This window comes from Zingiber officinale, chromosome 8B, assembly GCF_018446385.1.
Source record: "Zingiber officinale cultivar Zhangliang chromosome 8B, Zo_v1.1, whole genome shotgun sequence".
NCBI classification, from domain to species: domain Eukaryota; kingdom Viridiplantae; phylum Streptophyta; class Magnoliopsida; order Zingiberales; family Zingiberaceae; genus Zingiber; species Zingiber officinale.
The window spans coordinates 57732927-57805015 of NC_056001.1; the positions used below are offsets into that span (position 1 = coordinate 57732927).

Genomic DNA, 72089 nt, shown 5'->3' on the forward strand with positions numbered 1-72089 from the left:
GATTTAACAAATCCTTAGATATGTTTGATAGTTCGTAGAAGGTTCTCCATAAAACTTTCAAAATCAATATCTAGAACCCTGAGAATCTACAAGCATAACTATGTCCTAACGATGGGCTCTTATGGTGTGAATTTGTTTATAATTTGAGACTTTCATATTCGACTACAAACACTGAGATTTCAGACAAGTTTCAAGTTTGTCAAAATAGACAACTTGTCCTAATTTGCAATCAAGGCATGAAAGCTGAAATTCTTGATTCTTGTTATGTTTAGTTTCAAGTTTGTCAAAATATATCCAATTTATTATTATTTCCTTTAATAACCTATCGTTTTATCAATCAAAAGTCATGACATGAACCAAACAACAATACCAATCAACACATTAACCATCAACCATGATTAGAAAAATTTCTAGGCAAATGTCCAACCAAGATTCCTTGGTTGGAATATATGAGTAAGATCTAGGAACCAATTACACATAAATTATGTAATGGTGTTCCCCATACTCAATTAATGTCTCTTCAACCTAATTATTCAAGAGATGCATGATACATTTTGAATAATTTGGTTGTTCCTAGCATCTCACCCCATTTCTAGTAAACAAAAATATTTTGTTAAACCTTATAGTTTGTGTGAGATGTTCCCAAGTTGCCCAAAATATTGTCCCAATTACTCTTGTCATTTTAATAGTCCTTATTGATCATGGTGAGGTTCTAATGACCTAAGGAGCCAAACACATCCCCAACTCCCTCCTTAAATGACTAAATTCATTTTCCGGAAGGGGTTTGGTGAAAATGTCGGCTAGGTTTGACTTTGACTCCACATATGTGAGCACAATGTCACCCCTAGCTACGTGATCTCTAATGAAGTGATGACGCACTTCAATGTGCTTGGTCCTAGAATGATGGACTGGATTTTTAGTTAGGTTGATCGTGCTAATGTTGTCACATAGCACTTGTACACCCTTATAAGAAAGTCCATAATCCTCTAGGGTGTGTATCATCCACAACAATTGCGATACACTCTCTCCCATGGCAATATATTCGGCCTCGGTCGTGGAGAGAGCAACACAATGTTGCTTCCGACTTGACCAACTAACTAAAGATGAACCTAAAAATTGGCAACCCCACTAGTGCTTTTCCGATCCAATTTGCACCCAGCGTAGTCAGAATCGGTATAGCCTATCAAGTCAAAAGACTCCATGCGAGGGTACCATAGACCTACTCGAATTGTGCCCTTAAGGTATCTCAATATTCTCTTAACTGCAATTAAATGAGATTCCTTGGCACAGACTTGATATCTAGCGCACATGCCCACAGCAAAAAGTATGTCTGGTCGACTAGCTGTGAGATATAGAAGACTACCAATCATGCTTCTATATTGCGTTAGATCAATTGGTTTTCCACTCTCATCATTGTCAAGGCGAGTGCTTGTCGCCATTGGAGTGGACACTTCCTTAGAGTCACTCATATTGAATTTTCTAAGCATCTCTTGAGTGTATTTTGCCTGATGGACATAAATTCCATCTCGAGTTTGTTTGATTTCAAGTCCAAGGAAGAATGTCAATTCTCCTACTATACTCATCTCAAACTCACTTTCCATGTGAGAAATAAATTCATTCAAATAGCCCTTGTTATTTGAGCCACAAATTATGTCATCGACATACACTTGGGCTACGAAAATATTTTCACAATCTCTACGCAGAAATAGTGTTGGGTCTATTTGGCCTCTTACAAAACCCTTTTCTAGTAAATATGTTGACAACCTTTCGTACCAAGCTCGTGGTGCTTGTTTAAGCCCATAAAGTGCTTTCTTGAGCTTGTATACGTGGTTTGGAGCTTCGGTACTCACAAACCCCGGTGGTTGTTCAACATATACCTCTTCTTTGATGAGACCGTTTAAGAAAGCCGATTTAACGTCCATTTGATAGAGCTTGAAACCTCTATGTGCAGCAAAAGCTAGCATCAGGCGAATGGACTCTAATCGGGCCACGGGAGCATAAGTCTCATCATAATCGAGACCTTCGACTTGACTATAGCCCTTGGCTACAAGTCTTGCCTTGTTTCTTACAACTTCTCCCTTTTGATTTAACTTATTTTTGAAGACCCATTTAGTTCCAATAATGGTGGTCTTCTTAGGTCTAGGAACTAAGTCCCACACTTGGCTCCTTTCAAATTGACCTAATTCGTCTTGCATAGCTATGATCCAATCAAGATCGTGCAATGTCTCATCAACTAATTTTGGTTCAATCTCTGAAATCAATGCGACTTCATTAGACTCATTTCTGAAGAATAATCTAGTCCTAACCCCTTGTTGAATGTCTCCCACAATTTGGTCTTGGGGATGACTAGAGGCTATCCTAGATTGTCTTGGTGTTGATGGTGCCTCATGAATGGTCTCACTAGGCACAGGCAAGGACTCAATATCTGGCAAAGGATCAGATTGAGTTCTTTGTTGCCTTTGCCCATCAACATCAGAGTCAACTTCGACTCGTTCTTCATTTTGATCATTCAAACTTAGATTTCTAAGTTCAAATTGAATTTCTCCTATAGCCCTTGATTGATCATTTGAGTTAGGGATTTCTTCAAAAGCTACATCAGAGGACTCTTCAATCAATTTAGTCCTATTGTTGTAGACTCGATAGGCTTTGCTGGTGAGTGAGTACCCAACCAGTATCCCCTAATCAGCCTTGGCCGAAAATTTTCCAAGATGGTCCTTGGTGTTCAAAATAAACACCTTACAACCAAACACCCTAAGATGTTTAATTGTAGGTGATTTCCCAAACCAAAGTTCATGGGGAGTCTTTCCTAAAAACCTATGTATTAAAACTCGATTTTGCACATAGCAAGCTGTATTCACAGCTTCAGCCCATAAGTAGCTCGGTAGTGAGTACTCATTGAGCATGCTTCGTGCAGCCTCTTGTAAGACTCGGTTCTTTCTCTCCACAACCCCATTTTGCTGTGGGGTCCTCGGAGTAGAGAACTCATGCCTATATCCCTTTTCTTGACAAAACTCTAAAAACCTATGATTTTGAAATTCCCCACCATGATCACTTCTAATGGTTTTAATTGTTGTTGATTTTTCATTTTCAGTTCTTCTACAAAAGGAAATAAAAATATCTATAGTTTGGTCCTTATGTTTCAAAAATAAAGTCCATGTGTATCTAGTAAAATCATCAACGATTACCAAGCAATATCTACTTCCATTCAATGATATTACACTACTGCAATCAAATAGGTCCATGTGCAATAAATCTAAAGCAGTAGATGTACTAACAATGCTTTTACCTTTATGAACACCTTTTGTTTGCTTACCCTTTTGACATGCATCACATAGTTTGGTCTTGTGGTACTTGATGCTGGGTAAGTCTCGCACTAATCCTTGGTTGGCCAACTTCCGGATGTTCTTCATATTGACATGTGCCAACCTTCTATGCCATAGCCAAGACTCTTCTTCTTTTGACATGAAACACTTAATCAAAGCATTAGTAGCACTTTTAAACGATACTTGATAAATATTATCAACCCTTGTGCCTACTAGTACCGTGTCAAGTGTGTCAATGTGTTTAACCAAACATTGACTTGAATGAAATTCAATTGTGTAACCCGTATCACACAATTGACTGACACTTAGGAGATTAAAAGTCATCCCCTTGACTAGAAGGACATTCTTGATATGGAGACATTCGGATATATGAATGTCTCCAACTCCTACAACCTTAAGACTACCATTGTTACCAAATGACACATTACCTCTATTTTTGTTTTGAATGGTAGAAAATAGTGACTTGTCCCCGGTCATGTGCTTGGAGCATCCACTATCAACAAACCAAGTTGATAGACGCTCCCCCTTTACCAATGCCTACAAGACACGAAAGATAGATGTTTTAGGTACCCAAATCTTGGGACCTAATGCATCTACAATGAAAGACTTAGGCACCCATGCCTTTGTTACCTTCTTCCTAGTCTCATGAGCCCTAGAAACATGCGATCTATGAAATTGGGTTCTTGACACTAAAGAAATAAAACTAGACTCCTTAGGTTGGTATCCTAATCCAGCCTTGTTGTAGACCGCCCTTTGGGCATTTAGAATCATGTCTAAGGTCTTAGAGCTGGTTGAGAATTTCTCAAGCATTTTCTTGAGCTTCTCAATTTCACCCTTCAAGGTTTTGTTTTCATCCTCTAGGGCCTCTTGATAAAGGTCATCGACCTCATCTTCCCTAAGGGCCCTTAATTTCTCTATTTCATCTTTTAGCAGTTTAGTTTCTGTTTTTGATTTTTTAAGGGAAGTAGACAAATGTGCAATTGTTTTATAACACTTTTCTAAATGGGGAGATGTTACCTCTTCATCATCCGAAGATGATGAAGTCGCAGCTGAAGAGCTTGAGTCCTCACTCTCGGACTCGGACTCCTCTCTTGCCATGAGGGCTAACTGTCGTGTACTCTTCTCCCTCTTCTCTTCCTCAGATGAACTTGAAGAAGACTCATCCCATGTAGCTTTTAGAGCCTTCTTCTTCTTGACTCTTTCCTCCTTCTTTTGGCTCGTTCCTCCTTCCTTTTTAATTTGGACACTCGCTCCGATAGTGTCCCTTTTGCTGCACTCATAACATGTAACATTAGTTTTGTCAATATTTTGTTCACTAGGTTTACCTTTCCTTTGTATCTTCTCCTTCTCATGATTCTTCTCACGAAGTTGGCCATCTCGCTTGATGATGATTCACCTTCATCATCGGACTCGGAGGAGGATGAAGATGAAACAATTTCTTTCTCCTTCTTCTTTTCTTTCTTCCTTCTTCCCTCCTTGCTCTTTTCTTCTGCAACCAAAGCAATACCTTTCTCTTTTTGCCCTTTGTTAGCAAGTTCATGTAATTCCATTTCACAAAAAAATTCATCTAACTTAACAATGGAAAGATCCTTGGATACCTTGTAGGCATCCACCATAGATGACCACAAGGCATTCATAGGAAAAGCTTTTAGAGCATACCTTACGAGGTCACGATTTTCTACTCGTTCATCCACCGAATGGAGACCATTGATGATCTCCTTGAACCTTCCATGTATCTCACTTACAGTTTCATTTTCCTTCATGACAAGGTTCTGTAGTTGGTTTAGGAACAAATCCCTCTTGGCGATCCGAGAGTCTCGAGTCCCTTCTTGGAGCTCGATGAGCTTGTTCCATAGATCCTTCGCACTTGTGAAAGGACCAACCTTGACAAGTTGATCCTTGGCTATCCCACATTGCAAAGTGACAACCGCCTTGGCATCGGCTTATCCCTTGCGAGTTTGCTCGGTTGACCATCTCGATGAGTCAAGTTCCTTACCTTCTTCATCCTTTGGAGGTGAGAATCCCTCCTTGACGGAGAACCACATGGAGATATCGGTCTTGAGGTAATACTCCATGCGGCTTTTCCAGTATTGAAAATCTGCTCCATCGAAATAAGGTGGACGGTTGGTGCTGAGTCCCTCCTTCATGGCCATTGTTTAGCTCTTTGGGTTGTTAAGCCGTAATGAAGAGCACCAGGCTCTGATACCACTTGTTGGGATCTTAGATGGCTAGAGGGGGGTGAATAGCCTCTTTGAAAAACACTAAACAGAAATTTCTTCAAGAACTTTGTTAGCACAGCACAGCGGAAGTAGAAAAACTAAAACGAAAGAAAACAAACACACAGCAGACACAAGAATATACGAGGTTCGGGGATAACTTGCCCCTACTCCTCGGCGTGTCCGTAAGGAGGACGACTCCTTGATCTTTCGGTAGATCACACCCCGGACAAGATCCGGCTCAAGATGTCTCCTTCTCGGTGGAGCAACCTCTCAACAAAGTCTCAGATGATTATAGATTTAAGCACAAGACTTACAGTGGCTGAGAAAAATATTAAGATGAGCTTACAGCCACGCGGAGAAGAGAACAGAGCAGAGAGCGCACAATCAACCTTCTCAGCAAAGAGCTCACAGCTTCACCAACTTGCTTTCTCGAAGGCTTGATCACAAAAGACAGAGAATTCAGAATTATCCTTTCTGAACTCCTCTTCTTCCTTCTTATGTCTCTCTGCTTCACTGGCTCGAATCACCGCCGTCTGCAGAATCGCTGCTGCCAGCCAGGCGTAGCCAATCACACCTCCTCCTCTTCTGATTCTCTGAACCCATGCCAATGTCAAACTGAGCAGCCCAATCGTAATCAGATTTCGTCAGAGAACGTTGATGCCTCAAATGCATCTGTTGCAGCAAATTACAGTGAAAAGGGTACTTGTCTCCTTCTCTTAATGAAGCTTAATTTGAATCCAAACATGAGAATGTGACCTGCAACCTGCAAGCTAGAAAGACTCACAGCAAATGGTTAAAAACAGATAGGTGAATACAAATACGGCAATCAGAAAGAGCGATAAGGGAACTACCTGATCGGTCTGCAGACCGATCAGAAAATGATCAGTAGCGGGCTCTGCGTGCCAGGCTTACCTGATCGGTCCCCGGACCGATCAGATTACTCACAAGGGTGGAGAGATCGGTCCGAGACCGATCAGTGTCTGATACTTAACTTTCTCAGTAATTTCAGTAACTGAAGTTCGTAGAGATGTTCGATAATTCGTAGAAGGGTCTCCAGGAATACTTCCAAGATCAGTACCTAGAACCTGGAGGATCTACAAGCATATCGATTTCCTAAAAATTATGGTCTGAATCGATCTGTCGACCGATCCAGCTTCTTGACTCAGTCCGGGTCGAGCCCTCTCTGACCTAGTCCGGAGAAATGAGCTCCCTAGCCCTCTCCGACTTTATCTGGTCCTAGAGAACGAGCTACCGAACCCTCTCTGACTCCGCATGCCAAGTTTCCTTCTTGGACTTTTCAACACCAGATGTCCGATCACCCTTGATCCATCTGGATTTTCCCTTGCCCGGCTTCACTCACCAGGACTTGCACCTAGCTTCACTCACTAGGGTTTTCACCTGGCTTCACTCACCAGGACTTGCACCTAGCTTCACTCACTAGGGTTTTCACCTGGCTTCACTCACCAGGACTTTCCAACTGCTTCAATCAGGTCAACCTAGTCAACCTGGATTAGTAATTAATCTGAGTTAATTATCTGATACAAACTTAAATCAGTGTCAACAGCAAAACAACATTCAGGTCAGACTGTATCAACAGATATGATCTAACCTCTCTACTAAATGTGCAGGACTTGACGGGGTCTGACACCATGCTGAAATTCAGTTAGGTCTGGAGGACCTGATAGCTGGTGTAAAAGTCCAAATAGGTCAAGAAGTGACATGATATCTGGTGGGAAGTCCGGTTGGCTCCGCGGGACTTGAGCCGAAGTCCAACTGGCTCTGTGGACCTAACAACTGGCGGGAAGACCTGGTAGGTCAAAAGGGAGTCAAACGATTCTACATGGTAAGTAAGGTAAGTCATTGGAGGAGAGCGTTCCAGTGAGGACGAGTCCCAATTAGGAACTTTAGACGTATGTCTAGTTTAAGTCCATTTTAGATCCCTAAACTGAGATCTTGGAGATAGGATCTAATTAATAATCTTCTATTTTATTATTGTGCTAACTTCATTTTGTAGGTTACACTTTATTTTTTTGGACTAATGCATTTTGTAGGACGAAAGAAGCTAAAACTAACTCAAACCTGGGGTGACCAATAACCCGAGCTCCTCCGGTTCGAGTGGAGGTGTCTCGGAGGCTTTGGTTGAAGTCCCCACACAGAAGGGCGCAGAGGTGTCTCCCATGCGAATGGAGGCGTCTTGAAGCTTGGCGCTGGAGGCACCTTGGAGAACTTTGAAGGCGTGCTACAAAGGATAAAAACTATAAGTTGAGGGTTTTATCGATTCTGAAGATAAGGGGATAAGAGTTGCTTTTGGAGGCACCTGGAACGAAGCTAGAGGCGCCTTTAATCATCTATATAAGCCCTGTTTGAGCAGCCTTCATCACAAATTTTCTCCACGAACGGCTAAGAGCTTTATGCTACTGCGAACACATCCAACTGCTGCTGTGTTACTGCTCCACGACTTCCAACTGTTGCCAGCAGACTGATACCAACTCCTGAGTGCTTATGGATCCTCTTTCTACGAGTTGGTAACGAAACTAATTATTGCATTTTTTATTACTTACAAAAAGGGAGTGTAGACTGTTACACTTCCCTTTTGGTGATATCTTGTATTCGATTCTCTCTTCCGGTAGTTTCGAAAGAGATTTTTAGTGGATTGCTCGTCGATATGGTCTGAGAGATCGTAAGTCTTGGAGTAGGAGTCGCTGAAAGTTCCGAGCCAAATAACTCCTCGAGTTCTTGTTCGTGTTTTTGTTTTTGTGTTGTGTTATTCCGCTACGTACTCATTTTGAAAGTCGAAAAAGATTGATTTTTTAAAAAAAGGTACGTGATTCATCCCCCTCTCACGTGCGCACCGATCCTACAATAAACCCCATAAGCATCTAAAATTTTTTAATCTTGAACACTATAACCCAAAGGGAAGCCTGGAGGGGAAATCTTATTGGTTCAAACTCATTATAACCCAACTCCTAAATCCTAAAATCTTAAATTCTAAAATATACCCAAAATAAAACAAAAAAAAAACTATATATATATATAGTGCATCAACAAAATGGAGTAGCTCCCTTTTCTTCTCTCTTCTTTCCCTTATCTCCCCGGTCCTCAACCGAATTTTCTCCATTTTGCTCAGTTGGTACCCTCCAGCGGTGGCTGGGTAGTGATCTTTGTGGTTGCGGGGGTAGAATTCGGAAGGCTGGCCGGGGTTGTGTCCTTCCGAGTGGACGAGGTCGGCTCGATGACCGAGGGCTTGCGTGGAGGTCTTACAGAGCCACGGGCTTGGACGTCACTTCTTCATTTCTTTGCTTTTTTGAGGCTCGAATGAAGGCATATATGTCGAACGAATTCACAATAAAGAATCATCAAAGGCGATTGAAAAACATCAAAAAAAGAAAGGGAGGCTTACTTGTGACGATGTCGGGCAGGGTGTCATAGAAAGATGTTTAGGGGTAGTGGCTGTAAGTTCAAAGGCTTTTGTCTTATTCGAGTGAGGAAGTGAATAAGATGTGAATAAGCAGAAAAGGAAAGAATTAGGCTTTGAACTTACGTTCTCTGGATGGAAGGGGTGATCGGGAGTTGTGATATGCGAAAAGCGCTATGCTTTACACGTTCGCTTCCAGGACGTCACGCCCGTGCGTCTCCTGACTTCCATGGTTGGGCTTGGTTCTACTCGCCGATTGTGCTGTGTGAGCCTCCAAGCAAGCGAAAGTCTTCGGGGCACCGCCGTTGTCACGGAGCATGGGGAGGATGCACGACACACCAGGAAAAGCTTTGGATGTCTCTAGTCAACGTGAAGCTGGCCGTAGAAAAACAAGTACAAGTAAATAAAGGCAAAAGACCTAGAAAACCGAAGACCCCGAAAAAAAGGGGAATTTGATCAAAGAAAGTATGTGTAGTATGTGATCGGAGGAAGGAATAGAAATACTCCTAGTAATCTTCAACAATAAGGACAAAGACAAGGTACAGAGACAGAGAGAGAGGGGCGACAGCCGAAAGGCACTTTTGCTTTGATTTTCTTGTTTCGAAAGATGGGCTTGCGTATTAGTTGGCTTTGCTTCTACCGAGGCAATGTTCAGGAAATTCGCTTTCTCTAAAAGAGCAACCGGCTGAGCACGAGGTCCCACATTGTCTCCATCAGCGACTAGGATCAAGTCTTTGACTCTTCTTCTAGTTTACCACTGCTTTAGACTATTCTTTCTATTCATAGTTCTCAATCTCACTTTTCTCGTCCAAGTCTTATATAGTCTTGTCTTAAATATCTTATTATATATTAACAGAAGAAAGCCAAGCTTTCCCAGAATGGCTTTGACTTGTAGCAGCAAGATAGGCTGGCTTTGTTCCTGAGGCACATACCTAAAAGAGGGTACCGCCAGCCACATAGCACAAGCTAGGGTATCTTACCCGACTTTGATTTCATAAGGAAATGCCTACAACTAAGTATATAAGACCAGGCAAGCTTTAGCTTGGACAGTTTTTTTATACCTATGTCCGTCAAAGCCCTATTTTAGCCTACTATGGAATAAGATATCCGGTACACCTTTTTTAGCTCTTTCTATCTAACATACTCCCTTTCTCACGAAGCAAAAAGAGATTCTTTGGTTGTAGTGGCACTTCCAGACACCGGATTCACATACACAAGGGATAGGGATGAGCTAGACCTTAAAGATAGGCATACGTCGGCGTAGAAAGAAGAGATCCATGTTCTACAGAGATAGTCGGGCCTAGCTAATCCACTCACTCAGAAGAAGAAAGAGCACCCGAACCAAGATCTGTTGAAGGAAATCGCGACTATTTGAGGTCTGTCAAAGGTGCTGAAAAGCGCAACACTTCCCTGGTAAGAAAACGGGGCTTCTATTTCATTCAATTTGACCCTTTTCTGCTCCCCGGTCCTTAGCCGCCCATCCCATAACCCGCTTCCCTCGACTGCCTTCAGAATTAGGAGGGGTTGTCATGAACTGTCCACATGTTCAGCCTGGCCCTCAAGCTCTTCTTTGGTTTGATTTGTCCACCTTTCACATACGGGGTTCAAAACCTCCCTGCCTGTTGCTGTTGGTAGTGCACTCTCCTCGGATGGTATTTCAACGGAGAATGCAGGTGGATGGACACCTAGCCGAAGAATCCACGGACACATTTGCTACCTGCCTTTCTTTACGGAAGAGGTGAGTTTTCGTTAGTTTTCTTTCATTCCCCTATCTCCGAACCTTAGACCTTGTAGAACTTGAGTAGGGGGACCTTAGCCCCAGTTACGGATACTGCTCAAGGTTGACTGGACTGCCATAACAATTGATGGATAAGAGCCTACTCTAACTAAGAGCAGCTTCTCTAGTGAATCGCATAGGAAGGAAAGTCTAGTAGAGGTACTATTAACGGTAAGGAAGTCCAGGCCGAGATTAGCGACCATGGATATACTGATGAGCTTTTTTCGCATGAAGTTGATGCCCAGGTTGAACTTAATGAGCAGCTTGCCAGATTTGATCTTTTCTTACGTTAGAAGAGTCGAGCCACTTGTCTAAAAGACGGGGATAGGGGGAAGGGAGAAGCAGGGCTACTCTTTATCTTGAGTCTGGTACTCTACTATGGGTCAATTCAATATGAAAGATTTAGCTATCATTGAGACAAGCCAATCCATCTTTCATAAGTTTTTAATAAGAAGCAAGCCATAGTCATTCCAGGTGGTTTACCCCCCAGTCAAACCACACCCTCTTTGTTAGCAGGTTCAGTCAAAGACCTTTCTCACGAGTGTTAGCCAGGTAGTTTACCAACGTAGCTTCGGTAATTCAATTCTCACTTTCAATAGGTACTCAAGATAGAAGCAAGAATAAAAGAAGTCAAAGCGGGGCCCGACAATCTTCAACAAACAAGAAGAATTTGAAATCAAATAAGTGAAAAACAATAAAAAAAAGTTCAAAAGTGAATAAGTTGAAGCTAACTCGACCAACGGAAGAGGAAGCGAAAGCTCAGATTCTGCCCAAGGCTTTAGATTGTTGGTTTATAGATAGCACCAGTCAAGAATCGAATTATAGGTAGCGCACTGAACGAAGTCAAGGCTCTTTCTAGTTTCTAGTCAAGCTCCGGAGAAGTGAGTCACTTGTGAGACTTCTCGCAGGCAAAGGAAGCTCAGTCCGGAGTGAAAGGGAAGTCGTGAGGCTCACCCAGTAGGGAATATGGAATATTTAGGAGGAAGTGTGAAAGCCAAGGCTTCTAAGCCATGGAATGAACTTCTAATAGATAGAGAATTGGTCTCGAGTAAATGGTTTTAATAAGCTTGATTCTAAGCCTAAGCCCAGGAATTTGGTAGCTCCGGGAAGACAGAGGAATTCGAGAAGAAAGCACGGCCCAAGAGTGTGTCAGTGAAGACTTTTCTAGAATAAGGGCGAGAAGGAAGAGAAGAAGGATTAGTAATTGCCTAGCCGAGGAACTTGAAGCCGACATAGAGGGTCTACTCCAGTCAATAAAGCAAGTCCAGTCCAGTCAACAAAGCAAGTCCAGGAGCTACTCCAGTAAAGTCAACTTGGAGGGAAGGCAGGGCTAGGGGCGCAGTGGTTCGGGCATTGAGGAAGGGCGGTGGGCGCTGACCAAGGTGGTATCGTTGGTGGTGGTGATGGTATGGCTGTTGGCGGTGGTGAGGGAGTGAAGGTGCAGCAACCAGCTGCTCATGAGGGTACAGGTCTTTCAGAACCTGGATAATGGTTCAAACGAGGCGTAATCGTAGTAAAGATTATCCCGAAATGCTGGTAATGCTCAAATTGGAAATAATGGGGGATCGCGATTTGCGGCGCTGGAGATTGAATCTGATTTAAATGTTGGCGGGAGGCCATTTAGTAATGAAGAGGGAGCTCACGTGGTTGAGTGTGGGGGGGCTAATTCTTTGCATGAGGGCTCAAAAGGAACTGCCAAACATGGGCTTTTAAAGAGGGGCAATAGGAAAGGGACAGCTGAGAATGTCCAATCTGGACTACAAAAGCCAAAATAATTGAAAACCAATCAATCTCAGGGGATTCACGTGAGGCCCCATCCTCTTAGGGCTACCATGAATTCCATGCAGAATAATGCTCAACCTGCTGCGACAGCGTTGATGCATCCTGGGTCGTCTGAGAATAGAGCTTCGATTATGTGGCAGGAGAATTTGGAGGCTATCTAAGATCTAAGACTTGGTAGCTCGACGAACTAGGTAGCCCTTGATCCAACATACACCGAACAAAAAAAAAGGAGGAAGAAAGATTCCCCTCCTCTTTCTTTCTAGGCCACTGTAACCGATATTCTATAAGACGAAAGACGATTAATGAAAAGGGAAACTCTTTATCAAATTATATATATTATTATAAGGAATGTCTTTCTATCGGCCCCAAGAAGGCGAATCTCAGAAGCTTGTCAATCCGGAAGATCGGAATGCCACTTGACTCTACAGAAAGGATTGCAAATCGAGCCTTAGGCCGAGGACTGTCTTTCTGCTTGCTTGGTAGAAGGCTCGACTAGAGTTCGGCTCCTCGATGTAATTTAGTGAATAGACCGATAGAGGAGCGGAGGTTTGACTGTACCCTTACTGTCTTCCACGAATAGGCAAGAGGGTCTCGCTCAAGGACCTTCACTATAGGATTAGGATATTGCTTAGAATCCTCTTGTAGCACATGGAGATAGAGATTTCGACATCGATAGACAAGAAGGGACGAGGAAAGCATGAGTTCGTACAGGCCAGTCAAGTACAGGTACAGGCAAGATGAAAGGAAAGGATGTGGAATCATATGATGATTCGATGGTAGATTATTCGATTCAATCCTATCGTCAGATTCTTCTGAATTTGCCTAATCTTATATTTTTGATGTGGAACTTCTTAAGTAGAAGGAGATAAGGGGGGATCATAGAGGTATGTATCGTGCTAAGGCTGCCGAACGAGTTCGGGGGCTTCTTTGTCTGGTAGAGCGAGTGAAGCAAATGAATACATACGATTCTGAATCTGAATAGGCTGCTCAATCATGAGATTGATTGGACTAGCTTCGTCACTTCAATTTAACAAAAAACTCCATTCCATGGAAATCCTCGGAAACTTCAACAAAGAAGTAGGGCTGAAGAATAAGAGGAAATGCCGCTCAAAAGGAGAAATGCTACGCTGCCAAGAAGGCAAGTATCGGGTATGAGCTTGTGAGTCCCAATGGGGCATCAAAGCACTTCAAACTAGATCTTCGTTACTTAACTTAAAAAGAAGGGAATTTGCCTACTGAATTCACTGGGTCTGCTCTTGGGAAGATTGATTCTCGACCGAACCAATATGGAATATGGATAGGGAGGGTCTGAGTTTGCGAATAACTTCAGCCCTAAGGTATGAGCTAGTGAATATGAAATTGAGTCTCACTACGAAGCCCAGGAGATGCATTAGACTCTGGAACTCTACTTTCAGGACAGGAGCGTAGCAGCCACTCGTGGTTCAATAAAGTGAGCCCTTTGAGTCCTACTCTGAGACTCAGTCTTTTGACTTAGATTGGCATACTGGAGTCCAACTTGTGTATCAACGTATAAGAAGATTCCGTGATAAGAGAGATGAGGCCGGCAATATGACATAAGAAAGATCAGTTCCAGCGGTCGCATCTGCCCTGTCTCAATCGGTCGAGCTTATCGGTCAATTGTAGGAAACTGGCCAATAGCTCTTGGTAAAGGTCAACGGTCCTGTTCAAGCATTGGCGCAAGTATCCCCTGCACGACTTGCATCAAGATCATTCAAAGCAGTTGTTCAAGCTCGAGATAGACTGTAACCTTGGAAAGCTAAAGATCGACACTTCGTGTCTCAAGGCTTCGCCGTCCTGCAGGTCGAAAGTTCTAATCTCCGTTCCCGTCCTCTAAAAATGACCTGAAAGCAAGAGTGCAAGCAGACGAGAGAGAAGACACTGACTATTACCACCAAGTAAAGAGTAAGGAGAGGTACTAAGAAGAAAGCGTTCTTACATAATGGTTGGGATGCGATAGCAGATAAGAAACCTTACATTACGTAGGAACTTTTTCTTTTGAGTTCCCCGACTATTCCACACAATCAAATTCATTGAGAAGAATCAACATTGGTCCCTGGACAAACCATCCCTCCAGGGTGAGACAAACAATGATTAATATCACTTCGGGTAACCCCATTTACCATGTTCGTTCGGCTGAAGCTCAGTAGAAGGTTGTGTCTCCATAACGACTGTCTCATTCAAACCCTCTTTCTTCGGGCGGATACCGATGACGAACGCCCGAGGGGAGGACGTCTTGCGAGGCAGTGAGCGGAGAAGAGATCACCGATAGACCCGCCTCCAAATTCTCCTGCCTCATAATCGAAGCTCTATTCTCAAACGACCCAGGATGCATCAACGCTGTCGCAGCAGGTTGAGCATTATTCTGCATGGAATTCATGGTAGCCCTAAGAGGATGGGGCCTCACGTGAATCCCCTGAGATTGATTGGTTTTCAATTATTTAGGCTTTTGTAGTCCATATTGGACATTCTCAGCTGTCCCTTTCCTATTGCCCCTCTTTAAAAGCCCATGTTTGGCAGTTCCTTTTGAGCCCTCATGCAAAGAATTAGCCCCCCCACACTCAACCACGTGAGCTCCCTCTTCATTACTAAATGGCCTCCCGCCAACATTTAAATCAGATTCAATCTCCAGCGCCGCAAATCGCGATCCCCCATTATTTCCAATTTGAGCATTACCAGCATTTCGGGATAATCTTTACTACGATTACGCCTCGTTTGAACCATCATCCAGGTTCTGAAAGACCTGTACCCTCATGAGCAGCTGGTTGCTGCACCTTCACTCCCTCACCACCGCCAACAGCCATACCATCACCACCACCAACGATACCACCTTGGTCAGCGCCCACCGCCCTTCCTCAATGCCCGAACCACTGCGCCCCTAGCCCTGCCTTCCCTCCAAGTTGACTTTACTGGAGTAGCTCCTGGACTTGCTTTGTTGACTGGACTGGACTTGCTTTGTTGACTGGAGCAGACCCTCTATGTCGGCTTCAAGTTCCTCGGCTAGGCAATTACTAATCCTTCTTCTCTTCCTTCTCGTCCTAACTCATAAAAATTTAATTTAATTTTTTATATCAGATATTAAACTGATAATAACATATATTACATTTTATTTTAGCCAAAAGATCGAGAAAAGTATGTTTTCTAATATTATCGGCCCAAGGTATTTATAGAAGTTTATCTACTCTTGATATTATTAATTTTAAGATGTGAGATTAAAGAGAACCTTGACAGTACATATTTTTTATATAAAAAAAATAATCAGAGAAAATTACTACTAAGTTTTAAATTTATTTTCAGTAGAAAAGAAAAAAATATTAACATAATTTAATTTTAAGTTTCATTAAAATTAGTTATTAAAGGATCCATATTAATTAGTTATTAAAGGATCCATATTCTTAATTAAATAGTAAGATAGTAAGCTAATAATTTAAACTAAATAATGTAAGTAACTCTGTAAAACTATTTAAAAAATCAATTTTTTTTTCTTCTAGAAATTGTACCAAGGAATTCCTAACAAATACATTTTCTATCAGACAACTCAACAAACAAAAAGGTTTCTCACAAGAGAAACTGAAAAAGCAGCACAGAAAAAAGGAGAAGAAAGTTTGATGATGTTGACTGCTTTTGCTCGCTTAAATGTGTGTAATACGGTTGGTTTTATAGTTATTTATAGAGAGATAAATCAAGAAATTAAATAGATCATTATATGATAGAATTGTCAAATCAAGCAATGATTCTCGGCCCACTTAAATGTGTTTAACATGAGTAAAGTAAGAGTTATAGTGTTCAAGTTCTACTAACCAAAACAAATTATCAATACCTTTACCTTCAATACAATGATCTTCGAAACTCATTAGTTAGCATCACATAAACAAGTGTGGCAATCCCTAACACTCGAGCCTAAAAAGAACATTAGAATTTTGGGTTTTAAATGAAACATCATTAGGGAGACAAATAGAAGAGCACAAAGTAGTTCACTTTGAGTAGAAAAAGGTCCAGACAGTGAAGAACAAGTGGGAGGAGGAACTTATTCTATGCTGTTGTTGCATGCTTTATTCCCTTTGCCACCATCTGATTTGATGATGCCTGGAATGAGTAAACACACAAGCTTTTTGCAGGCAAAAGTAACAGAGAGGCTCTCTTCTCAATTCTCATTCCCATGAATGAGGGCCACTGCAATCTATGAGTCTCCTCCAAACAAATTAGATTAACTAAAGTCATTAGTATGTTTGAATAAGAATTTTTTACCTTCATAAATTTTCTTGTTTACCCTTAAAGAAATGTTATGTTCTTCCTCCTCTTCTTTCTGTGCTGTTCCTGCAAAAGCTACTGCAATTGACTCCTTTGAGGCTTCCACAATAAAAAAGAGAGAGAGCCCATCAAGCCGTCCCACCTTCCAAGCAACAGCATCAAGATGATCAAGGAAGTCACCAACTCAGCTCCAGCTTCCATCTTTGCAATGGCAGAAGCAAGGAGAAGAACCAAGGAGTCACCTACACCAATGAGGAGGAGAGAAGCTCACAACAAGGAACAAGAGGAAGAGAAGAAGAAGAAGGAGGAGGAGCCACACACACCCTCCACTAAGGGAGCTTTAAAGAGCTTCTTCACCTGCAAACACCACCACCACCAAGAGCACAGCAAGAGGATTGGGTGCTCAGGGTCCATTTGCAAGCTGAGGGACATGGAGAGACCAGAGGCTGCTGCTGTTGCTCCTCAAGGTGAGCCATGCAAAAGAAGGGGGCCTTCAAATGGTGAAGGGGCCAAGAACAGCAGCAGGAAGAAGCAGCAGCAGCCTCTGAGTGAGTTGAATGGAGTGGTGGTCTCCAACTCATTTTCTTCTCACTCTTCTGCATCTGTGACTGCTGCCGCCGCCGCCGCTTCCTCTGCTTCCTCTTCCTCCATTGGGGGGTCTTTTAGGAGGATGCCCTTGAGGAGGTTCTCTGGCTGCTATGAGTGCCAGATGGTGGTGGATCCTGTGAGCATGTTGTCTAGGGACTCCTCCCTCAGGGCCACCATCTGTTCTTGCCCTGACTGTGGAGAGATCTTTGTCAAAGCTGAGAGTTTGGAGATTCATCAAGCAGTGAGACATGCAGGTAGAATTTCTTCATCTCTTAATTTTCTTCATACTTTCTATTATTACCATTTATTTCAGTATCAGAAATCTTTATGTTGTAGTTATCATTCTCAGTTCTTTCTTGTTCAATCTACTACTTAGTGTAAGTTCTAAAAGAATTCTTTATATACTTGTGATTCTCTGCAACTAGTAAGAAGTTTGTGGATAGGTAGGTTTGTACATAGCTTGAGTCGCAGAAACAGCCTCTTACAATATCGGATAAGACTGTGTATAATAGATACTTCCGGAACCTTATATTGGCATAAACTTCTTACATCGGGCTGTCCTTTCATGATCTTTACACCACAACAACAGTGAGGAATCTTTCTAACTCTTTGTTAACCATTTGATACAGTATCGGAATTGGGACCTGAAGACACCAGCAGGAATATAGTGGAGATCATCTTCCAATCGAGTTGGCTGAAGAAGCAAACCCCCCTCTGCAAGATAGACAGGATCCTGAAAGTCCACAACACCACCCGAACAGTCACACGGTTCGAAGACTACCGCGACTCGATCAAGATGAAGGCGAACAAGCTCCCGAAGAGGCACCCGCGGTGCACCGCGGACGGGAACGAGCTCCTCCGCTTCCACTGCACCACCTTCATGTGCTCTGTTGGCCTGGAGGGAGCCACCAACCTGTGCACCTCCATTCCCCACTGCAATCTGTGCAGCATCATGAAGAATGGGTTCAAGAAAGACTGCCAAGGGAGGATTCAGACCATGGCAACCAGCGGAAGGGCTCACGATGTGGCCGGGATCACACCGGAGCAGAAGAGCGCAATGTTGGTGTGCAGAGTGGTTGCAGGGAGAGTGAAGAGGAAGCAGGATGAAGTCGAGGAGTACGATTCATTGGCGGGATCAAGCGGAGTCTACTCCAATTTGGATGAGCTCTTTGTGTTTGATCCTAAAGCTATTCTGCCTTGCTTTGTTGTAGTTTACCGAAGTTGATCTCCATGTAACTCGAGACATGAATCTGATTTTGATATAGCAAAAGCTTTGTGTGGATGAGATGGAGGAAGCAACCAAGAGAAAGAGAACGAAAATCACTCGAATTCAAAAGTGTGTTCCCTCCAAGGGTCTTCTTATTTGAATCTTTCTCTTTACTAACTGAAGAACAATGTGATCCTAAATCCAAATAACATCAAATTCGACAACTTCTACCTCGGCCAGACGAATTCAAAAAACTTGTAACATTGACGCGATAAGGAAGATTCTAAAAACATTTGTCTACGACAAGAGATGGAGGAACTGCAAAAAGGAGTAAAGAAGTCAGGAGACAAGCTCCTGGGTTTGATAGAAGCTGTAAGATGCTTTGCCTCTCCAAGGCAAAGGAATGGGCCAAGTGAATAAATAAAGCAAAGGTAGAAGATTACAAACAAGGCATGAACCAGATTGAAGATGATGGTCCAATTTTTATTTTTATTTTTAATTTAATTTAATTTTTTTTTAATATGATTCCATTTTTTAAAAAAGAAAAAAGGGGGCAAAATGGCATGGCAATAACAGAATAAAGGAGAAGGTGTTGGGCAGCAGAAAATATATACTAGATTATGGATTTTATATAGTTTTATGTAAAATAATATAAAAGCATACTTCGAGTCCTTGATAACTTGAATAATATCACAGATAGATAAGAGTCCCACATGTGACTCCTCTAGCGATAACCACGGTCAATAGATCACGAACTTGATACGATCCGTTAGGTGCTAACTTCTTGGATTGACAAAACCTTGGAAACACTACCGATCTCTTACAATAGAAGAAAGCGAAAAAGAAGTTGACAAGGGAGAAATGGAGAGAAGTAATTCTTCTTAAATCTTTCAAAAGATGACTACTTATAGCCTCCAAGGAATACGAAGAGTTAAGGTCTCAATTAATTTATCATTTATGCTTTTCATTAATTAGGAAGATGAAGAGTTATAGCCTTTATAATTCTTCATTTATGACCTTCATTATAATGACTCTTCAAATTCTCCATTAATCATTATTATGATGACTCTTCGAATTCTTCATTAATCATCATAATTATGACTATTCGAATTCTCTCTTCTTTGTATCAAATAAATCCATATTTGATATTGATCTCGACTAGCTTCCGATATTTCAGAATTAATTAATAATCCAATTAATTTTTATTCTGAAATAATCAATTGATTAATTTTAGTATTCACTAAAATAATCAATTATAAATAATGTTCATGTCTACGTGTTATGCGTGTGACACTCTAGGTTTTATACACGGAGGCAGTGTAAATCCATACACAAACTAAGGTAAACATCTAGCAACAATTTTTAACCACCCAACATAATAAAATTAATATCAGCCATAAACTATAAACCACTATGAACTGATTACTGTGTAATTCAATCTCTTCATCTAAGCCTACATCCCAATTAATTCAGTACATTATGCATCATTACAAAATTAATTGTTTTACTTGATTTCCAAGATATAATAGACTCCTCTTGAATGATAAATCATTTCTCCCATGACCATGGATTTCGAGTCACTGATATTTCTATCAAGCGGCTAGGATGTCAACTTCTAATCCAAGAGAGCGATGAATCCTCTATTAACTCAACACTACTCTCTACACTTTGCTATACACCCAACTACTGTATTAATCACAATCTGATTAAAGACTGCTTTTAACGGTTTCAAAATACATAACTCCACGCATAGAATAAATGAAGGTCTCGAGTCAAAAGATCAGTTACACTCGTTCATAAGAGAAAAGACCAATGATGTTTAATATGTGGTCTTCTCTTAAGCGGGTCGTGTCCAATGTACCTCTAAGCTCAAGGCACCCTCAAGTACAACTTGAATATCTATCCCTCGGTCTATCTCAACCTAGTCATACTCAACGTTGATCTAGATATCCATATCTCCTCTAGATATCTATCCGATCAAGGTCTGTTTTCATATTAATATATCCATTAATCTGTGGGATTTTATCATTAATCATATATGTACAGAAAAGTAAATAATTAATGATAAATACGTGCCTTTATGAAATAATTATCCACAAAATACATAAGGAGTTTCTTGGCACATAAGTGTACACATTAACAGAAGGGAACAAAGGTTGGATTTGGAATGAACCATTCCATGAGAGAGTAAGTTGTCTGGTTGTCCTATTAGTGAAGTCTCTATGGCAAATGAGTTTGCTAATGAATGACCGTTTCTAATTTTTAAGAAACCTCAGCGCAAAGTTATTGTCGTGTGAGATCACAAGTTTGAGTCTAAGAAATAATCTCTTGCAAAGTAAAATAATATTAATCTTTCCTTGAGACCCCGCATTGATGATAACTTTGTGCATTGGGTTGTCCTTTTCATAGCACTGTAAATGAATCGAATATTTGTGAACAAGTTTGGTGTTCGACTTAATAAGAGTTTGTTTAAGTTCGTTCAATATATACAAGATCAATTAAATAAATGAAATTGAACAACTCATTAAACTAAATAAGCAAGCTTGAACACATATGTGTTCAGCTCGTTAATATTCATGAATAACGTTCGTAAACAATGTTTATGAATAACGTGCGTGAACAATGTCCGTAAACAACATTCATGAATAATATTTGTGAACCATGTTCATTATTAAAATTCTTGCAAACATGCTAAATAAAAAAAATTAAAATGAACAAAAAAAATTAAATTATCAAGCACAATAACCAATGGAACAAATAAAAGTTTCAAACAAACAAACAAATTTGAATTGAAAGTTCAATAACATCTAAATGAACCAAGCTCACGCCAAGTTTGAATTGAAAGCTTGATAGCTCCTAGGGCATAGCATAGACGGTGGACGCATAACATCTCTGGCGAATGGCCAGGGGTATATTCTAAGGAATTGACGACATGGGGTTTACCCCACCATGCACCTAATGCCTGTGTACCTGCATTTACCTCTCTCCATAGCTGTGAGGCCAGCACTAGGGGGCCGTTAAGGTAACAGATCTATCTTTTTAAATTGAAAGCTCGATAACATCTGAACAAATAAGCTCAAGCTCATAAAAAATAAACCAAGTCAAGCTTGAACAATCATTTTAAAAACTTGGTTCATTTCAGGCTTGATTTGGCTTGCCTTGGTTACATTATCAAATAAGTTTGAACACTCTAAAATTTGGCCCAGCTTGACTTATTTACAACCCTACCTTTTCAGAAGAGATTCCTAAAAGCATGCTTAAGCTTTCATAATTTGAAAGAATATTTCAAGAATTTTGATATTTGAATTAAAGGGTTCTCTCATTGGGTTCGCCTACTAAGTAAATTCAGAATACAATTTATATATACTCGACCGACCTCCAGAATATTCATTAATATTAGGATTTGAACCACACCTATGGAGCTATTTGTAATAAGAATCAATTATATGAATTCTTTTATCATTAGGTTTGATGTTCTATTATTATTATCTATATTTAAATAAATTTTAGTTTATTTTATCATTAACAATCAAATCTTCTTTGATTTTCTTCTTTTTTTTATTAATGTATGTGCTTGTCATGATTTTGTATTATTTAATTGAGATATTTATTAGTTATTAAAGTACACAGGTCTCTCGGTATTTTTTCTCTCGATAAGTACAACTCTAATTTTTTTTTATGTCCTCATTTCTTATTTGTACATACGTTAGCACCTCATCTCTACGACTTGCTACATAATTTAATATTCAATTTCGTATAACTTAACATATCTAATTATCATTTTATAAAACAATCTTTTAAATTTTAAAAATAGTTATGATCACAAATAACACTTGACTAGAAACTGAGACAGAGAAAAGGGAAATAATGAGAATTTGTCAAATTCTCCCATTTACTTTGGAGGATCGGAGGAACTATCCAATTCCTCAAATTTTATTGGTTGGAAGTGGAGGGACAGGAATTGTCTCTTTAATAAACACAACATGAGCAAAAAAAAATAATGACTTTCAGCGCAACAATAAAATTTCAACAGTGTGATCTAGAGGTCACATAAGACATGTCATTTGTAATGTAAGTAAGACTATGTCCATTAGATTCAATACAATCTGATTCTTCTCCAGGATCTCGCACTTCTGATTCTTCTCCAGGATCTCGCACTGAACTGCCCTTTCTTTCTTTTCACCTCGTACTAAACTATTTCCTCCTCTTCAAGTAAAGACGTTCTTAAATCTGATCTCAATGATACTACTGATGATATCGAGTTTAGGAATCATAAGAACAACACTTTCTGTGGTTTCAATCTTTATGGATCATAAACACACTCCTTCACTTTCTTATGTTTAAATCAAGTACACAACTTAGTCGACTACACGTACGGTTAATGGTGTGTATCTTTATACAACAACTATACCAATGCTTTATTTGCTTTGAGCTCATACATGTGTATCTATACTTAATACTTTTAGGTTTTAGAATATCTATTAGATTCGAGGCAACGATAACTAGACGGTGTCATGGAACAAAATACATGGGATTAGGCACTTTAAAGATGCGATCACCATTGCAATCTCCCAACAAGTCGCTCCACTGGTCACCGACGTTGCCTCTGATTCTATATCCTTCATCCACCAACTGCTTCCTCATCGTAGACTTGAACACCGAAGCACCGACCCCTCTGTAATCTGCCCCTCTGCGCGCAATAAAACTGTGTTAGTGTTAGTGTCTTAAGGCCTTGACATGGGCCTCATTCGTTTACTTGGAGATCTTTTTGCACAATTTGGAAGTATATCATGTCCTCAAGTTTTTTGATGAAAAAACATAAAGATTAGCTAATCCACTAATAGAACTAAATGTGAGATTAGTTAATATGTCAAAATTACCTCATTATCAATCTCTCATGCCCTTTGAACCCTTGAGCATCCAAGTTCTGAGATGTCGATGAGTTGAACATCTCCGCGTCCCTTCCGGTCACAAGAAACACCTTGAAACCTTTCTCTATCAGTCTTTTGTACACTCGGAGCATCTTAGGAATGGCCGCGCAAATCCCTCTTTGTGCCCAACTTCTAAATCCCAATGGATCATAAGGGTCTCCTCTGCACATCGATAATAGTATTAATTAGAAACTAATATTCCATAATTTTTAATAATTTATATTTTATATATAACATAATATATAAAATTGTAGTAGAGAATTTGTGTTAATTCAAGTAGGTGCAGTATACCCATAGTGTTTGCCCTTGTAGTATATAAGATTGGAGAGGATGGTGTCGTCGACGTCGAACACCCAAGCATCCATTCCATCGGCAGTGGCGTTGATGGTGTTGTTTAGGTATGCGAAAATCTGGTAGGTGACTGCGTCGAGGTCCCTCTGGTATTGGCCTCGCAGCATATAGTCCTCCACATACTTGATGCATGTGGGTGGGACGGAGCTCCATGCCCGAGCATTGTTTGCCTCCACCGCCACCCTCCAGCTTAAGCACCGGCTCTGCTGCTGCTCCGACGCAGCTGCCATGACACTGTCGGCCGCGGCGAGGAGGAGGAGAGGGAGGAGGACAAAGATGACCGGCACTAGCGGCACCCCCACCTTACTCATTGTTTAACAAGTAGTAGTTATGCGTGCATAGAGAAGGTGGAGGAGGGGAGTTATTTAAGGATGGAAAAGGTTAAACAGTGCAATTCGCACATGCTGTGTTTTTTTATTATTATTATTTTAAAAATAAAAAAGAATAATAACATTTTTGGGAAATAAAATATTGGTTGATTACATCTTTTTGTTGGTGTTTGACTTTTGAGGGAATTGTAATGCGATCCTATGAGCCATTTTGACTAGGTTAACATTGATGGAATCTTTTGTCTGCCACATTTATGCATGCCAAAAGATTCTTCATGGGGGCTAGCTACTTACATTGGATTCAATGGCAAACCGAGTTCGTTCTATTTCAAAATGACTAGTAATTCGACTACAAGAGTATTTAGGATGTATACATATAAATATAATAGATTATACACATTTGTCCGTGTTAAACATAATGGATCGACATATATTTGTCGAACACAAGAGATGTGGAGCATCCTAACTTTATATGGCTCGAACTTTGACTCATCAATCTCAAGGTCTACACTTACAATACCACCAGGGGCGGAGCCAACGTAGGCCCAGTGTGGGCAGTTGCCCACACTGGACGACATAACAAAACATTACAAGTTGTGAAGAAAGCTAAGCTCCCATTACAAATTGTCCATTGAGCAACAAATTACAACATTACACGTTATGAAGGGAAAGCCAAAAAAGATTTTAAAAAAGAAAAACTAAAATGGTAGATCCATAGCTCCCATTATAAATGAAACAAAAAAGTTTTTAAAATTGGAAGACAAGTTAGAAACTGCCATAGATAGCCTCAAGCTCGGCGCTTACTCAAACACCATGGGTTAGGTTTGTGATATTGGTCGTACAACGGTTAAATACACTCCTGCATCGTTGTTGGGTGGGGCAGCAATCGCTCATGAGACTATCACATTGTTACCTTGTCAAGTAGCATGAGTGACCACGCCTACACTAAATTAATATCCTAGCTCCGCCCCTGAATACCACACTTATAATTATGTTCCTTTGGCATTGTTAATTACCCTAATCTAAGAAAAAAAAAAAAAAGAATATTATTCATTATGAGTCTTTCCTCCTCCGCAAAGCTTGTAACAATAAGTCAAAACATGGCTTTTAGCTCCCTCGCCATGATGATGATATTATGCCCTCACATGGTGGGATGTGAGTGCAATAAGCTAATGAATATTAGAGAAAAACAATTAGCTTCCTCACGAGTGCACACTCCACTATTAATTTTCTGTTCATGATAATTCTAAAGGAATCATTGACTTACTAATCATACTGATTATAAAATAGTTATTGCAAGGCTTTTTCCTATATTATATGCCATAATTTGAGTTGAACAAATTCAGGTATATTATAAACCATTTTCATCGGTTCTTTAGTGTATTGATACTCCAAGTAAAGGGGCAGATAATACCTTTTATTCCAGTGTTATTGTAGCAACTACGATTAGTTGTACATCTTCTAACACTTAATATAATATTGTTATAGTATTGTAGTAACCATTTAGTAATTTTTACAACTGTTTTAAAATAATTTTAACTAAGTTGATAAATAATATTTTGATATACCAATATTCAAAATTTAGGATTTAATTACAACTGTATAATAGCTACCGACAATTACTGCAAGGCACCTATTTTATTTTAATCAAATTAAATCTTAAATCCTAAACATGTTATAGCAGCAGCTAAAAGTAGCCACTCGGTAGCTGCACTGCAATAAGGTGTAATCTTTTGACTTTTTTTGTTTTTTTGAAAAAGGAATGCTTTTGATTTGCATAATTCAGAACACCCTTTTAATTTTTGATCCATATATATTACATTCCTGTATCTCAAATTAATATTGTTTGGTTTAGATTAGATAACTAAAATACTTCTCTTGTAATCTTAATCATTTTTTTAATTCTGTCATTGTTTGCTTTCTTTCTCTATTAGCCTTTTATCTGATTCTTTTTCTTCGTCATTTATTTTATATTCAGATATTCAAATGTCATTCAATACATTCCATACAATGCTCAAAGGATAAGGATAAGGGAGGCAAATTCACTAGTGACACATGCAAAATATAGAATCATATATTTGAAAAATATAAAGTTTGATGTGACAAAAATGATGCATTTTGTAGGTCTGATTCAGTGAAGATTGGCTGCACTAGAATTTAGAGAATCAACATGTAAATCTCAAAGAGAACTAGATGGCTATAAGGTCATAGGGTTGACTTACTAAGACAAAGTAAATAGGATCCTTGTCAGCCAACCAAATTTTAACAAGGCAAAGAAGTTGGAAATCCTAGTTGGGTTGCATAAAGTGAAGATACCAGTGGGTGTAAGTAAAAAAAAAGTCAACTTTTTGGTAGATTATGGATTATGACATCCAAAAATTTCAAGTTACATGAATGGTCCATAAGAAAGTCAACTTGACAAAGCAAAGATTAAATTAAGCAAGAAGAAAGATGAATGCATTCATGGCCTTTGGCTAATATTTCCATGATCAAGGCTGATAAGAACATTCACTACTAAATTGAGGTCAACTATTCTTGCATTCATTAATAAAGTCAAAAGAATGAGAACAAGCAAGGAAAAAGAGAGAGGTGCCCTACAATACTAGATGATAATTTAGACTAAGCAACAGATGTTGATGATAGGGTCTAGGAAAGCTATAATCATCATTAGCTCCAATAGTCATTATAGGAATGTGTTCAAAAAGATGAAGTAAATAAATAATACAACCATCCATATCCTTCTCGATTGATCTTTCTAACTTGTACGCAAGAAAGCCACAAACTAAATCTTCAGAAAACATTTCTTATCCAAAATGGCAGACATGAAAATGTGCCACCACTTGCAGAAACCAAGTGGAAGGGGGGGAATCTCCTAACTTCCTTTCATGGCTGCCACGGTGCAGGAATCACAGTTGCTATAGGTCTCAGGATGTAGTCAAGGATCAAGTATTGGAAGAACGTACCTAATGTTTGTGGGTGAAACAATCCATTGGTTTGTATGAGAAGCAGTGATTCTATCGTATACAACTATTTGACGACCTTAACCTGTCTGTGTTTACTGCTTATTTCTCGATTAGGATTTTGGCTGATATCAAATGATTCTACTGGCTGATATCAACTATTTACTTTATAATGGATAAAATTCACAGGTAAAATACTTTCCAACTCATTTAAATTGTAAATTGTTACAAGGAAATTTACAACAATTTCCAGTGACCTTCGACTAAGCTAATTGTTATTATATCAAAATTTAAGTTGAATGTTTTGAATGAATATGTCAATGAAATACAAGTATTGATCTTACGTAGCTGTTCGAGGAATGAGTATGTTCAATTTCAACGACAACAGGATGGATGTGGATCTTGTGAAATCATGTACCTGTAAAGGGCATCATTGAGGTATTAGACAACTCAATAAAGCAGGTTGCTTACTGGTCTTGAGCTATGACCCATAGATCCCTCTATAGCCCTCCCTCTCAAGAAGTTTTGCAAGTGAAACATCACCCGTCTTTACAATCCTGCCATTTTCCTGAACCATAAATAAAAAAGAATGGTATTAAATCTTGAAGAGGCGCTAATGACTGAATTAAGTTGGCAGAACAGAACAGTGGTATAGCAAGATGCGCAATGAAAGAGATTGCCAGCACATAAGAATGTAGTTTTTCTTTCTGAAATACAAATATCCTACCATTATATGCACATAGCTGGGATTGATGTAGTCAAGGAGGCGTTGATAATGTGTGATCATCAACACAGAGTTTCTTGGTGTTAATAGTCTGTTAACAGCTTTTGCTACGTCTCGAAGTGCATCGACATCTAAACCTGAATCTATTTCATCGAGAATAGCCAAATCTGCCTGCAGAACCTGAAACAGCAATAAACAATTGAATGGCAGTTATCTAGGGCAACAGAAGAAGAGCTATTATTAGCAACAATTGGACTGGAAATGCTATATCACAAATACTCATCTGGTGGTGAATAGATTATTTTTTGCATTGTTCTCAAAGTACGCTTATAGTGATGAACGCAAACTACAAGGAGAGCAGTGAAAAATGGAGAGAGAAAAAATGTTCCAGAATTTTGTTCATGGCAGACTAGGAAGAATAAAACCATTTCCAATAATTTTCTATTTCGGATGGGGACACAATACTAGAGAGATGACTTTTGGGTGGTGAGGAGAGTAGGATTTGCGTAGATCACTCAAGCCTTCGAAGATTGACATCCCTAGCTGTAGAGTTATTTACGAAATAAAAAATAATAAGCCATTAATCTCAACTATCTGTGGTCAGCTATATGAACTTTTCCCTCCATTTAATTCTATGTACAGCCACATTGCTAGTGTTAAAATTTTCTAACATCTCATCTCACATATCATAGATTTGGATTTAAATGATACAACTTGGCAAACTATCAGACATCTTTTAACGTAGTTATATTATCTTAAAATGCTGTGTCCCATTTTAACTTCTGTTAAGAGTTAGATCTAGCTGCTTCTGTCTAAAGAAAATTTACAGGAAATTGTAGTTATCACTTCAAAATGAGGCCAAAGAAGAAGACAACTTAACGATTATAGTTCAATGATCCACCAATTTGTCATGGATAGATGCAATCAAGAATGGGATTGACTGAATTTTTCATCATGCATTTCAGTAGCTTATATGACCTCTATAATTTACAATCAAAAGAAACTGAAGATGGTTGATATAAGAGCATTGACAAGTTGATGCAAGATATATTCGTCCATGAAATAAAGCATAAAGAATACATACTGCAAGTTGCAGAATTTCATTCCGTTTCTTTTCACCACCACTGAAGCCTTCATTTACATTTCTGTCAAGAAATTTTGGATTCATATTCAAGGAAGCAACTTTAGGAGTCACGAAACTGTAGAACTGTAAAGACAATTAAAAAAAAAAAAACTCATGTTATGCAAACGAACCAAACTAATAAAGCTAGTTAGGAATCAAATGATCAGTCAGGAGAATGGAAGAAAGATGCATCTATCATCTGCTAATTAGTCTCTTCTATGGTTGGTAGCTTAACTAATGAATGTTGCAAAAGTCATGAAAAAAGTTGTTAAAAAAATATTCAACAACATCATGTCTATTGCCATACATAATATTAGAGAAAACGAGATTATAATGCATACTATGTAACCAGAATATCATCATACTATATAGGACAGTTTTGCACATTCTTTTGTGAATAAGTCAGAGAAAAACCAAGGTATTCCTAGCACCTTACAAAATCATTTGCTTAATACAAGTCCCTGGAAAGGGCTCAGTGAATAATGAGAGAGTACCATCAAGTAGTATAAATCTCATCAAACTAATCATAGAACATGTTTCAAAGCGTGTTACATAAGGCAAAATATTTGCAGTTTCCTTGGATACGATATAGAATATATGCCAATATTTTCCTCCTTTTTTTTACACTTTTAAACATCACGATTTATAAATAATTATTTTTTTCGTTGGTACCCGGTATCCAAGCCTTCGGCTCGACTAATCCTTGGGATGGTTGGCTCGGCCCCACGGAAGTTTTCCACCGGCCACCTAGGTAAATTGAGAAAATACACATATAGACCCATCCTGACAACCAATGTAAAATATCGAAAATGGGCGAATAACCATAAGGGAATTTTTCGGAATTTTTAGAAATTTTTCGAGAATTTTTCGAAACTCGTATGGACGAGCTTACGGGGATAAATACGGGGTCCCGGGAAAACCTGTTTAGGCTACCCCATTTAAATGAGGAAAAGTTGGTTTTTCTTTTTTCCTTTTTAATTTCTTTTTTCTCTTCTCCTCCGTCGAACTCACCCCGTGCCCTAACCTCCTCGGGTCGGCGGTTTCCTTCTCCTCTTTCCCTTTATCTTCTATGACACCAAAGCCTCGCCTCTGCCCGACTCTTCTCCTCTTCATCGCGCCGGCCACCACAACCGACGCCGCTGTACCCTAGATCTGCAGCGCGCCGCCGCCGCCGCACGAAACAACGCTGGTAGCACCACTCTGTGCCGATCGCCGGACGCGATGCCGACCGTCGACCTTCCTCCCGATCCCGCGACGCTAGTGCCTCCTTTCGGCCGATCCACCTCCGTCGGCCACAGGAACCAGCACCGACCGCCGCCTTGTTCCTTGCTTGAGCAGCCGACGATCGTCGGGATCCTCCTCACCAATGTCGTGCCCTAGAGTTGATACACTGCCACCGCTGCGAGGGTTGTGCTCATCATCGTAGGAGGAACCGAGTCTCAGTCAACTCGCGCCGAGCAGCATTGCGACCATTTTCCCTCTGCCCTAGCTCTCGGTCCACCGCCGACGAGTGCTGGTCTTCCCTATTCGAGGGTCACCTCTACACGAGTTGGGCTTCAACCAGGGGCAAAGGTCCGTGCCCTAGTTTGCTCTTCACTGTGGTTCCGTCTTTGTTGTTACCGTGCCCTAGCTGTGATCGAAGAGGTAAGGGAAACTATATTTTGTTGCTGGATTGTAGTGGTGGAAAGATTTCTTGGTTGACTTCTTGATCTCTTTGATCTAGACAGTGAAACGCAAGGTACTTCTTGGTTTCCAGCGGCTACCCTATTCCACTCGTTGCAGCAACCGGCAGCCCCTCATTCCAGCAGCTTCTTGTTTTAGAACAAGGCTGTGATTTGAGGTAAGACATAAGGATTTGATATATGTGTTGAATTAGGGCTAAATTGGGTAAGATGCTATGATTGATTATGCTTATTGCAAGTCCTAATTCGAATGGATTAGTTAGAATTGATTGAGGAGTTAGATGATCCAATTAGGGTTTATAATTGGATTTGAATTTATGTTAGCTTCTCGAAGATTTGTTTAGCTAATTTATTTATATATAATTAGCTAAATCTGGATACCATGTATTATAGGACTTTGACGCGAGACGAGTATCTCGACGTCGGATTTGGACTGGATTGAACTTTTCTTATTTGGAGGCGGGTACTTTGACTTTATGTCATTTGATATAGTGTTTTTAACAAATAACAATGATTATGTTTCTTATCTGCTTCGGTTGGTCACTACTCGATCTGTTACATGCTTATTTTGTTTATTTGTTATGCACTTCATGTTAATACCTACCTGATTATACATGCCTATAGGGGTAGTGACACAACCATGTTTTTATTATGTTCAGGACCAAGGTTTTGATACCTTATCTGACCTGTGTACCTTGACCATTGATTTGGTTAATTTGTTTTAGGGTACCCATTATATATGTGGATAGGTTCTAAATATTTTCTATGCTTAGTGTCATGCATCATCTCGCATGATTGCATGTTGTGCGATAGTTGGCTCCATTATTGTTGAGCACATCGCCAGTTACATAGATCTGCACAAACCACCACTCATGGGTTAGTGGTATGTCAGGCAGGTATGTGGCAGTTCTGTTGTTAGGCTCCGCTGGTCCGGTGACTCAGCGTGGTAGCCGGCAGGCAGTTTGCTCTGTTTGGCTCCGTTGGTCCGCTCATGGGTAGTGGACGCAGCGTGGTAGCCGGCAGGGATCCCTCCTCTGGACTGGCTCGGGGAGATGAGAGCATTGAGCTCCCCCACTTATGATTTGGGGTAGGAGGATAGGTGTACTCCAACAGCATCCCGTCCACTCGGTCACTCATCAGGAGCAGTGATGTCAGAGTGCACGGTTGTCACTACCCACTCAGTCTCACCATCGTGTGTGAGATGGCTGACTGGCGTCAGGGGTGACCAGGACATGTCATTGGCATCATACGCATTGATGCATTTATTGTTTGTGTTTGCTGCATTTGGATGGATGCATATGATTGACATGCATACAGGATTTATGACACTCTCGGTCTGACGACCTTGTTATACTTGTACCCAGGTCCTGGTTAATACCGTTTTCTCCTGATTATTTCATTTGCATTTTATCTTTTTTATATCAGGAGACTGTACGCATGATTAGTGCTAGTTGTTATTTTCTTTTTTTATGCATATCAGTTGTTACCCGTTGAGGAGTTGACTCACCCCGTGGTTATTATTACATTTCAGGTTGAGGCTATCCGAAGAGTTCCAGTCGCTAGTCCCCTGCACTCTTCCGAGGATGTGTTGTTTTCGGACTTTGGTTCTTATTCTCTTATTGCACTATCTGGACTTGTATTAGTTTACTTTATGGATGTTGTCGATGAGTTTTATTTAGATTTGTTTTTCTACATGCCTGCCTGGACGGCAGAAGAGGTGAGTGGATTCTGGTTGGTCGTGTTTTGAGCTTTATGGGTGTAATTGAGTAGGGTTGTTTTTGAGTTTTCTTATCATTGCTTTAGTTTGTTTACTATTAAACTGCGTGAATGTTTGGTAGTTGCATTTTTATTATTGTTATTGTTCCGGCCATGTTGGCCGATGTATATGTGGCCCTGAGGACAATGTATAAAGTTTCAAATTGTCACCCGTACAGGGGAGATGCTGCCGATATTTTATTCGGGTAGGGGCTACCTGGGGCGTGACAATTTATGACGTTCACTTGGCTACCAGGATTCATAAACTTTTTTATTGTAACGACCCGGCCCCCCATTTGACGGTCCCTTGGGCGGCCCAACTGACGACCCCTTATGTCGTCGACCGACGACCCTCGGCCGTGCCGTTACTCACTAGGTCTTCCCACCCCTGGCCAATGGATTTTTGCCTTCCCCAGGATTCGGACTCTAGACCTCCAGGATAAGTACTAGAGTTTATGAATCCTGGTAGTCAAGTGAGCGCGCCTTTTTATTGTAACAACCCGGCCCCTTGGGCGGCCCAACTGGCGGCCCATTTGGCAGCCCCTTGGCGGTCCCTTGGGTGGCCCAACTGGCGGTCCAACTGGCTATCAGGATTCATAAACTCTATTACTTATTCTGGAGGTTTAGAGTTCGAATCCTAGGGAAGGCAAAAATCCACTGGCCAGGGGTGGGAAGACCTAATGAGTAACGGCACGGCCGAGGGTCGCCGGTCGACGACATAAGCGGTCGCCAGTTTGGGCCGCCCAAGGGACCGCCAAGGGGCCGTCAGTTGGGCCGCCCAAGGGGCCGAGGGACCGGGTCGTTACAACCAACGTTCTCAAGATTTATATCATTGAATGCACAGTTTGTAGCAATTACCAACCTTCTAATAAAAACTATTTCTCTACAACTGATTCACATGGTCGCAAGATGTTAGTTGACCACTGTAGTAACACTGGCAGAAATTCTAAGTTAACTAGACAGTTTTGTTTGCTCATGCTTGTCTCAATTTGACAATAATCTACAAAAGATACATCTATAGACATTTCCTACACTGACATGTGCGCTTTGATATTGTGTAATTTTTTTTTTTGGGCATGTATGCTTGACATCTTTAGAAACTGATTTATTCAAGTTAAAAAGCAACTACTTTCCTTAATAACTATGACAAACTATTTGTCAGCGTATTTTTTCTGTTTGACGTTGTGTAGAAACCAGAGAGAAGATGGAAGGAATGATCAGAAGCATATCACAGAATGACAGTCAATGTTGTTGAAAATCATAGAAAAAGTCGTGGAACATTAGCAAACCTCAAGAGGTTCTACCGGTGGCAGCCCTTGGTTTTTTCTTCGAGCATTGAATGCCATATGCAGAAAGTCAAAATTGCTTACACCTGGTATCTCCACAGGGGTCTGGAAACTCATGAAAATGCCAACATGGGACCTTGTTTCTGGTTCCATGTCAAGTAAATTCTTGTCCTTGATTAAAAGGCTACCACCAGTTACCTCATAATCTGGATGTCCAACAAGAACCTGAAATAAGCAAAGGCATTCTAGTAAGATACAAATGACATGAAAAATTCCCTTATTAGCCAATCCCCTATTCATTTTTTTCATACATCTAAGATGGTTTACTTTTGGACAGCCCTTGCAGAAAGAAAAAGATAGTTACACGAACAAATCTAAGTAACAAAAGTGAACGATCAATATTTAGAATGTACAATAATGATGAAAGGCTATTGTTTACAGAATAAAACAGACATCCATCTTAGCTAAGAACAATTGAAAATTCACCTTTAAAATCTATTCACATTACTCAAGCGAGCTTATTTACCTATCTCGAGTTATCCAATTCATAGTGTAGCATAAAAAATTCACTTTCTTCAAAAAAATAAATACAGAAAAGGCATCTCTTTGTGAGCTGAACCATTCATAATAGAACTCGATTTAAAATCTGAAAGTCATCGAAGAATCACCTTGGAGAACGTGCTCTTCCCCGATCCATTCTTCCCCATAATTGCGTGAATCTACAGAGAAAAACCTAACGACTGAGAAACTAAACGGAAAAGGGCAAACCTCGCCCTCATGGATAATGAGGTTAACTCCCCGCAAGATCTCCTGCCCCGAATCCTTGATGGCCGCCTTCAAATCCTTAACCTCCAACAGAACCCTCGGGGGACCTTCGGAGAAGGGGGCGCCGCTATGAGAGGGAGAGTCGATTGTGAGCGCGGCCTTCTCCCGGAGAGAGGCGCGAAGGGAGGTCGCACCGTGGCCGCCAAACGCGGAGTGTAGACGCGGCGTGTTTAGGAAAGAGCGCGCCGAGGCAGGATCGAAAGGGGATGGAACCGGAAGGAGAGGAGGAGGAGGAAGACGAAGTGAGATAGAGAAGAGCCATGGCGGAAGAGAAGGGAAGAAGGGCTTCGAGCTGATCTGGTTTCTTCTTCAGCAGTGAACGCCGTGCGTGCTCAGTTAGTTGGGCTGAGAGAAGGGTATAAATGTCAAAAAGAGGTGGCTGGATTGAACCCGAGTCAAGTCGGCCGTATGGTTTGGCCGGATCCATTGGTCCGTATGTTTATTAAAATAATAATTATTTTTAAAAAATAAAATTTTAATTATATTTTAGATATTTTGAATAAATATATGGATATTTTAATTTTCAGATAAATGCAATGATTTATTGAAAAAAATAAGCTAGATTTGTTGACTTCCAGCTAGATCACATTGACGAACATGTCAAAGTCAAACGGCCGTATTGACTTCTAAATTAAAACTCAATTCCGGAGGACATCGAAACTTGCCTTTTGGGATTGTTACAAGCAACGTTTGATTTTTAAGGATGAAATTGAAGGAGGATAAAAATACAAGTGGTTATTGGGGTGATGATTGGATATTTAGGTTGTCGTTCAGGTATTAATAGTTTGAATCCTAATTACAACGTATTTGTAAGAATTTTTTCTCTAAACGAGGATATTAAGTTTTTAGACTGGTCGCCGTGTGCACTTCTCGATTTATCCTGATGACTAATGAAAATTTTTTATAGGACAAGATTGATCATCCTAGAAATAATTAATGAGGCTAATTGATCAAATTTTTTAAAAAATAATAATAAGTTTTAAAAAAAATATATATATGTTTAGAGGATCAAACAAAATATACATAAAAAAAATACAAAAATTCTGTATAGTAAAATAATATTATTTAAAAATTATTTATGTCATTATTTATGAAGTGATGTAATATTTTGGAGCCACATATATACTTAGAAAGATTATGGATCCTCTTATTACTACTACTACTACTAATATTACTACTACTACTATTACCACTACTACTATTAATAATAATAATATCCTCTTAGGGTATCTATAACCTACTCTTATTATAACAGATATCATCTCATAAAAAATACAAGGTTCACTACCATATACTCATTATAATAATATATCTCTTTTATCCACATTCCTTTTAACATTAATACTCATTATTTATGATCTTGTGGTAAGGTGGGGTCGGGCCATGATCCGATGGTAAGGTGGGACTCGCCCGTCAAGAGGTCAAAGTGGTCAACGTCCTAGGCAGACGTTCGATCGGGCGAACTGCCTTCCTGATCAACAAGAAGAGTAGCCGGTTCGACACTTCGACAGCTCGGTCAGACACTGAGCTTCTGACGCTCATAAAGCTCAAAGCAGAGAGGGACGAAGGCCGAGCGGCCATCCCGCTCAGCTAGGCAGTGGACGCGGCCTCGACCCGACAGACAGGGCTCCCTCGCCCGACAAGGTGGAGCCGGACAGCAGATCATTGGCCGAGCGGCTCTCCCGCTCGGCCCAATAAAAGAAAAAGGGCAGTTGGCGATATCTTCCTAGGGGTCAGTGTCATCGACAGGCGGCATGGTCGGCGGCATGGTCAGACAGAGAATCGTACGGTGGAAGCTTCCACTATCACGTCAGGGATATGCTCGGGATGTTAAGGTATGACGTCAGACACATTTTTCTAACACGTCCTTTTCAGATATGCTTTGAGAAACGTACGCACCTCAGAAAGCGTGCGCGCGCCTCCTGGGAGCCCTATTAAGGACCCCAGGCTTAGACGGAAGTATGTTCACTACTGTAGCTACAGTTACGCTGTTGCTCTTTCTTCACTAGTTCATTCATTTGCCGTCGGTGATTGACTTGAGCGTCAGAGAGCCACCGCCGGGGAACCCCTCCTCGGCTCGGCACTAACGACTTGTGGTTGCATGTTTAGCTCGTTGGAGATTCACGTCATCTTCAGGCGACATCCAGTCAACTTCAGCGCCACCTCCCCAGCGTCCGTCAACTCACTCTCGGACAGGATCAAATTTGGCGCCGTCTGTGGGAACGCACCTGAATCCGAGCCAAGTAGATGGAAGAAGCTGGACGTCTCCACACCGTGACGCTCACTCCAGAGGAGCTCGATGCGCTCATTCAAGTACGAGCAGCAAAGATAGCCGAGCAGCAGCAGGAAAAGATACTAGCCGATCGGCTGGCGCAACAAGCGACGTTGGCCTCGAGAGGCCGAGCGGCGCACCAAGACCAGCTGGAGCAACTCTCCATATGGGGACAGAACAAGATGTTGACCGACACTCCAGGAGATGTTCCACCAGCGCCCATTCCGTTTCACTGGGCGTTATTTCAGACGCCCTCAGAGATTGTTCAAGCCAACCAAGATAGGGGTTCTTCTTCAGACGAGGCTCCCATGCGGGACGCAAGAAAGGGCAAAACGCACCGAGCTGATTCGTCGCCCGAACGGATCAACCGACAATTCTCCGAGGCCATTCTGCAAGATCCGCTGCCGAGGCACTACGCTCCCTTGGCAATCGGAGAATATAACGGGTCGACCGACCCGGACGATCATCTCGGTAAGTTTGATAATGCCGCTACTCTTCATCAGTACACATATGGAGTCAAGTACCGAGTTTTCCTCACCAATCTCTCTGGCTCGGCGCAACGGTGGTTTCGGAGATTGCCGGACAGGTCGATTAGAAGCTTTAAAGACTTCCGAACGGCTTTCCTTCGTCACTTCACGAGCAATAGACGCTATCAGAAAACAAGCGTCAGCTTGTTCTCCATGAAGCAGGCCAGAGGGAGACTCTCCGAGCCTACATCCAGCGCTTCAACCAGGTGGCGATGGATATCCCCTCGGTCTCGTCCGAGACCATGATGAACGCGTTCACACAAGGGCTCGTGGACGGGGACTTCTTCTGGTCACTCGTCCGGAAGCCTCCCCGCGATTACGACCACATGCTGAAGAAGGTCAACGAGTACATCAATGTAGAGGAAGCTCAGGCAGCGAGAAGGAAGGAGGCGATGCCCGAGCCGCCCTTGGCGACCGAATGAAGGTCGTCAATCAGCCATCAACCTCCGAGAGGGCCCCGAGCCGAAGGAGTACGCCCACACTAGGAAGCAAGGTCACACGCCATCCAGCATGTTGTCGTCGAGCGGCCGAGACCCAAGGGGAAGGTATGGACCCCTTTGTTCTGCTCGTTCTATCAGTCTACAACTCACAACTCACAACACCCGCGACTGTCGTGGATTCAACCAGTCGCCCAACCAGCGCCTAGGAGTTATCGTCGTCGCCCCCTCTCCTGACCGACGACACAAGCATCATCGTTTCGATCGTCGAGAAGACACAAGGAGATCTCCACAACAACCTCATCGGAGAAGCGCCGATCCGACCAGAGCCACACGCGACTAAAGTAGGCCGACCGTTCGGGAAGAAGAAAATAGAAGTAATACCACACGGGACGAAATCAACATCATCGCTGGTGGGCTGACCAGCAGAGACTCCAATCGGGCCCGAAAGTCCTATGCTCGGCAGTTGGAGATCCATGCTATAGGTTGCAGCAGGGAAAGGGCGAGCAGACCAGAGATCAGCTTCAGTCCCAAGGATCTTGAAGGAGTTGAAGTGTCGCACGACAATGCCCTCATTATCCGAGCGGTAATCGCCAACTATACCATTCACCGTGTATTCGTTCACACTAGCAGCTCGGTCAACATCATCTTCAAAAAGGCGTTCGATAAACTCCAAATCGATCCCGGAGAGCTACTGCCGATGGCCACTCCACTGTACAGGTTCACTGGCAATGAGGTCCAACCGAGCGGCCAAATCAAGTTGGTCATATCACTTGGGGAGGAGCCCCTCAGAAGGACGAGGACCACGAACTTCATCGTGGTAAACACCCCCTCTGCCTACAATGTCATTTTGGGTCGACCGGGCCTCAATGAATTCCGAGCGGTCGTCTTGACTTTATACCAGAAAATCAAGTTCCCGGTAGAGGATCAGGTCGGAGAAGTAAGAGGAGATCAATCTGCTGCTCGGCGCTGCTACGTCAAAATGATCAAAATGGAAGCAAAGTCCGCTCGGAAGACGTCCGGCTGGAGGTAAGTGCCATAACTGAGAAGCCTCCTACGTTAATTTATGAAGAAAAAGAAGAAGTACAGATACATCCGGGTCAAGCAGAGGCGACGACCTTCATAGCGTCCGACCTGGAGGCCGAGCAGAAGGCCGAGCTGATCAGATGCCTTCGACAGAATCATGATGTTTTTGCATGGTCAACGCATGAGCTACCCGACATTTCCCCAAGCGTTGCGCAGCATGAGCTCCTCGTCTAACCAGACGCTCGGCCGGTGAAGCAGAGGAAGAGGGATTTTAGCGCTGAGCAGAATCTGATTATCCGGGCGGAGATTGAGAAGCTACTGGAGGTCGGACATATACACGAGGTTCAGTTTCCGAGCTAGCTCCACAACGTGGTGCTAGTCTCCAAGCCGGGCAATAAATGGAGGGTCTGCATCGACTTCCGGGATCTTAACAAGGCATGCCCAAAAGGACTTCTATCCCTTGCCTAGGATAGATCAGATGGTAGATTCCACAGCCGGGTGTGAGCTGATATGCATGCTGGACGCATATCAGGGATATCATCAAGTGTCGCTCGCCCATGAAGACCAAGAGAAAGTCAGCTTCATCACTGTTGATGATACGTACTGCTACAACGTAATGCCGTTCGGCTTGAAGAATACAAGAGTCACCTACCAGAGGCTGATGAACAAAGTGTTTCGGCGGCAGATCAGCCGCAACATGGAAGTATATGTCGACGACATGTTAATTAAATCCCTCCAAGCCGCCGATCTCTGTGCAGATATCAAGGAGACCTGCCAGACCCTCCAGGCGTATGGAATCAAGTTAAATCCTCAAAAGTGTCTGTTTAGCGCGAAAAGTAGGTGCTTCCTGGGATATATCGTTACCGAGCGGGGCATTGAGGCAACCCCCAGCAAGTGAAGGCACTCCAAGATATGCCACCACCAAGAAACTTGAAGGAAGCTCAGCACCTCACCGGCCGGATAACAGCATTATCACGGTTCATCTCCAAGTCGTCCGACCGGAGCCTTCCTTTCTTCAAGATTCTGCGTCGAGCCACAAAGTTTCAGTGGGATGAGGAGTGTAACCAGGCCTTCGAGGAACTTAAAGCATATCTGAACTCGCTACCTGTATTAGCTAAGCCTACTGTCGGCGAACCGCTCTGGATCTATTTGTCTTCGACCGAGCACGCTATCGACTCTACGTTGGTTCGGCAGAACGACGAAGAACAACCAATGTACTTCTTGAGTCATATATTAAAGGATGCTGAATCTCGCTACACCAGTCTAGAAAAGCTCGCATTTGCATTAATACTCGCCGCTCAAAGGCTCCGTCATTATTTCCTCGCTCACACTATCATTGTGATGACTAACATCCCTTTGGGAAGAATCTTGCTTAGCCCAGAGGCGTCCGACCAGTTGATCAAATGGACAACGGAGCTCAACGAATTCAATATCCAATATCAGCCCCGAACGACCATCAAGGCGCAGTCCTTGACTGATTTTGTCACGGAGGTACAAAATCCTGAACCCGACTCGATCCGGAAAGTATATGTGGATGGGTCGTCCACCCGGCAGGGTAGTGGAATCGGCATACTGCTTATCTCCCCACAAGAAGAGCGGGTACAGTTGTCCGTTCGACTAGAGTACTAGACAACTAACAATGAAGCTGAGTACGAGGCGCTTATAGCCGGCCTACAAGAAGCTCGACATGTCGGTGCCAGCAAGGTTCTTATCCACTCCGATTCTCAATTAGCTGCTCAGCAGCTAATTAGGGCATTTGAGATCAGTAATACGCGGCTCAAGTTGTACGCCGAAGCCTTCGAAAAGCTGAAGGCAAACTTTCAGGAGATAATCATCCAGAAGATCCCCTGAGCAGAGAACCATGCGGCGGACAAGCTGGCCAAATTGGCAAGCTCACTCTCACCGATCGGTATTACGCAGCCGATTGAGCAAGTATCTTTGGTGGCGCACGTCGATCGGATGGAGGGGCTCATTTTCCCTAGCGATTGGAGAACGATCATAGCAGAGTTTTTACGATCAGGAGCTACATCGTCCGATCAGGAGGAAGCCCGCGTATTGAGAAGAAGAGATGGTCGTTTCACCCTAGTCGGGGACCAGCTCTACAAGAAGGCCTTCTCTAGGCCATTGCTTAAATGCGTCGGATCGGAGGACACCAACTATATACTGCAAGAAGTACACCAAGGCTCTTGTGGAGGACGCCAACTATATACTGCAAGAAGTACACCAACTCTTTGAAACTGAAGTAACAGTAGCTAGACATCAGTACATTTCTGATCAGAAGCAGCTTGAAGGATTGACACAAACTTGCACATCTCTTGTTTATTTGCTGTTTGCAGAAATTCTGTAATTTGCCTTGCTTTCAGTTCCCTGCAGATTCATGTTCTGCACCAAGTTTTGTTGCTGAATTTGTTTCCCTTTCTGTTTCTGCCATCTTCAATTTCTTTTTGCTTCTATACCCTTGAATCTTGATACAAACTTGATACACAATCAGATTTTCTGGACAGCTTTTAGTCATGAAGAAATAAGCTTCATAGAGCCACATGATATTATTATCATCAACCCTTGTAATTAGAATTTCTGCTACACAACAACTTAATTCTGCAACCCACACTGCATGTTCCACCTAAGTGTTTAACTAGTCAAAAATTTGCAGCAAGAAATTGACACAGCAAACCGAGATTGATACCTTCATTTCACCACTTCATAGTTTCATTGATTCAGCTTCAGCAAACTACAGCTAGTTGGAGAAATTTGTGGGATGACATTACTGATTTAATTGTCCATCTAATTTCAACCTTTCTAAATCTATTTCAGCAGCTCCACACTTTTGTTCATTTACAGCACCTTAAATATAGCTTCCTTTTTCAAGTTCTGGTTCTTGATCTCCTATCAATTTCTGTATTCAAACCCGTGGAGCTTCAACGGTGAAATTTTGTTTGCAGAAATCAGCTTCAAGACCAGGCTTCTTGTTCTATGTCTGCAACTTCAGCAACTCTTTGCAGCTATGAGAAAGTTGGGTTTGTATCACTTATGAACCTAAGCAAAGTTCTGGAACATAAACAACTTATTTTTTTTCTCTTGATAGTTTTACAACACAACACAATTCTGAATTCAAAATCAGAATTTTCTGATTTTTACAATTACATGGATCCACAACAGATTATGTAAACCCTTTTAAATTCTGAATTCCTGAATTTCTCATGATCTCTAATCCGTAACTCTTAAACAACTAGTCTAGTTGCTGTGAAGAAGTAATCTCTCCAGCAGATTCCAATTGCAACACAGAAACTACACAGCAGCAATCTCCAATTTTGCATAATTCAACACAACAGTCTACAGCTAGTTGGGGAGACAACCAAAATTGACTCTTTTGCCAACAAATCATGGCATTTTGCAGATTCCTTGTTAATTCCGAATTTCCCTATCTCTTTACAACATTCTAATACCTCAACTACCTCTCAACAGATCCAGAAGGTCAACTTAATGGCTAACTCTGGTTTCTGAATTAATTGTTCCAGAATTCCAGTTTCAAAATTTCAGAAATACGCTTTTTATGCTGTTACATTTCAAAATCCATCATCCTAATCAAATTTCAGTAGCTACAAGAAATCACTGTCTCAGTTCTGTTTCTGCATTTTGTGTCCCTGCAGAATCTAATAGCACTGTCCAGAATTTACTCCTTAAATATATGCTAAAAGCAATACATTATATGCAAATTTCAGCTTCATGCTCATCTTTATAGGATTTAGCACATCAACTCTTCTTCCAACAAATATCTCCTAAAGCTTTAAACGTATCAACATAGTATCAAGTCTCTAAATCTAAAACAATTGTAGCTTGCTCTTGACATGATAACGCTCAAGAAATGGATACATTTAACATAGAACATTAGAGCTATTCATTCACAATCGAATTTTCAGAATTTTGCACCATAAACACCTCCTAAAATCAGCCCTTGCTCAAACATTTTTCAAACCTTGACCCATTTCTGGATTTTACAGAATTCATGCACCTCCCCCACACTTAATACTTGTCCATCTAGTCAATTTAGCTCATCAAAAATTCAACCAAAACTCCCAATGAAATGAATGACAAGCAAGGATTATCAAGAATTAGAATGCTAGGTGAGAATGTTTGAGAAAATTATGGGAAAAGAGATTAGAATTTATGATGGAATAAAAATGACAATATCCTTCATTTCCATGCACACATATGCTATTGTGACTTTGAAAAGAAACTAAGCAAGTTCTAGAGTTCAATTATTGTAAGTACATGCCACACAAAAGAAAATGATGAGATATGGCTTAAAGTGATCATCTCTAGGTAATTTTCATGCAATCAAGCTCAATTGATCAAAATAGAATTCACCACCAAATTAACCAATATCATGTAAGTAGAGCACCCAATCATGTCACATGACCTAAAATTGATGATCCAATTTAAGAAACTTTTACCATCTTAAAAATATTACTTAGAAAATTCATGAGAGAATTTATTCAACTAAAATGCTATGTACTAAACAAAAATGCAAAGTATGAAAGTAAAGTGTGGAAATAAGATGCAATTATAGAAAAATGAAACTAAGGAAACGTATAAAGCAAAAAGAATTAAAGCAAGGAACAAACTCCCCTTAACTCCGGGCGGTTGAAGAAGATTAAGTAAAAGAAGCCACCTCGGAAGTGGAGTATCCTTGGTTGCAGACAAGTTCTTTTTATTCCTCATTTTCCCTTGCAAATTCTTTCTGGAGGTCTGAGACGGTTCAGTGTAAGCATCTACTCCGGAAGCTTATGTTCTCCTACCACATCAATAAAGGAGAATCCCTCCCACACGCATGTAGGGTAAGAAAATAGGAGAATATTAGTGTGGGTAGAAAATTTAGCAAGGAATGAATCACAACTAATGAAATCAACAAATGGTACCTCTATTGAATTTTCTGATGAATCATAAAAAATACTCACCTTGTCATGTTGATAGGTACCTGGAGTGATGATTGTTACCTCCTTTTCATCAAGATATGGCACAAGCTCTAGTTCTGGTGAATGCCCAACTTCATGTAGTGATTCTTGGGTGCTTGGCTCCATAGCACAAGTCCCTACACTTACATCTTCAGTTCTTGGTGATTCTTGAGGTAATGCTTCCAGTAAGCATTCCCCTACACTTAAATTATCTGTTAAGTCCTCATTTCCTGCATCATTCACAACATCTAGAGCAACATCATTAGTAGAATCAAAAATAGGTTCAACTACATCATCACAACAGTAAAAAGTACTTGAAGTATCTAGTGAAAAAGTAGATGCAGTGTCAGGCCTGACAAGAGCTCCACAATCCATCTCTTCATTGGCGTTTTGTGTTTGTAACTGATGAATGGATGATGCTATTTGATCCAACTGATTTTGTATATTCTGTATCCTTGAGAATTGCTGCTCTTGATGCTCACTCATTTGTTGCATGATCTCTCTGAGTTTCCATGTTGTCTCATCCATTTGAGGTTCATTTTGTTGAAAAGAATATTGCAAAGAATTTGTCGAAACTTCTTGAAATCCATATGAACTCTGGTAGGTAGGATATGACTCAATAAATTGTCCTCGTGCACTTTCATACCTGAAACATGAATTATCCACCCAATTAGCATTAAAACCATTTGAAAATGACTCATACCTATTTTGTTGATCCATGGTTGGGTAATATTGATACTCAGGCTGAAAACACTGATAACTCTTCATTCCACCTCCAAAATTATGAAAATATGGATCTATGCTAAAAAAATCTCCTGTTCTTCACTATAACACTAGAAATCAATGTTAGAAGATTCAAGAGCATAAAGTTTCAAACACATGACATTATGAACAGTAAAAGCACTTAAACATTCAAGAATAAACCAACATAAAAATTCAAAGAGAAATAAGCAATCAAATCAACCAAGATGCTAACAAAATAAAATCACTCAAAGCACAATCTAAAATAAACACACATTGCTAGTTAATTCCCCGGCAACAGCGCCAAAATTTGGTGTTAGCCATTTTCATGTCATGTGGCACATCAAATTAATTAAAATTGAAACTCATTAAAATTAATACAAGCGTTGTAGCAACGAGTCCCAAGTCGTATTTTTTTTCTTCCAAGGGTAACTAATAAATGTGTGAGTATTCTAGAATTGATTCACTTAGCAAATTGAGTTCTTCTTCAATTCAAACTAAAATCAGATAAGGTTTATTCTTTTCTACATATCACTTTCTTCTTAACTTGATCACCTTCCTTCCAAAACCAAATGAACATCACTTAAGTGAGGATTTTAATGCATCATTGAATCAAATGGTTCAATTCCTATCTCTACAATATACAATCTCAGTAACAAGGTACACAATCAAATCTCAAGTTAAGTTTTCTACAATTAAGCTCATTCACAGAAATAGATAAACTCATAAACTCCTTAAACAGAGGTAACAATCAAAACTAAAGTTGATCCATCTTCATTTAAGCAAGATCACAAGTTCAAAGACCAAAATCAGAGCAAAGAATTACTAACTACATTACAAGAGCCTACAACTATCAGCATTAGTAGCAGAATAAACCTAACAGCACTAAGGTCAATATCAGTATCAGTATCAGGTTAATAATCCGGGTTTGAAAGCAAGAATTCGGAATCAAAAACATAAAATCTCAATAGAAATTGGAATTGCAAAGGTAGGTATCAGATCTGAAGATCTGAGCAAAGTTTGAACATAATTCAAAGACAAGAAAAAGAAAAACAAAACCTAAACATTCCACAAATCAAATCGGAACAAATCTTCTCCACTTTACCGAAGCAAAGGTGCTCTTGGAAACCTCTCCTCAAACACCCAACAAGCAATCTCCAAGCGCTCTACTAACACCAGATAACGTTCATAGCTATTGGAAACCTCCCCTCAAGCTCGCATCTGACTGGTATCACCATCAACCGAAGAAAACAGAGCTTGACTCTGAGAATGCGCAAATCAGATCGATCGGCCAAATCTATCCAATGTAGCTGCGGAATGGGTTGCGGAAAAGGTACAAAAACTCCAAGAAACCTCCCTCGAAGCTCTGGTGGATGCGGAGATCACTGATCGGAAACCTCCCCGATTGGAAATGTGGCGGTGGACAGAATCAAGGCGCGGCTGAGAAACCTCCCTCGGCTGCTCTCTGATCTCCGGAAGATGAACGCCGAAGCTTGATGATCGTCGTCGGAGAATAAGCTAAGCTCACGGATCTGGAATCGAAGAATGGGAGTCTCGGCGTCGCGCGACGAAGATGATGGCACTGTAGCAAAATATCGCGAACCGAGCTCAACTGTAGCTTCTCACGCGAAGCCTTTTAAACTCCTCAGATCTGATCGGACGGTCCAGGTCGTTTCTGGCTTGATCAACGGTTGTGATGTCTTCAGATCTGGATCAAAACCTCTGGATCCTCATCTATGGCTCAGATCTATCTCTCATTAGGTTGGATGAGCCGGATCTTCAATGGATGGCTTAGATCTGCTCAATCTTGGATGAACGGCCTATAATGCTTCGAGGCTTGATCGACTTGATTAGCCCTTGATTTGAGCCCAAATGCAGCCTGATCTGATCGGGTCCATGACCCTTTTGATGCCTACAAAATAAGAATCAAATATTAGCACCAAATACCATGATTATAGGCCAATTTGCAATTAAGTCCAAATTCAAATGCAATTATGAAATATAATGTATATGTGAGATTAAGCTATGAATAAACTTGGCTGCTCGGGGAGTCTCAGAAAGAAAAAGTACTTCTTCCAGTGTTTGTTGGAAGTGGCCATTTTGTAAAAAAAGACCAGACCGATGCGAGATTGGAAAAGGTAAGTGCCCAGCTCGGACTGTTTGGGATAATAGAAGTAGTGGAAGACCTGAGGGGTCAGTGGAATGTTGTGCACTCGGAACAACACTACCACGCCACACAGCAGGAGAAAGGAATTAGGGACAAACTGGGCGAGCGGGACATAGAAGTAGTTGCAAATCTCGGTTATGAAAGGGTGGACGGGAAACCGAAGACCGACTACGAATTGGTCTCGGAAGAAACAGACTGTGCTAACCGGCGGATCATTGGGCCGGTCAGACAGGGAGGCTAGGACTATTTCATGGTCAGAAGGGATGTCAAAGGCGTTTATTAGGCTCGCGGCATCGCCCGCGTCGAACCGATTCTCCATGGTATTATACCAGAGATCGGGAGCTGGGTCGAAAGGCTGAAAAGAACTCGCCATCGCCATGAAACTGAGAAGCAAAGAGCTCGACGGACGAAGGGGGAGAAAAATGCAAAATAGACGCTAAACAGACGCCGGAATAGTGGCGGAAAAGGAGCAGCGGAAAAGCAACAATGGAGAGGGAGAGGGAAAGCTTACGAGAGGAAGAGGACCACCGCAGGGAGCAGGGGATCGCCGCAGCAAAGTGCCAAGGTTCACCGGAGCAAGCAAAGCACAATCGTCGGAGCACACAGCAGACGTAAGACGATGGAACAGAAGTCGACACCACGACTTTATAAAGAATGGCTCGGCCGATCGGAGCCGTCCGATCTAGGGCACAGGAATCAAAACACACATCCAACCGCTGAATTCGAACCACCAAACGTCATATCAGTAGTTGTCACCTCAAATGAGCGGCGGCTGCGGCGACGACACATGGCCCCCTACCACAGGGCAACATTTAATGGGCATGGGTGCGTGCTTGGCCTTAATGGGGGTGATTTGCGCGTATTCCAAGGAGATTCGAGCGGTGTCAGCATTGACCGGCCCACTCGCGCTCCTCCGGGAACGATGAGGAAAAAATATCCAAGTACAAAGGCTTAATGGGCTGACCGGCAGAGAAAGATCAGTCCTACATGGGCCGATTAGGATTCAACCCCCCCCATTGGCTGATCGACCAATCGGTCACCAGACTACTTGTCCAGTCAGTCGGACTTGCATCTTCCTTTGATTAGACTTGAGGGGGAGACACGTGATCCGGTGGTAATGTGGAGCCCGCCCGACAGGAGGTCAAAGTGGTCAACGTCCTAGACAGGCGTCCGATCGGGCGAACTACCTTCCCGATCAGCAGGAAGAGTAGCCGGTTCGACACTTCGACAGCTCGGTCAAACACCGAGCTTCCGACGCTCATAAAGTTCAAAGCAGAGAGGGGCGAAGGCTGAGCGACCATCCCGCTCAGCTAGGCAATGGACGCGGCCTCGACCCGATAGACAGGGCTCCCTCGCCTGACAGGGTGGAGCCGGACAGCAGATCATTGGCCGAGTGGACGCTCGACCCGACCATTGTATCACCCGGACGACAGACTGGCTGAGCTGCTCTCCCGCTCGACCCAATAAAAGACAAAAAGGACAGTTGGCGATATCTTCCTAGGGGCCAGTGTCATCAACAGGTGGCATGGTCAGACAGAGAATCGTACGGTGGAATCTTCCACTATCACGTCAAGGATATGCTCGGGCTGTTAAGGTATGGCGTCAGACACGTTTTTTTGATACGTCCTTTCTAGGTATGCTTTGAGAAGTGTGCACACCTCGGAAAGCGTGCACACCTCTTGAGAACCCTATATAAGGACTCCCGGTTTAGACGGAGGTATGTTCACTACTGTAACTACAGTTACGCTGCTGCTCCTTCTTCTTTACTTCATTCGTTTGCCGTCGGGGACTGACTTGAGCGTCGGAGGGCCATCGCTGGGGAACTCCTCCCCGGCTTGGCACTAATGATTTGTGGTTACATGTTTAGCTCGTTGGAGGTCCACGTCATCTTCAGGTGACATCCAGTCAACGTGAGCGCCATCTCCCCAGCGTCCGTCAACTCACTCTCGAACATGATCAATTTATAAGTCTCATAATCCACTCAATCATCTTAAAATTATATCATATTAAATAAATATATTTTAAAATATTAAAGTTATTATTATTTTTTTAATAATAATATTATTTTAAAAAATAATTTTACTATTTAAAAAAATAATATTAAAATTTATAATTTTTTTTAAAAAAATACACACTTGAGCGAGCCCAACTAACCCACCCAAGTTTACTTGAACACATTTAATACTTTGAACGTGTTCAACGGAAGGAATGTTTTAACACTCACCTAAGTTAACTTAAACACATTTAATATTTTGAACGCCTTCAACGGAAGGAATGTTATAACACTAATAAGCGATATTGTAACACCTTATTATAATATCTATTATGGATGCTGAAATAATTCAAATATCATTGTTAACAATTCAATTTTTTTTCTTGTTACTATCAATGTAATATTTATCATGAGAAAACAATTTTTATCTCAGGCATCGTCAAAAAAATATATCTTCTAAGAGCAACCGTTGAGGTCCCCAGTTAAAATTTACTATTAAAAAAAACTGCACGAGAAATAAGATAAGTTCTTTCCTATTGCTTCCATTTGGTATTTATCCATGATATTGTTGTGCTCAAAGGATATCTATATATTTTCATAATGATATGATATTGTTCACTTTAAACTTAGACTCTCATGACTTTACTCTTGGGCTCTACCCAAAAGGCCTCATGCTAATGGAGATATCTTACCTCCTTTTAACCCCATGATTTTTACCAAATCTTTCTAATGTGAGACTTTGATTGAACCCCAACAATCCTCCCATCAAACGAAGGACCACAATTACTCTCATGATCCGAGCCTCCTTGCGAGCATTTGGTCGTATCCGGTCACCCTTGACCTGCTTCGGACCTCCCTGCGAGCATCTGATCACCCTGACCTACTTGATTCCGCACAAGTATCCGATCACCCTGACCTGCTTCAGGCCTCCCACGAATATCCGGTCACCCTGACCTACTCCGGGTCCACCCTTAACTTCGTTTAAGGTCACCCCACATGGTATCTGGTTGGTACCATGGCTCTGATACCATTTGTTGCGCCCAAAGGATGTCCACATATCTCCACAATGATATGATATTGTCTACTTTGGGCCTAGGCCCTTATGCCTTTGCTTTTGGGCTCTACCCAAAAGGTCTCATACCAATGGAGATATCTTATATTTTTTTAACCCCATGATTTTTATCAAATCTTTCCAATGTGGGGCTTTTATTGAACCCTAACAGACATCCATTTCTACAGGGAAAGGGCCGGGGGGCCGTGGCCCCATCCTCGTGTAGTCCACCACTGGTGGACGGAATAGGGAATCAAGCGATCTATCCCAGATTAATTGAATTATATATATATATATATATATACACACACATCTTCAATTAAAGAACTTATAGGCACCTTCAATTATATTTATATATATATATATATATTTATAGACACCTTCTATCAATTAGAAGAACTTATAGATATTGACCAAAACTTAGACACCTTTTCTAATGAACAATTAAATACACTAAACCCAAAACGATTATATCATCAGAGATTGTTATCTTTTTCCACTTCACTTTATAGACATTATAGAACCCAACCATTATACCTACCCGATGGGGGAGAAGAAAGATTTAACCTTATGAATGAAGAATCTGCTAGACTACTCTTACAAAGAAAACATAACTATATTCACCTAGGACTTATTGTATTTGGCTTCAGAGGACTTACTCGAAAAAGCATAGGAGCTAAAGTTTTCTTAGTACTATATGACTCAAGGTTCTCTGACAATGACAAAACGGTTATTGGACTTATAGAAGTAGATATGAATAGTAATCTAGGAATTACGTATTTTTGTCCTAATTTTAATATGACCATTCCAGACTTTATTGACCATATTAAATTTCTGTTCAAGCTAGGGGATATGGTAATTTTCAGAAACATAATATTCAAATAGACATAATCTTTCTTGGAAAAATAATGACTAGCATTAATAACAGTTTTAAAGTACAAATTAATAATATAATAGAAACTCTCACGACAAGGGGAATTTATTTTATAAAACCCAAAGACTTTTCATCTGACTTACTTGCTGGATTAGACTGGAATCTTAACTTAGATCTAAATATTACCCCACAAACATTACAACCAAGAGAATCCATAATCTATAAAGATAGACATGGTAAATCAATAGTAAGATTTCATAATTATAAAACCTCAACTTCCCAAGAAGACAGTCAGGAAAATAACCAACCTACTTTAAATCTAATGAACATAGAAATTAATACACACTCACAAAAAGAAAAAGATAACTTCCTATTTTATGATGATTTAAATGAATACGTCTACCTTCCATTTGAAATAGCTAATTATTTTACACAAGAAGATCTTATAGAATTAGAAACTTTTGACATACTGCATCATAAGCTAGACGAAGATTGGATGTTATATTTTGATGAGGACCATAATATTATAGCTAAAAAGAAAGACTACTTTTCCAACGTTGCTTTAATGAATCCTGCAGAATCTAGTGCTACCAATACACCACAACCTTTATAGGTAAGATACCCAGAAAGTTCTATGAGAACTATGGATTATGGAGAAGGGCATCCTCCAAGAACACAAATTCACCCTTATACCAACAATAATCCTTTGTTAAGAACTATAGGGAAAAGAAGACCACCAAAAATTACATACTTTGGAAAGAATTCAGTCTTACTTAATATAGGAGAATGTGACGACCCACAAATGTATGACACTTATTTAGAACAATGGATAGTCTCTGTCAAAAGAGACTACCAGGCAAAACATGAATTAGATATAGAATCTGGTGAAGCCATGATAAGAGTAGGAGAAAATTATTTAGGTGATGTAGCTAGAGCAGCATGGGAATCTTATAAAACTACTCACCCTGAAGAAATAGCTAGGATTGCTTCACAAGGTAATAATATACTTAATTTTTGTCATACTATCCACAGACTTTTTACAGCAAGAGACGCTAATACAGGATTAGATATTAGACAAAAAGAGGCTATGAGAGATTTAGAACAATTACAACTTTTTAATTGGAATTGGATTAAACCTTTTTGCAATGACTTTCTTGCCTTAACAGCAGTATCAGGAAATTACTGTAACCCAGAATTAGGAGAACGACTATTTAGTAAACTTCCAGGGGAATTAGGAAAGGAAATACACAAAGCCTGGACAGATATGAAAGTAGCACCACAATATGACGATATAGGAATACGTATACAACACATAATTTCTGTATTAAAAGAAAAATGTACTTATATCCATATTCAAAAAAAACTTAAAAACTAGCAATATGGGTTTTGTAGTCAAATATATACCCCACAACAGTATGGTTCAATGGCACCTAAGCAAAAACAAAAGCATTATCGAAATACTAAAGCAACTACACAACCTGCTAAAACTAAAAATATCAGGCCAAGAAAAACATATTATGTTAGGAAAAGCAGAGAAAAGAAACCATATTTAAATAAAGAAAAACATGTCAGAAAATATAAACCAAAGAAAACATATGCTAATACTATTACTTGTTTTGCTTGTAATAAACCAGGACATCTGTCGTCTGCTTGCCCAAATAAGAAAAACTTATATACTAGAGAAGCTAAATTAGTTACCTGTACAAATTTAGATTTAGTAGAAATTCAATCAGATGTCTCAGACACATCTTCTATCTATTCTATTATTTCTATAGATGATATGGAAGAAATTCCCCCCTCTTCCGACTATAGCTTAGTAAATTCCTTTCTACAACACCCATACTACACAGACTTTGATTACAATTCAATAAACCTAGAACCAGAATTATGGAATGACTCTCCTTTCATGGATACCAACTTAATGCTCACACAACTAAATACAAACTTAGGTGACTCTAATTGTGCACATGATTGGAAATTAAAAACAGGAACAGATAATATACCCTGCTATTTGTGTAGTTATTATCCAGCTATTAATAAAAGAGGTACCTGTATAACCTGCAAGAAACAGGCCTGTAATTTGTGTCTTCAGAGTTATTTTAATGTTCTAATCCCAATAACACAACCCACTAAAAGTAGTACTAGAAATATCCTTTTAGAAACAAGAGTATCAACATTAGAAGCCAGAATAAACCAGCTAGAAACTCATGTGGATATAATAACAAACCAAATAGAAGAACTAATATCACAGGAGTCATTATCATCTAACAAGGGTAAAAGTTTACAAATAACAGAGTCACCAAACATTGATATGGTTTTTATAAAAACCCCTAGTATATGTAATACAAATAAAACTCTTGATGTTAGGGTAAAATGCTTAGTAAATATACATGACCATGAATTTACATTACAAGCTTTTTTAGATAGTGGAGCCACTAATTCAACTATAGATGAGGCTACACTTTTATCTATTTTACCTAAAAATTTGATTAAAACTTCATCACAACCTTTAATCAGTACACAATTTGATGGCCAGCAACTTACTAGTACCCAATTTGTCACAAACATACATATAAAATTTTATAATAACTGTGGCACCTATAGTACTCCCCAAACTCTCTCCAAATTATGGGTTAAACCATTACTACATCAGAATATCCACCTTATCCTATGACTAAATTTTCTTATATCACCAGACAGGGCCTGTTACTTACAAAAGATTATGCTCTATTCTTCTCTAATCCAATAGTTGCACCTATTGTGTCAGACTACCCTTCGGTAGTTAAGTCTTTAACAGCTTCAACAGAAACCCAAACCCAGTCTAAGGACAATACTTGCCAGTGTACTATAAAAGGGACATGTAAACAGATGTCATCCTGTGACCTTGCCTTTTTTGAATATCAGGAAAACTAGACTTACTTGGCTAGACAAGCCCTCTAAATGATCTTTCCTCCTGGGATATTCCTAATGATCTACTTCTGCCTAAACAATTACTTCAAACTATTAACACCCATCAGCCAGATATAGACTCTCTTATATCTCGACTAGAAAAACTAGAGATTATTGGCGACAACCCAACCAAATACTGGGAAAGAGATAAAATTTATTGTAAATTAGCAATCATTAACCCTGATATAACTATTAAGGCCCAAGACTTAAGATATACAAACTGGGAAACTGAAGAATGCAAAACACATATTCAACAACTACTACACTTAGGAGTCATTCAACGATCTACCTCTAGACATAGAAGCCCATCTTTTATAGTAAATAAAGGAGCTGAACAAAAACGAGGTCAATCCCGAATGGTATTTAATTACAAAAGGCTAAATGATAACTGCCAGGAAGATGGCTACAAAATACCAGATAAAGACCAACTTCTGAATAAAATTCAACATTCCAAATGGTACTCAAAGTTCGATATGAAATAAGGATTCTGGCAGGTACGGATGCACCTAGACTCAATAGAATGGACAGCTTTTTCCTGTCCTGAAGGCCATTTTGAGTGGCTTGTTATGCCTTTTGGTCTTAAAACAACTCCTCAAATATTTCAACGAAAAATGGATGATATTTTTAGAAATGTTGCTCACTTCACCTGTGTCTACATAGATGATATCTTAGTTTTTTCCAAAACTAAACAAGAACACTATGCTCATTTACACACAATCTTCAATCTATTTGAAAAACATGGTTTGATTATTTCAAGAAAGAAAATGAAACTAGCTGTTACACATGTTGAATTCTTAGGGGATGAAATAGGCCAAGGACAAATCACTTTACAACCTCATATTTCAATTAAGATTCTGGCCTTTCCAGACAAAATGGAAGACACTAAAACTTTAAGAGCTTTTCTAGGTCTTCTAAATTATGCAAGACCCTATCTAAAAGATATAGGAAAAATTAGTGGACCATTATACAATAAGACATCTTTGACAGGACAAAAACATTTTAACCAACAAGATATTGTTTTAGTTCAGCAAATCAAACAACTGGTTAAAACTATCCCTAAGTTAACTTTACCTCTTGACTCAGATTATTTAATTATTGAAACAGATGGTTGTGAGACTGGTTGGGGTGGTATCTTATATCGCAAAAATTCCAAATATGAACCTAAATCATCAGAAGCTTTATGTCGTTATGCCTCTGGAAAATACCATGAAAAAGGACACTTAACATCATTAGATTATGAAATTTTAGCTGTTATTTACTGCTTAGAAGCTTTTAGACTATTTATTTGTAACAAACCAGAAATCCTTATTAGAACAGACTGTGAAGCCATAGTCAAATATGGTCAACAAACTAAAACATTCAGAAAAGGCCTCAGTACAAAGCGTTGGTTAAAATTTACAGATACCATAATCAATAAAGGACTTAAGATACAATGGGAACATATTAAAGGAATTAATAATTCTTTAGCAGATACATTATCAAGATTGTTACATTAACATTTTTAATCCTTACAGGATGGATAGACCAAGGAAAGTTCGTACTTTTTCCACCAAAACCATGCGTTTTGGCACTCAAGATTTACAACTTTTCACACAACCAGAAGATCATTTTCGCTTTGTTGGCAGAGACAGACTTGACCACATCCAAAATTGTCTTATTGACAATATTTGGCATATCCCTACACTTCCAGGAAGCTCTGGACATAAAATTGTAGTAATAAATGCTCTTTCCAACTACTTTCTTACCACTATCCAGAAACCAGCAGGAAAGAAATTTTCCTGTTACGTGGTCTTTTCAGGACCCCAGGCAGGGGTATACTCTACATGGGAAGAAACCAATTTAGCCATTCAAAACCTAGAACATCCATACTTTAAAGGCTACTATTCACTTGATGAGGCTTTTACAGCAGCCAGAGCCCATCTAGGACCACATTTCTTTGTGAGCACAACTCTGCAAACAACACCAATACAAGCTACTAGCCCTGATACAAATACTTTTACTTATGCTCAAGTTGTGCAACATACTCCTGAGAATAGCCTGACAGAACCTTCAACAGAACACACCAATATTCCTATTAGACCAGATTACCTAACTTTGGTTCAACTTAAAGAACAAAATAAAGCTACAACTTTACAAAGAGCATCTGAGATGCGCCTGGCAGGTTTCCCAAATACTATTCCTGAAGACATTCATACTGATGTTCGCAGTCTAGCTGAAAAATCTACTCTACAAACGTTTATAGAATTATGTGAAGCCCTAAAAGCTTTTCACAAAACACCTCCTAAAGGAATGACTATTGTATATGAAGCTGAGTTCGGCCCAAAACTTAAATGCCAGAAGAAAGGACCACCTTGCATAGAATCAGATAAATATGGATGTCAATGCCAGCTTCTTTATGCTTTCAGAAGATCTAACATGGATTATGAATCCTACATTACTACGGCTTACAAAGGGAGACAAATTACCCCTTTTACTCTTCTTGATTATGGCCTCTTACATAAATTATGGATTCATGACCCAGATTCAGTTAAAGATTTCCCAAAGAAACTTGGTACTGTTATTTCTACTGCTTTAGAAGAAGAAGAAACGTTTGTAGTATGCACATTTGATAGTACTCCTCCAGAGTGGCTGGATCTCAAGATAGAGCCAGCCCGACATTTAGTAAAAATTGACATAAATGAAGTTGGCGGTTACCAAGCCGAGTTACATGACTATCCTACAGACCCAGACTGTGATTGGGAAGCTCCTCCCTCCTTTTCAGACCAACTCAAACACTAGAGAGCTTCAGTCCAAGGGACGCATTGGGACTGGGATAGACTTGAAGATCTTGATACCTATATCCTGGTTGGCGAATCATTCACTGAAAAAATTTATTGGCCAAAAGATATGGGTACCAGATTTTTTCCTTTTCCTTTTACTACACAGCATACTACCCTGTTTCAACATTACCAGAAGAAGACAGAGAGAATAAGTAACAAGAGGTTAGCAAGTTCTGCCCTTTCAGCTAGAGCCTATCGAGCTGCCTTAGCCAGACACAGAGCACCAAATCAAGCTTCTAGCTCACAAGCACCATCTTTAGACTCAACCAGAGAAGACAACATTGATAATATGATGGACAGCTAAGAATGACAACCACCTTACTCAACAGCACCACCACTACTCTACAGCTATATGATGGACAGCTAAGAATGGCAACCACCGTACTCAACAGTATCACCACTACTCAACAGTTCCACCACTCACCAATGTCTCCACTAAAAACAATACTACTTTCCACCTGTCTCTTTTGCAGATGCCTTCCTTTCACCCTAAACAACACCTTCCTTCCGCCTGTCTTACTTTCCAAGATGCTTTCCTTCCCTCCTAAGCAAATGTTTTCCTTCCTCCCGAAGACATCTTTCTACTCTTGCCTATAAAAGGCCATCTTCCTCTGCCTCCCAAGGCATTCCCCGAAGCACAACCCTCTCTCACTTTTTACCTCCTCAAGCTCCTGCAACTCCCTTTCCAGCTCTCTTTCAAAACTCTTCTTTTCTCCCTGTAAGTATGTAAAATATGTCAATTTCAGTATGTAATTTTCAGTATGTAATGTCTTTTAAAAATTTCGGTCTCAGTATGTAAAAACTATATAATTATTAGTTTGCTGAGTGTAATCCCCTGTAAAATTTCTCCACTACATAAATCTATGCTTGTTTTATAATGACAATCTATGTTTAAAAACATTCTGTCTCTCTCGTCTTGGTTCTTTTCCTCAGTCCTTGTCTTAGTAACCTACCGGTGAACAGTAACTGTATTAGGAATAACCAAAATCATATAAGACCTGTGCGAGCTAAGTAAGAAGGGTAGGAACCCAAAATCTTACGCATAAGTCGGGGCACTGATTGAAAGGTGAGGACCTGAACAGGTGAGGCTCCCTGGAAAACAAATAAGAAAAGAAAGCAGTTTAGAAAGAAAAAAAGAGTAAAAATTTTAAAAGTCAATATATTTAACCATACCATCACGGTATTGTGACTATCTACTTTATTTCTGCACTTCACTATTACTGTATTTTTCTTTTACTATTTACTGTTAACTATTACTGTTTTACTATTACTGTTAATCCACTTCTATTACTATTTACTGTTAAGCTACTTCTGTTACTATTACTTCTATTACTGTTTACTGTTAATCCACTTCTATTACTGTTTACTGTTAAGCTACTTCTGTTACTATTTACTGTCAGTAAAAAAAAAAAAATTTGGTATTGTTGAATATAGTTAGTTAGTGTGAGATAAATTTAGTCTCAAGGAAGGAGAAGTTTGATAAATTTATTAAAGGATGTACATCAAATATATTGTATTTGATTGATGATTAAGTGGAATATATTTATACTTATAAATCAAAGATGAGTACTTTGGGCATGTGGATACAAATTAAAATTCGGAATTAAGAGTGACACTCTTAATTTAGATTTTAATCTTTTAAATTAATTATTTCTTGATGAACAAGTGCGATGGTTAAAGTGTCTTTTCATGAACAGGTATCTCAACTTTTCCTAAAGGTTGTATCATTCATTATATATACATCCTTTCAACATCTTATTTTGCAATCACTTTTCCATTCTCTATATTTTCTTGAGGGAGTTTATAGGTTTGCTGTCTATAAATTCTATTTTATTTTGAGCATCCTGGACGAAATTTGTCATCAAACTCAGCAGCAACATAGTAGGGGCAAAATTTCCTTAAGAAAAGTGATTCACGCTCAAAGCGAAGTTCTGTCATTGAATATTTCTTTCAACAGTGACATGGTATGATATTTTGTTTTTTTAGCTGGTATTAAGTATCGAGTCCCTTGGTTCATCTAATCTTAGGAATGATTCATATGGTCCTATAAAAATTTTCTACCATTATGGTAAATTAAAAAATGCTTGCAATGGACAACCCATGCATCCCAAGTTTATCATCCCATAAGATGACAAGATATATTTTTTTTAGTTGGCACTAAGTGTCTAGCTTATATCGACTAATTCTAGAAGTGATCGGCATGGTCTTACAGAAGTCTTCTACCGGCCACCCATGTAAATCAGGAAGCATATGTAGCGGGTGATCCATCAGCTTAACGTTCTTAGGTCAACCGCTTATTAAGGAAAATTCATCTGTTAAATCGTTAAAATTGAGACTTGGTTATTAGATACCTAGAAAATGGAGAAAACATTGTGTCGTTGCACTATTACCCAGGGCAACAAAATACTTTGTAGATAGTGAGAAAGTGAATATCAAATCATTAAAAAGTGGAGAGTACATCATGAGAAAGGGGAAAGCACATTGATGGCCTCTTTTTTTGCTCACTCGAACTCCTCCTCTCCGGAGCTTGGCTCATCATTTTGACTCACGAGATCTAGTTTCCTGAGATGTAACACCAATTAGAGTTTGGGCTGACTTAACGGCACTGTCCCTCTGACGCTCAAGTCAGTTACTGAGAAGGGAAAAGAAAACTAAGTAAAGAAGAAAAGGATAGGAACTTGATGGAGAAGAGATGCCTCTGCTTGTGAGAAAAAGAAGACTAACATACCTGTGACTTACCTCCTTCCACTTTTTATATAGTCTTCAGAAGGGAATCTCCACATAGCTCATTAGCTATCTATTTGAGGAATGATTTGGGATCATATTCGACAACCACCATCTACTTTTACATTAATCAATCGCCATGTATTGTTAATTAGAAACTTTAGAGTCTCTGATGCTCGGTGGAAGTTATACTCGATGTCTAGTGAAAGATAGCTATATTGCTCAAGAGAACTTGAACATATTGCTCAGCAAATTTAGACATATTGCTCGGGAGCGTTGACTGATTTTTTAGAGCACCATTTCGTATACTACATGTTATTGTAGCAGAGTTAGCACGACAGCATTTGGGGATGTGGTTGCTTGGACAAACCGGTAGAATTCAAATTCTAAACTACTGTAGTAGCATCAACATAGTAGCATGCAAGAATTTACTGTTCGAAAGCGGAGTACTTGTTGGTGCAATTTGCACTAATAGTCTAACTCAGGTTTTGATGAATGACAAGTGAATTAAGTTAGGTATCTTTTGATCTAATTGCTTTACTAAATGTGCAGGAGATAATGAGTCTGGAGGACCTGACACTAGGCCGAAATCTAATTAGGTCCACAAGACCCAATAGTCGGTGCAAAGCCTAGATAGGTCAAAAGACCGACCTGATATCTGGCAGAAAGTCCAGTTGGGTATGCGAGACCTAACAACTGCAGAAGTCTAGTTGGGTCTGAGGACCTGACAATTGGCATGAAGACTTGATGGATCAAGAGGTTAGTTAACTGACTGTAAATTGGAAAGTGAAGGTAAGTCACTAGAGGAGAGTGACTTGGTGAGGACACATCCTGGTGGAAGGACAGTAAGCGTTAGTCCAATTTAGGTCCATTTTAGATCCCTAAATTGAGACCTTGACTAGATTTTGATCTCGGGGAGATAGAGTCTAATTACTACTCATTATTAGTGTGCTAACAATTATCTTGCATGTTATTGGATTAACACTTTTTGCAGGGCAAAAGGAGCACAAAAGGCCTCGGGTGAATAGTGCCCAAGGCGCCTTCAAGCAGTAGAAGGTGCCTTCTCACTATTCATGGAAGGCATCTTCCGTATGATAAAGTTCAGAACTCGTCGGCAATAAGGAGCAACAAACTCGAGATCAGATTTCTCAGGTTGAAGGTGTTAGGTTATGCTCGATGCGGATGTGTACTAGAACACATTTTGTAAACATGTACAGCAGAAAATAAAAAAAATCCTAATTATTACATCACACATACCACACGCATATAAGGATACAACATGCTAAATATGATCGCATAATTAAAATTTTACGGGAAGTGAATTTATGCTAGGTATACCTTACGAATGACCTCTAATGAGAAGGGGATCAACCGTAACGATGTTGTCGAACCTCGCCTCTATTCATATCAATGTAGATCTCCTCAAGACAACTCCTTGAGTACAAGTCTCTCCTTCGAAAGTTACTAGCCACGAGCGAAGAAGAGGGATCAAGAGGAAGAATAAGAGAAGCACACAAGGGAGAGTTTTTCTCCCTTATGGTAGTCATGGCAACAAAAGGGAGAGCCCTCTTATTGGCGGTGGGAGAGAGAGGAGAGGGAGAGGAGGATTGGGTTTTTCAAAATCCAATCAACCAAATAATGAAATTTGTATCTAATTCTCGCACAATTACATCTATATATAATCCTTTTTAATGAGTTGGATTAGAAAGCTCAAATCCAACCCATTATCCCTTAACTAAAACTTAGCCCATTAACCCCTTAATTTGGTTCACAACTAAACCAAGTTGGTGTTAGGACCAAAAGTAGATAGAGGGGGGGGGGGGGGTGAATAGCTCGTCGCTCGCTCGTTGCTCGACGTTGCTTGTTTCTTCTAAGATGTGCAGCGGAAAATACAGAAACAAATCACACAACGCTAACACGGTTGGTTTACTTGGTATCCACCTCACAAGAGGTGACTAGTCCAAGGATCCACACCACGCACGCACCCTCCACTATGATAACACTCCTTTTCGGTAACTACCGAGGGCGGAGAAGCCCTACAAAACTCTCAGTACAAGAAGAAAGGAAAGGGAAACAAAATACAAGCGCAAAGCTTACAATGAGTACAGAAAACCCTAACCCTAGCTTCTCTTCTTGCCTTTGATCCGCCTCTTGACTTGGAAAGCTTCCAAGATCCTTCAAGAACTGGCGATCTGATCTTTGAGAGCGCTGTGGAGGAGTTGGCGAGAGATCTGGAGTGATTCGGTGAAGGAATGCCGAAGGAATCGTGCGCCTGCGGCCTTTATCGACGCCAACAGTCGGATCCCGATCGATTCGAATGTTCCCAATCGATCGGGGAGGCTTTGGATCGATTCACGGATCGATCCGAGCACCTCGTGCTCTGGAAAAACGCCTGGATCGATGCGAAGCAGCCGCGTCCCAATCGATCCACTGATCGATTGGGACATCTGGATCGATCCACGGATCGATCCAGAGGCTCTCTGTTCGCTAGGAAAGGCTTGGATCGATCCACTGATCGATCCAGTACTTGGTTTTTGCCCAAAACCAAGTCCCAAGCCTACCAAACCAACACCCGGTCAACCTTGACCTGTTGGTACATCATGCCTAGCATCTGGTCACTCCTTTGACCTGCTAGGACTTCCCACCAAGTGTCTGGTCAATCCCTTTGACCCACTTGGACTTTTCTATTCATGCCAAGTATCTGGTCACTCCCTTTGACCTACTTGGACTTCCATCAGATGTCTGGTCAATCCCTTTGACCTATCTGTATTTCCTTGTGCCAAGTATCCAGTCAATCCTTTGACCTACTTGGACCAGATGTCCGATCATCCTTGATCCATCTGGATTTTCCCTTGCCTGGCTTCACTCACCAGGGCTTTCACCTAGCTTCACTCACTAGGGTTTTCCATCTGCCTAGCTTCACTCACTAGGACTTTCCTTCTGCCTGGCTTCACTCACCAGGACTTCCATTCTACCTAACATCCCAGTTAGGACTTCCCAGTCAAGTATCCGGTCAACCTTGACCTACTTGACTCTTCTTCAATCAATTTCTTATTGTCAAACATCTAAACTCAAACCAAGACTCAGCTTGGTCAACCAGGTCAACCTTGACCTGAGGGATGTTGCACCAACAATCTCCCCCTTTTTGATGTTTGACAATACCACAATAACACTTACAATACCACATGTAAGTTAGGCTAATCCTATAGCCTCAATCTTCATGCCACTAGGTAATGAACACATAAATTAAGCTCTTCATTCTCCCCCTAAGAGGGCACACTCCCTCTAGGTAATGAAAGCCTAACTTACACCCATTCACAGGTCCTTTCATTCTCCCCCTATTGGCACACATCAACCCATCTTTGGGCACACATCAACCCATGCCCCAATTTTGGGTATACATCAACAAATCCATTTGTTGACGACTCTCCCCCTGAAGAGTTGCTCATCATTGTTCACAACATCACTCGTTGTGATCAACACGATAATGAAGGTCCCATACCCTTCATTTATCCTTAACTTCTCCCTCAATGTAGACAAATACCCAACCTTGAGTATTTTCTAACCACTTGAGTTCCCACTTGAAATAATGAGGATATCCACTCCCCATTTCAAGTTCAAAAGCTCATACATGAGCATTTTCTTTACAGAAGGTTAACCACCTTCCAAGGTTCATGAAAAATAATTTTTCATGTCTTTAAAGAGTCCCTCCCCCTAAATACATGGTGGTAACTTCTGTCATTGCACCAACAATGACTTGGAATCCCTAAACCTTCAGGAAACCCAAATTTAGAAGTTTTGAGGTTCAAATACTCAAAATTTAAAACAAACCTCAACCTAAACTTCAATGAAGCCTTCCTTAACCAATCCATCCTTGTTTTCACATGAAAACACCCTTTGTATGTATACACATGTATTTTAGGGGTTTGGAATGGTTACCTAGACTCAAAGAGGTTCAAAGATGCTGAAATTAGGCATTCCCAGCCAAAATCAGCAACTTGGATCGATTGGAGTTGAGTTCCAATCGATTGAACCTTTCTGAATCGATCCACTGATCGATTCAGACTACCTGGATCGATCGGCTGATCGATCCAGCGAGCTTCTGCTCGCGGGGGACTTGCCTTCTGAATCGATCCACGGATCGATTCAGGCACTCCAATCGATCCATGGATCGATCGAAGCTCTGATAGTTGCTGAAATTCCATTTCAGTCAACTTCAGAAACCCCTAGAAAATTCTACAAAAATCCAAAAATCATGAAATTTCGTGTAGACATTATTTAGGGCATACCTAATCATGGAAAAATAGTTTTCTATGAAAATACATCATATTTTCAAAGATTGACACAAGATTGAAAACTTGCTAAAACTTTAGCGTTTTCTTCAAGTTTGTGTCTAACTATTTAATGGTGATTACTATCAAAAGATCGCCTTCACCATGGTTTTCCAAAAGCATTTTTAAAACATTTTTAAAACCAATATCCCATCATGTTCCTTGGGCATAATGCACATGACTTGTACATTAGCTTTCCCAATGATGGGAAAACACATAACTATGTGTTTTGATGAACCTAAAAACTCAAAAGAATGCACTAAATCAACATCTTGAGCTTTGTTCATCATCCTAACATCTCACTTGTATCTAATGTGCATTAAACCACATACAAGTCACCTTATAGTCTTTGTGAGATGTAGATTTTGGTTTTGCCCTAATCTAGGGATCATGCATATCTATCTAGGCATTTTAAAGGTATTAGACATCCACCTAGGATGTCACTTGTTAATAAGTGTTGCTAAAATGCCATTTGTCCTTAATTACAAGGAATTAAACTAATGCATGATAATGTTATGGCATACATCAAAATAGAAATAATTTTCAAAAGAAAATATCCTATAACTACATGATGTATGAATGCCATGACATGGTATTTTTGGATTTTTCATAATAAAACATGAATGCAAAAATAAACATGATGTCATGGCATATGATGGGCAAACAATCATGGCAAGATTTAGCATAAATAAAATATACCTAGATTAACTATCTAAGTATCCTTAAAACCTTAGCTAAACTTACAACTTAAACCTAGATTGCCCTAAAGTGCTTCAAGAAAAATGCCAAAGCCTAAATTGGCATTTCTAATTCCCTTGATTAGTTTATGCCAGTCGAAATTAAGCATATCCTCAAATGTTGGCATATTTCATCTTTCACAAAAGTAGCACTTTTAAATTAAGGCCCGGATTGCCTTAAATTTCCTAAGAACATACCAAAGTCCCAACTTGGTAGTTCTTATGAATTTCCCAATATGTGCCATTTAAGATTAAAATCAATTCTTCCACCATTAGGCACATTTTACTCTTTCAAGGAGTAAATAATACTTCCATTTCATTTTCAAAGGTTAACAAAACCTTGAAAATGCTCCTTGAGTGTCAATTTCCTCAAAGTTGGGTTAACTACCCTTCTAATCGGAGTTGACACTCTCTAACCCATTTATGGAGTAGAGAAAATGCTCCTAGGAACCCAACACCTATTGGTGCTCCTTGGATGCTCTAGGTACTCACTAGGGATAACTTCCCTAGATACCTTCCTAGTGACCTTGTTGGGCTTCTTAGAAGCCTTGGTCACATTTTCTAGGTCAACTCTAGGGATAGCCTCCCTTGTGACATTGTTAGTGACTTTCTTAGACTTCTTAGAAGTCTTAGTCACTTTGGTTGCAAAGAGACTTCTAGGGATATCTTCCCTTGTATCTTTGACTTGACCTCTAGACTTAGGGTTTGTTCCATAGCTATATGGAACCCTATGATAACTAGGCACATCCCTTTTAGCTTTAGGTTTGTATCCCAAACCTCTATGGCCATTGGATGGCTTTTGTACCCCTAAACCTAGGTCATGCTCATTTTGCCCTTTTAGGATATTTTCCATCCTTTTTAGGGTCTTTTCCATTTTATCAAGTCTTGACCTCAAGACTTGATTTTCCCTCACTAAATCCTTAGGCTTTGGTCCATGAGCATTTTTGTTTCTAGGCTTGTAACTATGGTCCTTAGTGTGATTGCCTAGATTTTTATCTACATTCCTAGCCTTAGGGGTAGTAGTTTTGGCATGTAGGGCCACATGCTTTTCCTTAAAGCCCTCATGCTTCCTATCCTTATGGTAAATTGCATTAAAATGATAAAAATTAGAACTATCATGTTTTTTACCATAATGTAAAGGGGTAGACTCAATAAAAGATACCTTCTTCTTTACCTTGGAGGCTCCCCCTTGACTAGTGCCTCCTTGAGCCTTGACCATCTTCTTCCCCTTGGGGCATTGACTTCGATAATGCCCCTTTTGATTGCAAGAGAAGCATATAATATGCTCCTTGCTCTTCTTTGTGTTGGGGATGATCTCCTTGGGCTTCACCTTGCCTTTTTGTGCCACTTGGCCCTTCTTCTTGGCCAATTTAGGGCACTTGCTCTTGTAGTGCCCATGTTCCCTACACTCAAAGCATATAATATGATTTTTATTATTAATTGAAATATTTATACCTTTGCTTGTAGGGGTGGCATTTTCTTTGGATCCGGAGGTAGAAGCTTCCTCTTGATCGGACCTTGATTCTCCTCCATTTGATTTTTCTTGACTTGTGGAGGTAGAATCTTCTTCCTCCTCTTTGTCTCTTGACCCGGATGTAGAAACTTCTCCTTCTTCCGACGTCACCAAGGATTGCTCCCCCTCAATCCTAGAGGTGGAGGCTTCATCATCTTGAATATGAAACAAGGAGTATGCTCCCTCCTTGTTCCCTTCGTTGCATTCCCTTGAGGATGAAGCTTCTTGGATTTCCTCTTCTTCGGAGGTTGAGCATCTCTCAACCTCGGAGTCCTCCTCTTGGTCTTGCTCCAAAGAGTCACCCTCTCTGGATACTTCTTGCTCTTGTACAGTGGAGGGGATCTCTTCATGAAGCTTGGCCAATTTGCTCCATAATTCCTTTGCATCTTCAAATTCTCCAATTTTGCAAAGGATGGTGCTTGGCAATAAATTGACCAAAAGCTTGGTCACTTTGTCATTTGCATCGCACCTTTGGACTTGCTCCGAGCTCCATTTGCTTTTCTTGAGAAGCTTGCCCTTCGAGTTTGTTGGAGCTTCAAATCCTTCCATTAGAGCAAACCATTGCTCTATCTCCATCATAAGAAAGTTTTCGATTCTTGATTTCCAAGAATCGAAGCTCGTGGAAGTGTACGGTGGAGCCACCCTTGTATCAAATCCAAGTCCATCTTGGAATTGCATCTTGAAGTTGAGCTTCTTGAAATCTTTGACTTTTGATGAATTTGCTTCAACTTCTTCACCCTCTAGCTTTTCTTGTTATGCTTGACCCTTCCGGTGATGATTCCGGTGAAGAGCGGCCTTGCTCTGATACCACTTGTTAGGACCAAAAGTAGCTAGAGGGGGTGAATAGCTCGTCGCTCGCTCGTTGCTCGACGTTGCTTGTTTCTTCTAAGATGTGCAGCGGAAAATACAGAAACAAATCACACAACGCTAACACGGTTGGTTTACTTGGTATCCACCTCACAAGAGGTGACTAGTCCAAGGATCCACACCACGCACGCACCCTCCACTATGATAACACTCCTTTTCGGTAACTACCGAGGGCGGAGAAGCCCTACAAAACTCTCAATACAAGAAGAAAGGAAAGGGAAACAAAATACAAGCGCAAAGCTTACAATGAGTACAGAAAACCCTAACCCTAACTTCTCTTCTTGCCTTTGATCCGCCTCTTGACTTGGAAAGCTTCCAAGATCCTTCAAGAACTGGCGATTTGATCTTTGAGAGCGCTGGAGGAGTTGGCAGAGATCCGAGTGATTCGTGAAGCGATGCGTCAAGGAATCGCGCGCGCGCCTTTATCGACGCCAACGGCCGGATCCCGATCGATTCGAATGTTCCCAATCGATCGGGAGGCTTGGATCGATTCACGGATCGATCCGGAGCGCCTCTGCTCGGGGGTGCTCGATCGATCCATGGATCGATCCAGCTCTTATCGTCCAGGCCCCAATCGATCCACCGATCGATTGGGACATCCGGATCGATCCACGGATCGATCCGAGGCTCTGCTCGCTAGGAAAGGCTTGATCGATCAAGACTTGGTTTTTGCCCAAAACCAAGTCCCAAGCCTACCAAACCAACACCCGGTCAACCTTGACCTGTTGGTACATCATGCCTAGCATCTGGTCACTCCTTTGACCTGCTAGGACTTCCCACCAAGTGTCTGGTCAATCCCTTTGAGCCACTTGGACTTTTCTATTCATGCCAAGTATCTGGTCACTCCCTTTGACCTACTTGGACTTCCATCAGATGTCTGGTCAATCCCTTTGACCTATCTGTATTTCCTTGTGCCAAGTATCCAGTCAATCCTTTGACCTACTTGGACCAGATGTCCGATCATCCTTGATCCATCTGGATTTTCCCTTGCCTGGCTTCACTCACCAGGGCTTTCACCTAGCTTCACTCACTAGGGTTTTCCATCTGCCTAGCTTCACTCACTAGGACTTTCCTTCTGCCTGGCTTCACTCACCAGGACTTCCATTCTACCTAACATCCCAGTTAGGACTTCCCAGTCAAGTATCCGGTCAACCTTGACCTACTTGACTCTTCTTCAATCAATTTCTTATTGTCAAACATCTAAACTCAAACCAAGACTCAGCTTGGTCAACCAGGTCAACCTTGACCTGAGGGATGTTGCACCAACAGTTGGTTCATGACTAATTCCTGATTAAACCAAATATGGTTCAACTCTACCATAAGAGATGTAGCACATCCGTGCTTCCATTATGACAAATATTTCCATATTTGTCTTATGTATAGTCCAACCAAACATTTATCTCTTGATTTAAGAATCATATTTTTAACTTGTTTTACGTCTCTTAGAGACTCGTTAGTGCATGTGACCTAATAGGTTCCCGGTTTATCTTACCCGTCCATAATTAACTACTTAATTATAGAACGATTATGAGTGACACCTAGTAGTACATCATGATCTCCAATTAGCCAAAAAAAATCATAGTTGATCTTAAAACTAATTCTAAACCTTTCAGCAGTTATAGTGAGTCGTGTCATATTCCTTTCACTCATCTTATACCCACTTGGATCAGGACATGGTCTATGTGTCTAGCCCCACTAGACTGACTACGTCACACATAGCCCAAGTAATACTTTCTCATTCTACGGATTCAAATTACTCGTACATGTGTACAAGAGTATCGTACTCTTAACATATGATGCTTTGGCCAAAGACTTTGAGTAATAATCCTAACGAGTGGTCATAGATATATGTCTTCTCGTTAGAAGTGATGAATCCTCTATGAGATATCCAAATATTTTTGAGAATTTCGACTTATACCCAATCATCCTGGGTCTACACCTCAATGAGGTGCTTGCTTAAGATATCAAAGTATAAGTCTCCATGACCAAGATGACTTGTATACTTCAAGCCGAAGGAAACTTGCACTCGTGCTGCAGTAAGAACTTTCACAGACATATCTATATATGTAGATAACCATATAAAGTCTTACAGCGAGTTACTCCAGCTAACTAATTACCATAACTAGCATCCACATTTAACTTTCGATATCCCAATGTCTACAGCCAGTGAGAAAACAGCTGCTTGGCGAACTAAGGAGTATAACCTGTATTAGTTTTACATAATTAATGATATCCGAATGCATCAATTCGATGACTAGGAAAATTCCAATACGTTCATAATTGCACATGTAGAGATAATCACTAGTTGTGATCCAATCATAATTTCTCTCATGCTACGAATTGTATTGCGGACATTCAATAAATGAGTTTAAGACAATTAAACATATAATATATACTCAAATAGTGAATCTATATTTAGTAAAAATTGTAAGCCGATTATCTTAGGACATCCCTCAAAATCTAACACTCTCACTTGGCCTAATGTCAATCGCCACAGTGGCCTAAATCGTAAGTTGGACGTGACTCTCAACAAATTTTCTCTAGCTGTATTTATTTCCTATTAATAATCTCCTTGATCAAATGATAGCGGTGAAGCACGTGTTTTGATGGTTGATGAGACCTCAGTTCCTTTACTTACGCAATGACTCCAGTGTTATCGTAGTAAAAAAGTAATGCTTTAACAATGGATGGAACCACTCTAAGTTTAGTAACGAACTTCTTGATTCAAACACCTTCCTTTGTTGCTTCCGGAGCTGCAATGTATTCCGCCTCACAGGTAGAATCTGCAATAGTGTCTTACTAGGAACTTTTTCAACTAATTGCACCTCCATTTAATATGAATATAAATTCAGACTAGGACTAGGAGTCATCCTTGTCCGTATGAAAACTTGCATCTATATATTCACGTATGATCATATCACCATCTTCATATACCAAGAACATATCCTTAGTTCTTCTCAAGTACTTAAGGATCGTCTTAATAGCTATCTAGTGATCCATTCCTAGATCAGACCGGTATCTACTCTTAAAACTCAGTGCATACGATACATCAGGCCTTATACATAACATAACATACATGATAGATCATATTGTGGATGCATAAGGTATTTTATCCATGAAAATTCTCTCGTCTTATGTGCGTGGGCACATAGACTTCAAAAGGTGAATTCCATACCTCATAGGTATAAAACCTTTCTTGGATTTAGACATGCTAAACTATTTTAGTACTCTGTCTATCTATGTCGACTGTGAAAGACCAAGCAACCTTTTCGATCTATCTCTATAAATTTTTATCCCGAGGATGTAAGTTACTTCTCTCATGTCTTTCATGGAGAATATTTTGGACAACCAAACTTTAACTGAATGTAAAATTGGCACATCATTTCGTATGAGCAATATGTCATCAACATATAATATTAAGAATACGACCACACTTCCACTAACCTTTTGATACACACAAGGGTCGTCTGAATTTGTGAGAAATCAAATTCTTTGATCGCCTCATCAAAATGGATATTCCAACTCTTGGATGCTTGCTTTAGTCTATAAATGGGTTGTTGAAACTTGCATACTTTATTCTTGTTTACATATGTGAAACCTTTGGGTTATGTCATATACACATCATCGAGCATATTTATGTTAAGAAAAACTATTTTCACATCCATTTGTCATATCTCATAATCATGATGAGCTGATATGGCCAGGAGTATTCGAATAGATTTAAGCATGACTATAGGTGAGAAGGTTTCGTCATAGTTAATGCCTTATCTTTGACGATAGTCTTTCGCCACCAGCCTTGCCTTGTAGGTAATTACATTACCATCCATGTCAATTTTTTTCTTGAAAATCCACTTATACCCTATAAGTGTTATGCCTTTAGGTGGACCCACCAAATTTCAAACTTAGTTTTTATACATGGAATCTATTTCTGACTTTATTGCTAGAAGCCACTTATCCTTTTCTGAACTATTCAGAGCCTCTTTATAATCAGCAGGTTACTCATCTTCAATGAGTAACATGTCATTTGATTCTCTCACAAGAAATCCATATCTTTCAGGAATATTGCATGTCCTACCTGATCTACGAGGAGATTGTGTCATAATTGGTTGTGGTTCTTGACTAGACATCTCATTAGTAATTAGTGTTTATTGGAGTCTCTTGAACTTCATCAAGTTCAACCATATTCCCACTCACTTGTAAGAGAAATTCTTTCTTTAGGAAGGTAGCATGCTGTAATGCCCGAAAATTCTCAAATCAATTTCAAAAATATTCAATGATTTTTCTAGAATTTTAGAATATTTTTATAGGATTTTTGGAATAGCAGAAGTAGCAAAATTAAATAAAAACATAAAACAGCCTAAGCGGGAATTGAACCCGCGACTTATGGACTCTATGACTTATAGGGTGACTTAGTAACTAAGGGGCCCCAGCAGGGGTGTGCTGAAAGAAGAGGAGAACAATTTTATTTATGGGCGAATTGGGTTGTATTAATCACTTAATATAAATAGGGAATTTAAGTGGGGAGTTATAATTTTTATCGACAACTTCTTTCCCCTCACCCTCACTGCCGCCCCTCTCTTCTCCCGCACCCTCTCGGCATGCCAACCTCAAGAAGACCTAGGGTTCAATCCCTAGGGTCGTGGAGCACCCTCCGGTGACAACTCCAGCACGAGGACGCTCCCCTCCGCGAGAAGAACACGTAGACATAAGAGGATCGCCGAAGAGGTCTTCTTCTCCGGAAACCTAGCGATCGGATTGTAAAAAAACTTAGCGCAGGATGTAAGTAATCCCTCACCTACAGTATAAGTAGCTAATAGTATGTTTTTATGTCCTTAGTTCGCTCTTATGTTCTTAGTGTAGCCATATGCGGAGTTAGAGCACACCAGGTGCTCGATAAAATGCCTAACATAGTTATATGCTACAGTAGACGTTTTAATAGTTCAGTTAAATGCCATAGATGCATTTTAAATAGTATACTTAGTCTTGCTTCAGTTGATATGGGACTACGGTCCAATGGGTGGGCTCCCATAGTCACCTCTAGGTTTAGATAACCTAGCTCTAGGTTCAGATAACCTAGTAAAAGCAAGATAAGATAAATCAGTTTATAAACAGTATTTTACTTTTATCAGTGGCACTGTACTGGACTCTCAGATGTCCTTGGGTTGGGCTCCCATAGTCGTCTCTAGGTTTAGATAATCTAGTAACCCTACTAGATTCGGGACTAGCTACCTCGGGCCTAGTTAGGGATGCACACATAGCAAGTACAGTTACCGGGCCCATCAGCAGTATGATTAGTATTTTTATCTATTTATGAAAATAGTTTTTCAAACTTCACAAACCAGATATGTGAATACAGCTTAGCTTCAGTTTAGTTTTCTTATTGTTATAACAAATAGCTTAGCCTATGTATCGGTTTAGTTTGCTTGTTGATACAATGAATAGCTTTATGTTCAGTAATTGATTAGCACGACTTGTATGTCCATATGTCATGTTTTAGCATTCTCATCATGTATATCAGCATAGCATCTTTTAAAAGAGAGCATGATTTCTTCGAATGCAT

At 40.4% G+C, this 72089-nt stretch overlaps 3 protein-coding genes across 4 annotated transcripts; 1 reads left to right on the forward strand and 2 right to left on the reverse strand.

The window, feature by feature from the left end:
- Window positions 1-16434: 16434 nt before the first annotated feature.
- On the forward strand, window positions 16435-18655 carry LOC122014416. 2 transcript variants are annotated; one of them, XM_042570646.1, is made up of 3 exons: window positions 16441-16757; window positions 16861-17627; window positions 18003-18655. In XM_042570646.1, exons 2-3 carry the CDS (start codon window positions 16949-16951, stop codon window positions 18596-18598), a joined length of 1275 nt encoding a protein of 424 aa, XP_042426580.1. In that variant the 5' UTR covers window positions 16441-16757; window positions 16861-16948; the 3' UTR covers window positions 18599-18655. The 2 variants fall into 2 exon arrangements, with proteins under 2 accessions (XP_042426578.1, XP_042426580.1); XM_042570644.1 differs by having other exon boundaries at window positions 16435-17627.
- A 4233-nt stretch (window positions 18656-22888) lies between these two features.
- LOC122014687 (acid phosphatase 1-like) lies at window positions 22889-27189 on the reverse strand. Its single transcript, XM_042571049.1, has 3 exons — window positions 23803-27189; window positions 23461-23673; window positions 22889-23270 (listed from the first exon to the last, which is right to left on the reverse strand). Exons 1-3 carry the CDS (start codon window positions 24171-24173, stop codon window positions 23093-23095), a joined length of 762 nt encoding a protein of 253 aa, XP_042426983.1. The 5' UTR covers window positions 24174-27189; the 3' UTR covers window positions 22889-23092.
- A 364-nt stretch (window positions 27190-27553) lies between these two features.
- On the reverse strand, window positions 27554-38598 carry LOC122013863 (probable ATP-dependent transporter ycf16). The gene is made up of 7 exons (XM_042570079.1): window positions 38408-38598; window positions 34490-34853; window positions 34390-34440; window positions 33725-33946; window positions 28960-29082; window positions 27879-28055; window positions 27554-27719 (listed from the first exon to the last, which is right to left on the reverse strand). Exons 1-7 carry the CDS (start codon window positions 38596-38598, stop codon window positions 27633-27635), a joined length of 1215 nt encoding a protein of 404 aa, XP_042426013.1. The 3' UTR covers window positions 27554-27632.
- Window positions 38599-72089: the final 33491 nt, after the last annotated feature.

Excerpts from the sequence above, each read along its gene's own strand:
- LOC122014416 (XM_042570644.1), top strand. The coding sequence starts at position 16,949 with ATGATCAAGGAAGTCACCAACTCAGCTCCAGCTTCCATCTTTGCAATG. Across the intron at positions 17,628-18,002 it reads TCAAGCAGTGAGACATGCAG|TATCGGAATTGGGACCTGAA; the intron begins GTAGAATTTCTT and ends CATTTGATACAG.
- LOC122014687 (XM_042571049.1), bottom strand. The coding sequence starts at position 24,173 with ATGAGTAAGGTGGGGGTGCCGCTAGTGCCGGTCATCTTTGTCCTCCTC. Across the intron at positions 23,674-23,802 it reads TACAAGGGCAAACACTATGG|AGGAGACCCTTATGATCCAT; the intron begins GTATACTGCACC and ends ATCGATGTGCAG. Across the intron at positions 23,271-23,460 it reads CATGAGAGATTGATAATGAG|AGGGGCAGATTACAGAGGGG; the intron begins GTAATTTTGACA and ends TATTGCGCGCAG.
- LOC122013863 (XM_042570079.1), bottom strand. The coding sequence starts at position 38,598 with ATGAAGTTCGTGGTCCTCGTCCTTCTGAGGGGCTCCTCCCCAAGTGAT. Across the intron at positions 33,947-34,389 it reads GGAAGAGCACGTTCTCCAAG|GTTCTTGTTGGACATCCAGA; the intron begins GTGATTCTTCGA and ends TGCTTATTTCAG. Across the intron at positions 29,083-33,724 it reads CACCGGTAGAACCTCTTGAG|TTCTACAGTTTCGTGACTCC; the intron begins GTTTGCTAATGT and ends TTGTCTTTACAG.